The sequence below is a fragment of the Sturnira hondurensis genome, unplaced genomic scaffold, assembly GCF_014824575.4.
Source record: "Sturnira hondurensis isolate 20B ecotype Veracruz unplaced genomic scaffold, ASM1482457v3 Scaffold0012488, whole genome shotgun sequence".
NCBI classification, from domain to species: Eukaryota; Metazoa; Chordata; class Mammalia; order Chiroptera; family Phyllostomidae; genus Sturnira; species Sturnira hondurensis.
The window spans coordinates 1,902,362-1,974,450 of NW_028085119.1; the positions used below are offsets into that span (position 1 = coordinate 1,902,362).

Sequence of the window (72,089 nt, forward strand, 5' to 3'; positions counted from 1 at the left end):
TAGTTTCACCCTTTAGTTTCTACATAAAATCAGTTACTACCACCTAGTGTTATGATTAGATACTACATCATCTTTTTCTTTAGAATTTTAAACAAATGTCTAGATTAGTCTATTTATAATAATATAATGTTATTCAATACAACAAAATAGCTGTTCATAATTCTTGAGTTTTAAATTATTCATATTAGGTTAGCATTCACACCTTTAAGTATGTAGTCTGGATGGTATTATTTTAAAAATATATTAATCCTGCTTCCTGAAGCAGAATATAGACTTAAAATTTTTATCTGCTTTTGATGGCTAAAGTGCATCATTAAGAATATTAATTATTATACAAGGTTGTAATTAGAGTGAGAATATAATATTCTTACATATTACAACTTATAAAATTTACTTAGGAAACTTTCCTCAATAAGTCTAAAAGAAGCTTATTTACATTTGCAGGAAATTCTAATAATTATGTCACTATATTTTAGAATTTTCTATCTAATTTTGTTTTCTTAGCCTAGCATTTAAGATCGTTATTGGTCCCCATCAACCCGTATTTGCATCAGTCAGTGAGACTGCACGTATGCAGAATTTTACATTTCTGAGTTTGCTTTTTGATAGTCTTCCCCTCCATTCTCAACTCTCACTTCTCACTGCTGTTATAGGGCGTCGACAGAAATTCCTCTAGGACCTTTCAAATTTGAGATGTTTATTTGCAAACACACTTTGAGTGTTGAGTATTGAGAAAAGCGATGCTAAGTATAGAACAGGAATGTGAATACAAAAAAGACTATTCACAGTAGCCGAGATGCTGAAACAACCGAAATGTACAGTAAGGAATGAATGGATAAGGAAGCTGTGGGACACATGATAGAGAATATCATTCAGGCTTACAAAAGGAGGAAATCCCACCACACACGGCAACATGGATGAACCTTGAGGACATTATGCTAAGTGAAACATGCCAGTCACAGGAGGAGAAATACGGCATGATTCCACTTATATTAAATATTTTAAGTAGTCACACTCATAGAAGCACTCACAGTAGAATGGTGGTTGCCAGCAGCTGGGAGGAGAAGGAAAGAGGGGGCATTGCTATTCAACAGAGGCGAAGTCCCAGTTACGTAAGAGGAATGAGTTTTACACATCACCTGTACAACCTACCTATGGTTGCATTGTATCCTAACTTGAAATTCCATTAATATGGTAAATCTCATGCTAAATATTCTTCCTACAATTAAAAAAAAAACCATCCTCCCCAAATAAAAGCAGCCAGTTAGAACCTAGAATATGGAGCTCAGAGGTAACAGAAACCCCTTGGAGCTGTGAGAATGCGGACGCTCCCCTGGGGAGGGACCACACCTGGCTGGGGCACCGCAGGGCTGGCACTGTAGATGGGAGGGATTTAGGCACAAGGAGTAGCATGAACAAAGACAAAGTAGCATAATTTTGGTCANGAGTGTTGAGTATTGAGAAAAGCGATGCTAAGTATAGAACAGGAATGTGAATACAAAAAAGACTATTCACAGTAGCTGAGACGCTGAAACAACCGAAATGTACAGTAAGGAATGAATGGATAAGGAAGCTGTGGGACACATGATAGAGAATATCATTCCGGCTTACAAAAGGAGGAAATCCCACCACACATGGCAACATGGATGAACCTTGAGGACATTATACTAAGTGAAACATGCCAGTCACAGGAGGAGAAATACGGCATGATCCCACTTATATTAAATATTTTAAATAGTCACACTCACAGAAGCACTCACAGTAGAATGGTGGTTGCCAGCAGCTGGGAGGAGAAGGAAAGAGGGGGCATTGCTATTCAACAGAGGCGAAGTCCCAGTTACGTAAGAGGAATGAGTTTTACACATCACCTGTACAACCTACCTATGGTTGCATTGTATCCTAACTTGAAATTCCATTAATATGGTAAATCTCATGCTAAATATTCTTCCTACAATTAAAAAAAAAACCATCCTCCCCAAATAAAAGCAGCCAGTTAGAACCTAGAATATGGAGCTCAGAGGTAACAGAAACCCCTTGGAGCTGTGAGAATGCGGACGCTCCCCTGGGGAGGGACCACACCTGGCTGGGGCACCGCAGGGCTGGCACTGTAGATGGGAGGGATTTAGGCACAAGGAGTAGCATGAACAAAGACAAAGTAGCATAATTTTGGTCAAGTGTAGGTTCATGATGCCTGAAAAGTTCTAGCTGGGCTGAAATTACCTAAGATCCTTAGGTAAGTAAGGTAAAGAATCTGTAGTTGAGCCCTGGCTGCTGTGGCTCAGGGGATTGGAGCACCAGCCAGCGAACCAAAGAACAGCTGCTCCTGTTCCCAGGCAGGGCACGTGCGTGGGTTGCAGGTCAGGTTCCCAGTAGAGGACACGTAAGAGGCAACCACACATTGGTGTTTCTCTCCCTCTCTCCCTCCATTCCCCTCTGTTTAAAATAAATGAGATCTTTAAAAAAGGAATATGTCGTGTAAAAATTAAAAACAACTTTTTAATAAGGAAGTTAGAATAGCTAAAATAGAAGGCAATAGCATACTAAGAAAGCCTGAGTTATCTCATGGGCAAAGTACATGTAATTTGAGCCACAGCCTCCGTGAAACCTGTTTCTGAACGTGAGGAGCTTTTTAAACCCACTTGCTGGTTGTTTGTTGGATTCCCAAGAAGTCAGGTTGCTAGAGAGCTGGCATCTAGTTTGGGTTGTGAGATGTAACAAGAAAACACAAGATGCCCAGTTAAATTTAAATATCAGATGGGAAATATATTTTTAGTATGTAAGTATATTCCAAATACTGTATGACACACACTTACACTAAAGAATATCCACTGTTTATCTGAAATTCAACTTTAACTGGGAGTTCCATATATTTTGTCTGGAAACTTAGTTCTAGCTAATTAAATGCATTTTTACAAGTCATAGAATTTGGAGAAAATAAACACTTTCGATCTTTTCTGACATCAATCCTGATAAACCAAATACTTTTCTAGGTTTCTAGTTTATAAGAGCTGACCATATGATTCGCATAAAATGAAAACAAAATAATCATCAAATAAACACACAGAAGAATGCATGTGTAATGCATACAAATACAGAGAGGCTCCTTTGAAACAGAAGAGAGACCATGGGAAAGCTGATCTACAGAACAACAAAATCAAAGAAAACCTTGGCCCCAGGTCCTGCAGCAGGACGGAAGGGAGACAGACGGCAGGGGAGCAAGGCCGCACCACAAAAGGGTCTGAGAGCCCAGGTAAGGAGCTTGGATGCTAAGTGCATGGACAAGCCAGCCACTGAATGGCTTTAAGTAAGAGAATCATGACCTGGTTTAGCATTGAGTATATGATGGTGGCCGCTGTGAAGGACTGAGGGGGCAGGCAAGAAGGAAATTAGGTGTCTAGTTCCACTGCAGTTTTATTTCTAGTCTATTGCAGAAGCAGAAGACAGTTCTAACAAGTAAGATAGAATACAGTACAGGTTTCAGGAACTATGAGGTTTGTCCAGAAGGTATCCAGCCATGTAATATGAAAAGCAGGGACATTTACTGAAGAAGATACAAGATACAAGAAACATTGTACACAGGACAATGATGCCTCAGTCCCCTTCAAAGTATTCACCTTGGAACCTCACACCGTTCTCCCAATCGCAGTTAGTGCCCTGTCCTATTTTCTTGGATCTCACTGATGGTCTGAAATCTTCTCCCTTTCAAAGGTGATTTTAGTTTTGGGAAGAGCCAGAAGTCACAGGGCACCAAATCTGGTCTATAGGTGGGCTGAGTCACCTGGGTGATTTGATGTTTCACCAAGAAACTCTATAGGAGACATGATGCATGAATTGGTGCATTGTTTTGCAGAAGCTGCCAATCACCAGTTGTGCACAGCTGTGGCCTTCTGAATCATCTGAACAGTTTCCTTGGAGGAATGTTAAAGCTTAGCACAAAATTTGATGCAGATTCATTGCTCTACTCACTCAGTCATTTTGAATGTGATGGCCACACAGTACGTAAGCTCACTTAATGGCGTCTACTGCCCCTACTGACTCATACAGTGAAGTCCTCATAGTTCACGCATGTGCATTCCAATTCACTCTCCTTGGCTGCCGAGGTCACATTGATGGTGTGCAAACCATTCTTGTTATATTGATAATGGATGGATTTGTTCCAGACAGACCTTGTATACTGTATATTTTCTTTTCTAAAATAATTATTTCAAAGTCATTGCTTATTTTTTATTATTCAAACTATTTTTAAAACAAATTCACAAGACTAGAATTTTAAGAAACAGAAAAGGATGAATTTGAACATATCAAGGACCAAAACTTGGATAATTGACTAATATTCTGTAAAGATAATACATGGTGCCCTGGCTGGTGTAGCTCAGTGGATTGAGTGTAGGCCTGCGAACCACATGATCTTGTTTTGATTCCTAGTCAGGGCACATGCCTGGGTTTCAGACCAGTTCCCAGCGGGGGACTCACGAGCAGAAACCATACATTGATATTTCTCTCCTTCTCTCCTTCCCTTCCCCTCTAAAGATAAATAAATAAAATCTTTAAAAAAAGATAATATATGGCAAAAAAAAAAAAAAAAGCCCACAGGTGGCTGGATGAGGAACTGCCTAGGGAAACAAGAATAATATTCTGGTTCTGGGAAGAGGAGAGGCCTGGGAGCATCTACAAAATGTAGAAAGAAGGAGCTTGCTAACTAGTACCAAGAGCCAGAGCAAGGCACAGAAGTCCAGGTGGAAAGAGTTCTGAGCCACAGCACACAGGAGTCTGAACAGAGGCCAGGTGGGATGAGACCTCAAGTAAAGTTCAGCAGGAACCAGATATCCCTTCCCTAATCTTCTCATATGATGTAAGATACCTCAGTGCCTGGAAACCATTGAGAGAAGAAGGAAGAGGAGATGTGCAGAGGGCATCGTGGGGAGGGTGGGGGGAAACCTGCACATCACTCCAGAGAGACTGACATCTTTAACTGGCAGGATGAAGTGCTTTCAGCTGTCAATCAGAACAAGGATTCAGGAAGAGAGGAAGGGCTCAATCACAAAAGTTGAGCAAGATAACTTGAGTAGTTATTTGCCTGTGAATATTAGTGTTTAAATGTTGACCTTTACCAGAAATTAGTAAAATTGGGTTCTCACCCTAACCTCATCATGAAGTGAATAATTTCCTTATATTATCTAATGTAGGGAGGGAGGGTAGTTCTTAAATTTCTTGAACAGTAAAATGAAGGGTTGGATTGTGCTGAGGTGCTTTCTAATTCTGAAATTATATAATTTTTAAAATGTTAATTAATTTACTTGGGATGACATTGGTTAATAAAATGACATAGGTTGCAAGTGTAGAATTCTAGACTAAATCATCTGTATATTGCATTGTGTGCCCACCACCCAAAGTCAAATCATCTGCTGTTACCATAGATTTGACCCCTTTACTCTTCTACCTCCCCACATGCCCTTGCCCTCTGGTAACCACCACACTGCTCTGTGTGAATGGGCTTCTGCTTGTCGTGTTCATTTGTTGCTTTTAGTTTTCTGTCTCACATGAGTGAAATCATATGGTTCTTGACTTTTCCCATCTGACTTATTTTGCTTAGCATGATATTCTCAAGAATTGCTTTTTAATTCTGAAACTATATAATATTTACTGATTTTTCTTAATATCTTTTGTTTGTTAATTAACTGCATTTATTTCTAAAATTTGAGAAAATTTAGAAAGAAATAATTCAAATTAAATTTGAATAATTAAATAATTCAAATTTAAGATTAAGATTCACTTAGATAAGTGGGATTAAAAATTAGTAACTATTATTTTCTCAATCATAATACTTGCTTCTGTCATTTGGTGACAGTTTTATCCAATTATAGAAGAAACAAATTTCCCTGTGAACTATAGGGACTATGGAACTTCCTGTCCTATATTACATACTTCAATAGAAGGTACATAGTAGTTATTCAATATAAGTTGTATGAATAAATACATTCATTTAATATAAATTGAATGAGTAAACACATGAATTTAGTATGACTCAGCCATAAGCTGAAGGGCATTTTATTCAGCACCAAAGTTGTGTCACCTCGGTGTCCCTGGCACACATGAAGCTATAGGGAAGAAATAATTGAGACAAGAAATGGAAATAGTGATGGAGGAGGTAGGAGTTTAAAACTCTCAGATAACGTTGAATTCACCCAGCATCTCAATGGAAATTGTGCACATTAAAAATAATACAGGAAAAACCACTAGACTCTCAAAGCAAATATTTCAAATCACAATACTTGTAGTAATTCTCCTCCATTTTTAGCAAAATGTGACAGCAATCCAGACTTATAGACACATAAATGAGTACTAGGTTTATCTATAATGAGCAATCTATGTGTTACCTTTTCTAAAGGAGATACTCCTGCAACCCCAGTTTTATACTAGGGGAAACTAAAAGCTCGTTAAGTTAAGAAACTTGGGATTTGAGCCCCAGTGTACCTCCAAACTCAATATTCTACATGTTATGGTGCCTTGAAAACTGTAAAGGACTTTATTACAAAGTGCTTATCTGAACCTCCAAGTAAAGCAGAGCCATTAAACAGATGAATAGCAAAGAACTGTATTTTCGTGGAATATAAATCATAAATGAGACAAACACACAAAGAACATACTTACTCATTCCTGAGCATTTTCTCTCATATCCTGTATGTTAGAAATAGCATGTCTTCTCAATAGGGGGTTAATTAAACTTTGCTTGTCAATAAAAGTTAAAATACGAATAAACTAATTTTCAAAATAAAATCATCCCTGTGGTAGGGCATAAAGTAATAATTTTTACATTAAGTTATGTTGTTTAACAAACAAAGTTAGAGACAAGCCTTACATTTTTTACTTTATGTACTCAACAACAGCCTTGTTAACTCTATCACTAAATGAATCACCACAATGGTATAACTTACTCTATTTATTTAGATAAATTTTACAACTTTATCCAAGATACCACTTTTAAACAAAAGAATGATATTTAGACTGATAATTTATTTAAGATTTATAATCAACATTAGAATACATAAATAAATGTCATTATTTTATGTTTCATGGAATATATGTGAATTTTAACCTCTGAGGCAGAAAGTTCTAAAAAGAAGTACTTATTTTTTAGAGTGAGTTAATAATCACTATTATGTTGACTCTAATAGAAATAGTTATGAAAAAGCTTGAGAAGGAGGGTAGTCTCATAGAAAAAAATAAGAAAACATTTTCTTTCTTCCAAGCAGGAATACATTTATAAATAGGTAACAATATATTTATTTCTAAGTCAAAATGAATAAATTGCATCAATTAAACCTTCATAAATAGAACATCAAGCAGAAGTTGTTGAAATGTCTGCTGCAATCTTAAGACCAGATATTTGCTTCAACAAACACACTGCATACATGAACCTAAAGTGGAAATTAACATTGCATACATAAGGTAAGCAATGCATAAAGCACAAGACTGCTTAAATTCATAGACTTAATGCTGTCAACACTGGTGAGCAAAATTTTCTGACTCTGTAGTACTTTATTCTAAGTCAAGTTCTTAAAAAAATTAAAGTGCACTTGAGGAGATAATAGGGTTAGTTAATTACCTGTCATGTCCATACATAGGATGTATCAAAGGTTCAGCTGCATCTTCTATTTCATTTTTCATGTTTTCAATGTCCTAAAGAAACCAAATGCTGTTGGCTTAGTTACTGTAAATTTTTATTGAATTTATTGGGGTGACATTGGTTAATGAAATTTGTAGGTTTCAGGTGTACAATTCTAAAGTACGTCATCTGTATATTGTATCGTGTGTTTACAACCCAAGGTCAAGTCCCCTGTCACCATTTATTGCCCCTTTATCCTCTTCTACCTCCCTCTATCCTCCTTTCCCTTTGGTAATTACTATACTGCTGCATGTGTCTATGAGTTTTTTTGTTTAATCCTTTCATCTTTCTTACCTAGCCCCTAACCTGCCTCCCCTCTAACTGCTTTCTGTTTTCTGTATCCATGAGTCTATCTCTATTTTGTTTATTTTCTTCATTAGATCCCACATGTAAGTGAAATCATATGGTATTTAAAAACTAGAAATGAAATCATAGTAGGTTAAAAATTTACCATACACAATTATTTAAGTAACTTTTCTCCCAAAGAAGTAACCAGATTTTAATTAGGGTTGCTTTGAGATGATAATGGTAAGAAGTAGTTTCTCCAAGAATATCTTTTTATTTTCTTTCATGGGTTCTATATAAAGAATACAGGTAATAGATCTAATGTCGGTTAAATAGGTAGAGATGAGGTTTAAATCTGAAGAGGATAAAAAATTATTTACCATAGTTAATATTCATTTGACTTTAGGCTAAATTAAATTAAAAACTAATATACCTGCTAAAGTATTTGATATATTTTTAGATTATTTAAAAACCTTGTTGGTACTAAGTACATACATACATACATACATGAGTGTTGATAGAGATATAAATTTAAATACACAAAAGGTATAATCAATACAGAAGAAAATGGAAGGTTTGCTTCTCATTGCTCTCACAAATATTGGTAATTTAAATGTGTACTGACAAATTAAGTCAGTGAACATTTATATAGATTCAGAGGGCAGGAAGTTTATTTTCTTGAAAACCAATTTTATGATATTTTTTAATCCCCAAAAGGGCATCCACATCCCAAAAGGTCTAGATACTGGGTCACTACAAGAAGGTCTAGGCATCTTCACTTGATCAGCTCCGAAACAACAAAGATAATCTGCCATTCATTGAGTTACTCATTAAACCACTGTTCTATCAGATTACAGTCCACTTCTAAGGATTAATGAGATTATTAATCAATGATCAAAATATGTAATGACTGTGTAAGTACATGTAGGAGGGCAAAACAAGCATGAGATCCTGCACCTGCCCTCCTTGCAAACAACAGGACAAAGCAGGCTCTGATGCAGCCAAAATGAACCACAGGAACAAGTGACACACTCATCGGGGAGGGAAGGGCCATCATTTCAAAGACAGGCTCAAGGAAGAACAACTAACATGATGGTTTATTGGCTGTGAAGGGCAAAAGACAGAGAAGGTATCACAAGTCTCGAGCAGAGTTGGTTGGAGTGTCCTTCTGATACCCCAAGGCTGCTGGTTCCATCCTTGGTCAGAGCGCATGCAGAAATCAGTCAATAAATGCATAAATGAGTGGAGCAACAAATTGGTGTTTCTCTCTTCTTTCTTCTCTCTATCTAAAATCAATCAATTAAAAAAAATTTAAGTCCTTAGCATGAAAAACCGGCAGAATAATGAACAGTTAAGAGGAAGTCATAAGAAATCAGTCATCTTAGATACCTCCACCAATGGTATTCACTGCTTCTAACCAACTACCGGGTACTTTTCCTTCTCTTACTTAAATATCCTCCTAAGTGTTTTTAAATTTCTAAACTTAAAGCATGCTTCTAAATATGCTCCTTTCCTTTTCCATTCCCACCGTCGATGCCCTAGCTTAGGCTCATCTATTTCAGAACCACTTTTCTAGTTTCCCTGAACCTCCACATGTACTCCACACGCCAACTCCCTCCAGCACAACTCTTATCCCAATTTACAGAATCTTTTATTAACAAAACCATCTTGCTACTTCCTTGTTGAAAATTCTTGTTGTGTACTCATTTTGGCCACATGAAATCTAAACTGTTTTTCCATAATATACAAAGGCCTTCATAATCCAAGCCCTATCTTGGAGATTTTGGCAAGTGTCTCAAATATTCAAACACAAGTTTAGCCACAAAAGCTATTGCTGACAACTGACCCTGTATATAACACATCTCATTAAGGTAGAATGTCTACTTGGTAGGGAACCTCATCATCTCTTAGGTGCACTGTCTGGCATCGATAAATTCTTCACTAATTATACTGGTATTTAGGAATAAAGTGGCCCTCTTCTGAGATGAGCTTAAGAACAAACAAAATCATTTAACAGATATCTGATAATACCAAAGATAAGTTGTACACTTGTGACTTCTTTTAAAAGAAATTAATATTTCAAATCAAATTCTACCTATACTTCTATTAGCATACCTATCCTTACATTTTATTTTGTAATAAAATGTTTAAATGCTCTTATGAAAACATGGCACTCTAAATGAAAGTTATAGAAAGCATATTTTGACAAAAATTAAAAATTCAAATATTTATTCTATTAGAAACCTTTCTACTCACTCAGGCCAGAGGAACATTAAGCTAAAATTATTTTTTCATTATAATAATGAAAAAGCTTTTAATGTTATAAAAAGTTAATGTTTGAGAGTTAATTTGGGAATCCAAATAATTTAAGTACACATTTACAAATTATTTTTCAAATATGAAAACCAATTAATCCTCAGGCATATAAATATAAGTACATTGCCCCAGTATAAACAGACTTAAAATGGCAATGTAAGTATTTTAAATGTCCCAATGTTACTTACTGAATTAATGCATGAAATTGCTCAAAGCCAAGCTCTTCAACAGCCAAGGCAGCTATACATAAAAGACACTTTTCAGCACTACACACGGCAAATAAATGACACAAGATACACACAGCAGGCTGTAAATATTTCAAGTAATCAAAAATCTCCCTCTTTCTTTACTCCCTTAAAATTCTGTTTATTTTCAACTTTACTATAATATAAATTTATACTTTAACACCTTAGTTACCCCGATTAAAACTAAATGGATATAATACTGAGAGTGTGAAAGGATGATTAAATAGCAAACACTTCAATTCAGTTAGGCTAGTATAGTTTTTAAAATATAAGAAATTATTGGCAATTACTATGCTTCACAAATCATTGTAATAAGTCTTGCACTTTTAGATAATACTTCAGTCCAAAGATCCAAGTAAAATCATCATGGCTACTCTTTCTCCTTATAATATAAAATCTTTAGGTTTAATGCTTAAGTATTAAACAAATGTGAATAAATAAATGGTGTTGGGAAAACTGGACAGATATGTGGAGAAAAATGAAACTAGACTACCTTCTTATACCACACACAAGAACAGATTCAAAATAGATCAAAGACTAACTGTTAGACCCCAAATGATTAAATCTATAGAAGAAAGCATGGGCAACAAAATTGTGGATATTGCTCATAGCAATATTTTATTGGATACATCTCCCTAGGCTGGGGAAACAAAATAAAATAACAAGTGGGACTACATCAAACTAAAAAGATTTTGCACAACAAATGAAATCACCAATAAAATAAAAAGGCAACCCACAGAATGGGAGAACATATTCACTAATACGTTCTATTCACTAATATGATAAGGGGTTAATATCCAAAATTTATAAAAAACTTACAAAACTCTATAGGCCTTTCAAATAACATTTTGAAACTATATAGGTTCAATGACAGCTTTAAGTTTATTTCCTCATTAATTCATATAACTGTTGAGAAGTTTTCAATAACTTATTTAATTTATGCTGATTAATACAGTACTATTACAAATTTAAAAGATGAAAAGAAAAGCACTTAAATCAGAGGCAATCTTTAGCACTTTCCCAGTGCCCGGCCCCTTTCCTCACTCAGTCTGCACCACAGCCCTGTTGGTCCCCCCTTCCCAGAGGAGGCAGAGGGCTCCAAGGAGAGCCCTCCCACGTGCCCGCCCGCAGCCGTGAACAGCAGAGCTGGGACTGCGGCCCAGAGAGTTTTGGCTCCCAAGAGACAAAGTCGAATCAAAATGCCAACTCTAGTTGATCAAAATGAACAATTTCTGCCCTGGCTGGTGTAGCTCAGTGGATTGAGCATGGGCCTGTGAATCACACAATCGTGGTTTGATTCCCAGTCAGGGCACATGCCTAGGTTGCAGGCCAGTTCCCAGCAGGGGACTCACAAGAAGCAACCAAACATTGATATTTCTCTCCTTCTCTCCTTCCCTTCCTCTCTAAAGATAAATAAATAAAATCTTTTTTTAAAAAAGAACAATTTCTTATGTGTATATGTATTTATGAAGCAGAGCGTAGTACTTAATTCTCACTATGGAAATTGATTCAGCAAGAATTCAAAATTAAAAAATTTTGATTTACAATTTAAAAGGTCACAATATGCTAGGCTTTCAAAGTCTAGTTTTAATTTGCAAATGTTTCAAATTACTTTTTAAAATCTTTACATTCCCAATGGCTTAAATAATCTTTTCATTTGTGTGGGAAACAAACTGAAATTGAACCTGAGTATTCACTACTGCAAACAAGTATGTGTTACCAGAAGCCAAAAGTATACACACCACACAAGCCAATGAAATTGATGTTTGTACAGAATGTAATATTGATGATGGGGAAAATATCACATTTAAAATTTCAAGATAAAATTAAAATTCTAAACTTTTCCAAATTGCATTAATTTTTCTGTGCCTGATATCTAAATAATTTTACTGAAAATATACTATAAAATTTGACATAAAGACAGTGCTTTAGAAAAAGGAGGCAAGCAAAATAAAAAGCTTAGCAGGCAGGATAGTGGAAAAACACAAAACACAAGATAAAGAATATAGCTGGGAATAGAGGAAAGAACAGGTAAAATAGATTGTTGCATGGAATAAAAATTATAATGTAAGTTCATTTCATTTGTCAACTAAGGTAAATTCTCAAATTTTTAGTTAATGAAACTTTTCAAATTTATTCAAGTATAAAAACAAATTTAAAATCTCATTTTACTAATGCCCACTTTTAAACTGAAGCAAAGTAGACTTCTGGCCAAGATGGAGGTGTAAGTAGATACACCGTGCCTCCTCCCACAACCAAAAAGAGGACAATAAATTAAAAAAAAAAAACAAACAGAACTGCCAGAAAATCAAACTGTATGGAAGTTCAACAACCAAGGAGTTAAGGAAGAAATATCAATCCAGACCTATAGGAGGGGTGGAGATAGGCAGCCAGGCAGAGAGGACTCTCAGCAAGGTGGCAGCTGGCAGAGCAGGAGGTTCCACTCTTGCATGAAGATAAACCAGGAGGAACAACTGGGGAGCAAGACTGATCACCCAGTGCTCTGCTCAAGGAAATAAAGCCTCAAAACCTCTGACTGAAAAAATCTGTGGGGGTTGAGATAGCAGGAGAAACTCCCAGCCTCACAGGAGAGTTCGTTGGAGTCGAGACCCACAGGGTCCTAGAATTTACACAAGCCTACCCACCTGGAAATAAGCATCAGAAGAGCCCAATTTTCTTGTGGGTAGCAGGGTAAGGGACTGAAAGCTGGTTGAGAGGCAAGCAAGTGGCATTGTTCCTTCTTGGACAACTCCCCGACATACAGTCACAAAGCAGCAACTAAAGATTGCCCCACTCTTGTGAATACCTAAGGTTCCACTCTTTACTATGTAACAGGCAGGCCCAGACCAAAAAAAAAAAATACGGCCCAAATGAAAGAACAGATCAAAGCGCCAACAATACAGCTAAGCAATGAATAGATAACCAACCTATCTGACGCAGAGTTCAAAACACTGGTAATCAGGATGCTCACAGAAATGCTTGGTTGCAAAATAGAGGAAGAAGTGAAGGTTATGAAGTGAAATAAAGAAAAATGCACAAAGAACCAACAGTGAAGGGAAGGAAATCAGGACTCAAATCAATGATTCGGACCAGAAGGAAGAAATAAACATTCAACCAGACAGAATGAAGAAATAATAATTAAAAAAAGAAAAATGAGGAGAGGCTTAGGAACCTCTGGGACTACAACTTTAAACATTCCAACATCTGAATCATAGGGGTGCCAGAAGGAAAAGAGGAAGGGCAAGAAATTGAAAACAACTTCCCCAATCTGACAAAGGAAATAGACTTCCAGGAAATCTAAGAAGCTCAGAGAGTCCCAAAGAAGTTGGACCCAAGAAGGAACACACCAAGGCACATCATAATTACATTACCCAAGATTAAAGAGAAGGACAGAATCATAAAAGCAGCAAGAGAAAAGGAGAGAGTTACGTATAAAGGAGTTCCCATTAGACTATAAGCTGATTTCTCAAAAGAAACCTTGCAGGCAAGAAGGGGCTAGAAAGAAGTATTTCAAGTCATGAAAAGGAGGGACCTATATCCAAGATGACTCTACCCAACAAAGCTATCATTTAAAATGGAAGGGCAAATAAAATGCTCCCTAGATAAGGTAAAGTTAAAGTAACTCAACGTCACCAAGCCCTTACTATATGAGGTGTGAAACGGACTTATCTAAGAAAAAGAACATAAAAAATACAAACAGTGAAATGACAACAAACTCAAAACTATCAACAACTGAAGCTAAAAAACAACAAAAGCAAAAACAAACTAAGCAAACAACTAGAAGAGGAACAGAATCACAGAAATGGATTTCGCATGGAGGGTTATCAATGGGGAGGGGAGGGGATAAACTTTTTATCCACTTCTGTACTGCTAGTGCATTCTGGCAGCTTTTAGGCCCGTTACTTCAGAATTTTCAAAGGCTAAACACCACAGGATATATGATTTTTATAAGAAAAGTAGTTTGTTTTTTTTCCTTTAAAGAGAAACCTCCAAGGTCTGATGTTGTGGACTGCTCTGACTGGTTTCAGGAACTGTAACTACCCCCTGTGGCTAAGGATGAGCAAGTGACCTCTGGAATTTGAGCCATAGGAGACAAAGCTTGTCTCTGGTAGCAAACGCTGCCTCAGTTTCCTCCCTGACCTCAAAGCAAGGTTGAAACTCCTTGACGAGTAAGTCTCCTCACAGTGGGGAGCAACCTAAGCCAGACTTGACCACTTGGGAGGCCATCGTGGAAGGACTCGGGGTGGGGGGGAGCTGCAACAAAGAGTGAGCAATGGACTCTTGCTCCCCCAGCTATGTTACATAGCCCGAGTCCCCATGTCCTCTGGGAGAAGTGCTTCCTGGCTCTAATCCCCTTAAGCCTGAATACCTGTTGGGGAGGGGTGCAGCTCCTTGCCTTGCTAGAGCGTGTCCTGGGGAAAAATCTGGCATCACAAAGACTTCCTGATAAACCTGTGAAATCTGCTCTGCTAAGAGTGCTTTCATTCATATGTTAAGGGTTCGAGCAGGAAACCCTAAAAGTTCCTGCAAAACTCCCTTCCTGACAGAATCTGACTCAGACTAAGCCCTCAGATTTTCTTTGAAATGTTATCTACTGTTTGATCCTTGCTGCCCTGTATTCCTGTGTATTACAACCCAATAAAAGCCCCTGGAGAAAGGGGCTGGAGGCCCTTCCCCTTTGAGGGATCGGGCACCTATCTTCCCCAAGCAGATCAAGTCTTGTCTTGTTTACTTTCAGACGGGGAGACTTGCAGGAAAAGTCTCTCCCACAATCGGAAAACTTAAATAAATGCAAAATTAAAACTCATAATTAAAATTACTTTAAAATAATTAACATACAGTTACACTTTCCAAAAGTTGAGGAGGAAAGAAAACATAATAAAAAGAAAGTGCCCATTTTGCTCTGAGAAGCAACAAAAAATATTTAAGAAATTTTCTAATGTCAAAAAAAATCCCTTTCTCCCTAATGCCAAAGTAAATATTAAAGCATTTGAAATTAAAGTACATAGAAATACATTCTGTAAACTTTCTAAATGAGGGCTTCAATGCTCCAAAGAGAATGTCACCAAGTAGAAATTTAACCAGAACTTTTTAGAAAAAGTTTAAGAGATACGTTTTATTTTTCTGCAAAATTGAAAGCAAAAATAAACAAATGTAAAATCCTCCAGAAGTTAGAATAATGAAAAGGGAAATAAAAAATACTAAGGCTAGTGAATTAAGCTTAGGTTAAAATAGTTCCTTACGACGTTAAAAACTTCTGAGGATGTTGTGAAGCCAAAGGCAGCCTCTCACAACAGTGCCATCTGGTACTGGAACAGATGGGTTCCTCGAACACTCAGGTAGCGGGGGAAGCCTGTACTATAAACAGGCCTGTCCTCTAGAAGATAATTTCTGGTTTTTTGGGTACCCCCTCATACAACCCCTAATTTCTCTTTTAAAAGAGGAAATACTTACTTTAATCCTGTATTTTTAGCAGGAGAGGTGGTATCTCTTCAGTCCTTGTACTTGGAGATGGGGGCCTCTTGATGATACCCTACCGCCCCTCATTTTTTCCCTAAGAGAGGAAATAACAGATTTGCTGGGTTTTGAGCAAAAAAAGGTTCTATTTTTCCAGTTCTCCTTTTTGTAGGTAGAAGATTCATGATGTTACAACCCTTCATTTCTTTCTTAAGATAGAAAATGCTTTGCTGGTTTTTTGAGGAGTGGTAGTGATAGTTCTCTAGTCCATGTTCTTGTAGATGAGGGCTCATGAAGTTATAACCCTTCCTTTGTTTATAAGAATACTAACTTTGCTTGTCTTTGAGCAGGAAAGGTGATCTATCTTCAGGTCTTTACTCTTTTTGTAGAAGAGAAGCTCATGATGTTACAACCTCTCATTTCTTCCTTAGAAGAGGAAATACTAACTTTGCTTGCTTTTGTGCAAGGGAGGTAATACACGTGTTAGTCTTCTTCCTTGTAGACGAGGGGGTTATCCCTCACTTCCCCCTTGTGAGAAACTCAGTTTTTCTGCTTTTCAAATAGGAGAACTGATGATTCTCCAGTCATTGTGGATGGGGGGCTCAGCATGTCACAGCCCCTCAGTTCTCTTTTAAGATAGGATGGCATTCGCATGCTGCATCTTGGTGACATTATCAGCACTGCTAGATTTTTTTATAGCCACTCTGCATGGGTTTTTGTTTTTACAATATCTGGAAATAGCCTAGGAGAAGAAATCAAATAAAACACAGGTATGTCAAAATTTAAAAAAAAAAAGAATTACAGCCTTAAAAAAGAAAACATCACTGATAAGTCACATGGTCCCATCCTTTTTTTTTTTTAATCCTCACCTGGGGACATTTTTTCATTGCTTTTAGAGAAAAAAGGGAGGGAAGGAGCAGGGAGGGAGTGAGAAGGGGAGAGAAAGAAACATCAATGTGAGAAGGGAAACAATGATTGGCCCACAAGCTGGGCATATGCCCTGACCAGGAATTGAACCCATGACCCTTCAGCCTACAGGACGATGCTCCAACCAACTGAGATACATGGGCCAGGACCCCACTTCTTCATATAGATTTAGTAACTGACTCAGGGTCGCTGTGATCTACACTGATAGGTCCTTGGGATTCTACTTTATGCTAATTCTCTAAGTGAATTTTCAGGGGCTATGATTAGATGGCTAGAGCAAAGAGGACCTTAGAACTTTTAAATCTATTTAAAAGTATATTAAATAGATTAATTATTAAATTGTTGGGGTATTCGCAACAATATCAAAGGCAGGACAGGCTCCTAACAACAATATCATCTGTTGCCTGTGCACTTGGTTCCTTAAACATAATAAATACACACTTGGGCAAAATCAGTGTTTATTCAGCTACTTAAATTCTATCCAATCTTTGTTAGTTATTATTAAATAGTTATATTTCAATAAAGTACAAGCATGTGCTGTACTTTATTGAGAAAGTAGGCACCACATGACTGAAGCTCCAGAAGGTACTATTTCACGTGCACATTAATCAAGGTAGAAAATGTCTTATTNGCTCCTAACAACAATATCATCTGTTGCCTGTGCACTTGGTTCCTTAAACATAATAAATGGGCAAAAATATTTGATTTAAAATATTTTTTATTTCCCTTTTCATTATTCTAACTTCTGGAGGATTTTACATTTGTTTATTTTTGCACACTTGGGCAAAATCAGTGTTTATTCAGCTACTTAAATTCTATCCAATCTTTGTTAGTTATTATTAAATAGTTATATTTCAATAAAGTACAAGCATGTGCTGTACTTTATTGAGAAAGTAGGCACCACATGACTGAAGCTCCAGAAGGTACTATTTCACGTGCACATTAATCAAGGTAGAAAATGTCTTATTCTAAAGTACTACCAAAGGATTTGTGAATAATGTTGTTGTTCACTCACCAAAAGTCGTAAGCTGTAGATATTACTTTGCCCTGGGAATTTTACAATTTCCATGAAAAACTCATGTACTTTCTTCACCCAGTATTTGCAACATGTATTATACAATCTAAGTATAGGTCTCTCTGGTTAGCTTTGTGTAATAAACTCATGGGACTTAACTGTGACATACATTGAATGAATTTGCAAGCTGAGTTAAGAGTAATAAGTAAATTATGTTTGTAGATATGATTAGTGATACAATTGTAAAAAATTATTCATATACAGGTTAGAACAGGACAGTTTCAAATAAACTATCAACAGATTAAATTTGATTTAAAATATTCAGAATCATGGTCACAGGATAGGTCTATAATTTTTAAAAAATATTTTACTTATTTTTAGATAGGGGAAGGGAGGGAGAAAGAGAGGGAGAGAAACATCAATGGGTTGAGCACATTGCCCACCCTACTGGGGACCTGGCCTGCCAACAGGCATGTGCTCTGACTAGAAATCGAACTGGTGATACTTTGGCTCATAGGACGGCACTCAATCCACTGAGCCTCATCGGCCAAGGCCATAATTTTTTTATAATGTGGGATTCTTATATAAACCATAAAAGACCCTAGAAATACAATATGAAAAGGTTAATAAGTCTTCTTTAGTGTGTTAATCTAAAAAGCCTTTCATTTTCTTAAGCATTATTTAATATGATGTATCCACAGATATTATCTTTGGTGTCTGACAGAAAACTCCATTCAGTGATTCCACAGCCTTACCTCTAGGTTCTGTGCTCTTTCTTTTTGAAGAGGAGCAAATACAACGGGCAGTCCATGGTCCCTTGCTAAGGACCGAAGGTCAAAATAGTATTTGGCATAGACACTGGCAGAAATATTAAGACGAAACTCTAGTAGATCTAAAAAATGCCTTTCCATCTCATTCCTGGGGAAGAAAAGAGGAGAAAACCAACACAGGACAATTTTAGTCACCTTGGCTATTTTCATACGAGATTGGGCACATTCAGAGTATATGGCCACAGACAACTTGGCTATTTTCAAAATTATCATTTGAAGCTACCAGGCTGGCTCTGAATTTTGTTTTGAAACAAACAAGGCCTACACAATTGTCCTAATTCACTAATGTTCAAACAAGCAAATAAGGTACATCTATTTGTGGTCCTTTCTGCATCCCAGCGTACTGAGTTTGGGACAAGAGGGAGGAGGTGGTGTCTCTTTCATGCCCTTGGGGCTCACGCTTCAGAGTCCCATTAGTGCAGCTGTATGGTTCATGCTCCTCTTTCACTCTCAAGGCCTTCCCCTACCGATCAGATGAAAGGAATGATGCGGGCTGTTTCTTCGCTCTGAAGAACTTGCAGACATTTTCACTAGGCTGCTAACAGGAAGGGGCTCAGTGAAGTAGGGAGTGTGCCAACAAACGCAGCCCACACATCACCACAGCGACAAATGAAAGCCCCCACTATTATCTCTGAGGGAGAAAACTTTTGAGGCAACAAGAATTCATCTCTAATAAATAAAGAAATAAATACACCACTTTCGATGGGAAAGGAAACCCTCCCCTGCCCCAGTGCGGGGGGGCTAATGTCAAAGCGCATGATACAAGTTTCTGTTCACCTTAATCTTACAGGGGGGAGAAACTGTCACTATGACAGAATCGAATGCACTTTTAAAAACTTGGAAGGCAGAAAGGTTAAAGATAAGTATCTCAGCGGGACTAAACCTGCTTTACAATATGACCTCTAATAGAGCACTGGACTCAACATGCCTCTCCCGTGTTGGGAATATCATCCCGAGATGCCCAGCACCCCTGCCCTTTGCCAGAGTGGGAGGGGAACATTCTTTCATGGGGTGAGTCCAGAGAAGTGGTAAAGGAAACTTCGGAGCAGTCCTTCGCTACGTGACCATACTGCCGTTCCCGGCCAAATCGTTAAATAAATTAAAATCAGAGTAAATTGTGCTACTTCCACAGTCATCCCATTCATAGAGTTAACAAAATGATAAACACCTTGAATGAACATGAGAGAGGCTTGTTTTCTAATATATTTGGTCTGTTAGTTTTAAAGTTTTAATAATTTATCCACTGGATGGGCCAACAGAGGCTTAACCTTCTCCTGTATGGGGGGCAGCCAGAATCAAAGCAGAGATAGGGCATTCCCATTTGCTGAACTTTAAACCTAACTGAACCCACTTCCAAATGTAATTTTCTGTTCATATGGCCGTAAGTCTATAGAGACATAAATGGTGATGTTTTGATAATCAGCTAATCAGGACTTAATATTCTACAGAAATAAATGCATTATTATCCCTTTATATTGTCTTTACTAATACATGGTAATTGTGAAGAAATGTGATACTTTTATAGGATTACCGTGTCTATTCATAGAGGTTAATCATGGGAGAAAAGCATTCTGCCTACAGATTATGCAACATTTGTTTTCGTTGTTTTTTCTAAGGCTACATGGTTGACTAGCATACCATTCAGAAGTGCAGCAAATTTTATGAATAGCAGCTGCTTAGTTTAACTTACTCTTTTGAAGGGAAATAGTATTCTAAAAAGATGCATAGATGTTGGAAAGTCTGAAGAAAAAGCTAACAGATATCAAGGTTTCAATTTAGACTCAAAATGAGAACATTAAAAATGGCAGGGGAATGATACCAATGTATTCTAAACACATCGGAATACATTTGGTAATGCCTTCCAACTTCCAAAGATCATAAACAAAAGCAGCCTAGTATAGGCAGAGCTCTTGGTGTCTCTCTGTTCATACATAAAAAAACATTCTTTACAACTAGTCTTCCTGAAGGTGGACACGGCCACCCTTCCCCCTGGAGCTCACACCTGTGAAAACCTTATTAATACCTTATTAATACCATAAGGTATTAATACCCACACATTTCCCTGCACATTCTCGGATGATACAACCAGGACCAGAGCCCCAGCAAGCTCAGGTGCTGGCTTTGAGAAAACATCAGCTGCAATCCTAGCAGGGCTGGTGTCCATGAATACAAATTATCCTTCTTCCAGGGGACCAGTTTGAAGACTGATGACAATGGTGTCAAAGTCACTTTACCTTCTGCAACTTCCAAAAGTACTTCCATTGGTTTTAAATTTATAATTTGCTGCCACACTACTTGCTAAGATGCCTACCAGGAATATCACCATGACTACTCAGTTTACACTATTATCAAAGTGGGCAATTTTACCAAAAGCCACTTGGATGGCTACTGATAACCCCTGGTCCCTTCTCTAGGCCACACGCATCCTTACTTTAGTTGTAAATGTGCATTTTGGTTATTCTGAATGAGTCTTATCTGAAGTAATGAGCAGAGATAACAGAAACAAACTTTTGCTATCGCCTGCTGCAATCCCAATTTTCCTGCGCTGTTCAATATGATCAAGAGGTGTCCGGTCCTATGATACAGCATCTGTATACTGCATTGTGTGTACACCACCCCAAGTCAAAGCTTTGTTCATTATCCTATATTTGACCCCCTCTACACAAAGACATTTTCACTGCCAAGCAGGCACTTTGAGAGTCTGTGGAAAATGTGTTTTTGGCTCATCCTGACTACCCCCCTTAGGGCCCTTCACAGTGAGTGGTTAACGTAGCCACATCTACAGCCTTCGTTAAGTTTGGTGTTTCACTCCCATGTTCATGTGCCGACTCTGAGGAGCACCCTCGTGGTTAACCTACAGCTTCCGACAAAGCACTGCTGTGGCTGCTGAGTGTCCCTAAAAATTCTCAAATGGGATGGGCACTGGGAGATGCCAAGTGATGCTTCTCTGACTGCCTGAGAGGCAGGAACTTCCTAAGTTATGAGAACTACTTTTAAACATGTGCAATGCTCTTTAAAAGGCAAGAAAGAGCACAGAGATCTTAAACCTTTATATGCAGCTGATTTTCTATCATGGTTTCTTTAACAACAGAACTTCAAACAACAAGGAGGAAAAGATCAGTAAAAGCAAACATACAATGTGTGACTCAGGTTTAAACTAATAACCCCCTCAATAGTCATGAAACCTTAACACCATAACAGTGGCCAAAAATTTATTTCACAGGCCAGATGTATGCTCCTTAAAAATGGACTGGAGATCACAGAAAAATGTTGGATGGGATCCTAAATCGTGGCAGAGTAGGTAAATGTTATAGTCACCTCTTCCCACAACCAAACTAGAACAAAATATAGAAAACTCAATCTGAATAACCAATTGAATCATGGCTGAACAGAAGTCTATCACCAAGGATTTGTAAAGAAGCCACATTGAGATTGGTAGGAAGCGGGGAGGTCCCGAAAGGGCTGGCCTTCCTCCCACAGGCTGTGCTGAGAATCCAGAGGGACAATGCTGCTGCATAGGTCCCCTCTTAAAAGAAAGGGGTCTCAGTCCCATGCCAGGCTTTGCAGCCCAGAGCACCAGGCTGTTTGTATTACAGTGGCCTTCTAGCATAGTTTGATATCAGGTATTACGATACCTCCAAATTTACTCTTATTTCTCAAGATCGTTCAAGAAATCCATTGTCTATTTTTGGTTTCCTATAAAATTTTGGAATATTTGTTCTAGATGTGTGAAATATGCCATTTATTTTAATAGGAATTGTATTGAATCTATAGATTGCTTTGTGCATTATGGCATTTTAATGATATTAATTCTTTCATCCATGAACATGGTATATGCTTCCATTTATGCATCTTCCTTTACATCTTTCTTCAGTGTGCTATAGTTTTCCAAGAACAAGTCTTTTACTTCCTTCATTAAATTCACTGCTAGGTATCTTATTTTTTTGTTGTAATAGTAAATGGAATAGTTTTTTAGTTTCTGTTTCTGATAGTTCATTACTGGTGTATAAAAATACCATTGAGTTCTGACTATTGATTTTGTATCCTGCTACATAACCAGATTCATTAATTAGGTCTAGTAGTTTTTTGGTGGGGTCTATAGAGTTTTCTATGTGCAATATAATGTCATCTGTGAATAATGACAGTTTTATTTCCTCCTATCCAATCTAGATGGCTTTCATTTCTTCTCTCATCTCATCACTGTGGCTAGGACTTAATGTTAAATAAGAGTGGCAAAAGTGACAGCCTTGTCTTGTTTCTGATCTTTAGGAAAATGATTTTAGATTTTGCCCATTGAGTATGATGTTGGCTATAGGTTTTTTATATATGGCCTTTATTATGTTGAGGAATGCTCCCTCTATTCCCACTTTGCTGGGAGTTTTTATCATAAATGGCTGCTGGACTTTACTGAATGCTTTTTCTCCATCTATTGATGTATCATGTGATATTTACCTTTTATTTTGTTTATGTGATGTACTATATTTATTGATCTGCTAATATAGTAACAACCTTACATCCCCAGGATAAATCTCAGTTGATCCTTGTTTATGATCTTTTTGATGCTTACTGGATCAGACTTGCTAATATTTTGCTGATGATTTTAGCATATATATTAATCAGGGATATTGGCCTATAGTTTTCTTTCTTTGTTGTGTCTTTACCTGGCTTTAGAGTTAGGATAATACTGGCTTCATAAAAAAAGCTGGAAAGTCTTCTCTCTTCTTGAATATCTGGAATGGTTTGAAAAGGATAGGTATCAGTTCCTTGAATATTTGGTAAAATTTTCCTGTGGAGTCATCTGGCCCAGGACTTTTGTTTGCTGAGAGATGTTTGATTACTGCTTCAATTTTATTAGTTGTTATCAGTCTTTTCCAGTTTCCTGCTTCTTTCTGATTCAGTTTTGGATGACTGTATGTTTCTCAAAATGTATTCATTTTGCCCAGGTTGTCCAATTTTTGGCATATAGTTGTCCATAGTATTTTCCTACAACCCTCTGTGTTTTGTGGTGTCAGTTTTTACTTCTCCCTTTTCATTCTGATTTTTAAAAAAAATCTGGCTTCTCTCTCTTTCTTCTTAATGATTCTGGTTACAAGTTCATCAATTTTGTTTTTTTTCCAGAGAACCAGCTCCTAGATTCATTGAGTTTAGTTCTTTCAGGTGTGGGTTTAGATTGTTAGTTGATATTTTTCTATCTCCCCGAGGTAGCCCCGTAATGCTCTGAACTTCCCTCTCAGAACTGCTTTCACTGTATCCTATAGGTGTTGGGCTATTGTGCATTTATTTTTATTTGTTCCAGGTTCTTTTTGATTTCTTCCTCGATTGGTAACCCATTAATTACTTAATGACATGCTATTAGCCTCCATATATTTGAATATTTTTGAGTTTTTAATTGAGGTTGATTTCTAGTTTCATACCATTGTGACCCAAGGAAGTGCTTCATATTATTCCCATTTTCTTTAAATTGTTAATACTTATTTTGTCTGACCATGTGGTCAATCATCAAGAACAATCCAAGTGCACTTGAGAAGAATGTGTATTCTGCAGCTTTGGGATGAAATGCTTTGCATATATTACTAAAATTCATTTGATTTAGTGTGTCGTTTAAGGTCACTGTTTCCTTGTTTATTTATTTATTTTTGTCTGGAATATCTATCCATTGGTAACATTGGAGTGTTAAAATCCTCAACAATGAATCTGTTGCTGTTGATGTCTTGCTTAAAGTCCACCAAGATTTTTATGATATGTTTAGGTGCTCATATATTGGGTGCATATATGTCTATAAGGGTTATATCCTCTTGTTGGTTTTATCCCTTTAGTACTTACTTTTGTCTCTTGTTACAGCCTTTGTTTTGAAGTCTATTTTGTCAGATATATGTATTGTTACCCCAGCTTTTTTTGGTCTACATTTGCATGGAATATTTTTTCTACCACTTCATTTTTAGCCTGTGTAAATAATTTTTCTGAGGTGGGTCTCTTGTAGAAAGTTTATATGTGGGTCATGTTTTCTCATCCATTCAGCTCCTCTATGTCTTTTGATTGGAGCATTTTATCCACTTACATTTAAAGTTACTATTGAAAGGTACTTATTCATTGCCATTTTACTCATTTATACCTATGTTTCTCTCTATTTCTTCTTCTTAAAGCAATGTCTTTAATGTCCCTTTCAATTCTGGTTTGATGTTAATGAACTCCTCTAGCCTTTGTGTGTGGGGGGGGAGGGTAGTTCTTTATTCTGCCTTCAATTTTAAATGCTGGCCTTGCTGTATAGAGTAATCTTGGTTGTAGATACTTGCTTTTCATTATGTTGAATACTTCATGCAAACAAGGCCCTTCAGCCCAAAGTACTTAAGAAATCAGCAGACAAGACTTCTTGGAACTTCCTTATAGGTAACTGTTTCTCTCTTGCTGCCTTTAGGATTCTTTGTTTTTGAACTTTGTCATTTTAATTGTGATGTGTCTTGGTGTGGGTCTCTTTGAGTTCATCTTGATTCAGACTCTCTGAATTTGTCAGAGAGTCTGATTCAGTTTCCTGAATTTGTGTAACTTTTTCTTCACCAGGTTAGGGAAGTTTTCTGTCATTATTTTTAAACAGGTTTTCTAGCCATTGCTCACTTTCTTCTCTTTCTGATATTCCTATGGTGCTGATAATGTTATGATTCATGTTGTCCCAAAGTTCTCTCAAACCATCTCCATTCTTCTTAAAGAATGTCCTTAAGTCTTTTTCTCTTTGTTGCTCCAATTGGGTGTTTTTTTTCTAGCTTGTCTTCCAAATCACTGATTTGATCCTTTGCTTCATCTGGACTGCTCTTAATTCTTTCTAGTGCGTTCTTCATTTCAGATATTGCATTCTTCATTCTCAACTGGTTCTTATTCATAGTTTCTATGTCCTTATTCACGTTGATATAGTTCTCAGTAAGTTCCTTGTAGTTCTCACGAAGTTCCTTGAGAGAAGTTCCTTCCTCCATGTCTGATAATTTCCTTGCTTCAATTTCATCTCACTCTTTTTCCCTGGGGATTCCTCCTTTTCTTTCATTTGGGGGTTGTTTCTTTCTCTCCTCAATTTAGCTGACTCTTTTTGTTTGTTTTTATGTATTAGATAGATCTGTTCTGATGCCCTGTCTTCATTGGGTGGTCTTATATAGTAGGAGCGTTGTGGGACCCAGTGGTGCAGTCTCCTCAATATCCTGAGCTGCCTGCCTGAGTAATGTTTCTGTGTGGGTTATGTGTGCTCTCCAGTTGTATTTGAAATGATAGTTGTTGGCCTGTTCATTGGTAGGATATACCTTCCATCTGGCTGACTGTGAGGCTCAACTCCCACCACATTTTGTATGCTGTTGTACCAGTGCTGACAGAACAAAACAAAACAACACACAAAAAAGAACCAAAACAAGCAAAAAAGATCCTCGACAGCAACAGCAGATTCAACGACAAAAGAGCAATGAATAATAAAAGTACAAAGAGAACTGAAAGAGTAAGTAAAAATAAGAATATGGAAAGCCCCAAAGAAGAAAAGAAAAATTATTATGAGAGGAGGGAAGGAAGAGAAACAATAAGAGAAGAAATAGAAACAGAAAACCATCATCAAAAAAAGGAAAGGTAAAGAATAAAAACAATAAGAAGGAAAAATGGAGCAAGAAAAGGGAAAAGTAAAATAAGGGATGTGACAGGAAAAAATAGAGAAAAAAGGAGAAAATAGCTGAATAATAAAAAAAAACGCTATCCAAAAGAAAAATAACAAAAATTAAAAAAAGAACAAAGTGGAACTCATGTCAGCAATGTTTAGTGCTTGCCTGCTGGGCTCTCCCTTTGGGTATGGCTCTGATTTGTCTGAATCTGGTGTAAGCTAAAGCCAGATGCCGTCCAGGTCTAGCCCTTGGCAGCCTACTCAAAGGTACAAATGATCGGCAGTTTGAGGCTATCTCCTGTAGGCTTGGCTGCATGTGGAATGGGCCTTGCTGCGCTGCAAGGCTGGCTTTTATTAACACAGGGTCCCAGAGTGGGTCAGCAAATGACTGAAGGCCCAGTGAAGTCTGCCTCCACCAGCCTCTGTCTGCTAACCTGCTGTGAGTCTTAGTCTAGTCTTAGTCTTAGCTGTTGGCTCAACTGGCTCTGAAAGGCTTCAGGTGGAATCCAGAGGACGGGACTCCTAGAGCTGCCGTGGGAGATGCCATTCAGACTTCAGGGAAGATGGTGGGTATGTCCCCCCACCCTCACACCACATGATGGGTCCGTGCAGATTGTTTTCTGAAACTTGGCGGGGTGGAGCTCCTAGTAGGAAAGTGGGTGGGGCATCCAGACCCCAGCTTTGGGAGCCTGCCAAAAACCAGGAGGGTGTTTCTACGCCACGAAGAAATCTACAGTAAATTTGTTCTTAGAAGAACAAAACACTCATTTGAAAAATACTTATGTCTTCCACATACAGTGGGCCTGTAAAATTCTTTCCAAAAACCACCAGAGAAATGCATTTTAAATTATCATGTATATTATTACAACAAACACATCAATACCTACTAATTAATGATGAGGAATACGAATCATTATACCAAATGTGGATAGAAAAATATATGTAATTTTATGCCTATTTCAGTCCTCTGCACAATGTAACCTTTAAAATATTTGCTAAGTGTAAATTTTAAAGGGGAAAATAAGACAATGGAACATGGTAAGAAAGTTCGCCCAAACTGTGAAGACTCACATGTCCTCAACTGTGATGCTCCTGAGGATATTGCAGAAGTCTGCATTCCAGATGGCCAGATCGTGCAAATACTTAGAGGCAAGAATAATGGCTCCCAAAACAATCCTTTTCCAGTTGGTGGGACAAATGTCAATCTCAGCATAAATTAAGAGTCTTTCTAAGTACACCTGCAAAAGTAGAACACTGGTTTTTGATGCAGTTCAGTTTAAGCGCTATAATTAGCACTGTTAGGATGATAGGTTTCATCTGTGTTTGACGTGTCTTTTATTCTTAGGTTCTACAGAGACTGCTTGGCCGGCCAAAGCCAGAAGCTGTGTCGCAGTTGTGAATCAGATACTTCTACTGCCTACATTGACCATGTGCATCCCCAGCCCAAGTTTTGGTCACAGGAATCGATGGACATATTAGCAAGGGACTTCCTGAAAAAATGCTATTACCCTGTCACTTGTAAAGGGCGGTGCAAACAGGCCCAGGGTAGATTCACGTTGTCCAGTAAATACCTGAGTACCTACCACATGCAGTATATCACACCTGGCTGGTAGTTTTGTGGTGATTTTACATAATACTTGAATATGTAATCCCTGCTAATACAGAGCATATTTATATCATCTTTTTACAGTAACTAGTCCTTTGTGGCACAGGCTGACGATAAAACCTGATAATCAAGAGAGCCTCCCATTGGCTGCTGGGTGGTGCAGGACACACAGTGCACACAGGTGTGCCTGGGGCAGGTCTACACGACTGTCGGGTGTTCCTGTACTTAGTGCCTTTGTGCGGGACACACACACACATGCAGAGGACAGTCCTTTGTATATCCCCTAATTTTCACATCTCCATTATCCTTTCCTGAAATGTATCTCTGTCTTACACAGCCTGAAGCTTGGTCAATCCTGCTGGTTTCCAGGTGCTATCAGAGCTGCCAGTCTGTGTGTCCCTGGCAGGTAGCTTGTGCAATTTCATGATTTCTTTCATGAGCATTCATCCCATGATTACCTCTTTTGAAGCTAATCCTCCCTGTCTGCTCGAGATTTCCCCCAGTATGGATGTGTTCCCGTTGTTTCCACACACAACCCCATAGCCCCTAGAATGCTTCCTCTCAGTTTGCTCACAGTAAATGCCCTGATGCTGCTTCTCACCTCCCGTTCTCTCTGTAACCCACTTTAGCCTGCCCCTGCCAATATCCCCGTACTGAAACCACTGTTGCTAAGGTCACCTGTGCCTTTGCACATGCAAACCAGAGCCCTACATCTCAACTCTCCACCCCCAAGCCTTCCCTAATAACAGAAGGGCACTGCCATTTGCCTAGGTGCTGGGTCCAAAACCTCTAACTGAGTTAGCCTGCTCCAATCTGTTAGCAATTCTTGTTACCTCTGCCTGTCACTGGTATGACCACTTTCTTTTCTATTTGTGAACTCTTACCTGTATCCCTGGTACTGCGTCTGCCTTCTTGGTCTCTCGTTGGACTCACAGCTATAGTCTCTTTTCCCCAGACAGCCAGCATAACCTCTTTAAGAGCACTTTATCACCCTGCTCAGTGTCTGCCAAAGGTTTTCCACCAAACAAATAAAAATTTAACTTCTCCCTGTTGCCCACAAACTACATGGCTCTATTAGATAGGGCACTCCCGTCTCTAACCTGATCCCTTACATACTTTCTCTCCTTACACACTTTGACCACATCGGCCATACCTCACTGTTTCTTGAATACACAAAACCTGTTCCTGTCTCAGAATCTTGCACTTGTCCCCTCTGTCTTATTTTCTTCATTTCAGTCAGGCCACAGTTCAAATATTACCTCTATAGACAGGCTCTTCCTGATCATACTACCTAAAGCAGTATGCCTCTGTAATCACTTTGTCATCTTACTGTGCTCTGCCTTCCTGGTATTTACTACTCTCTGAAGTATTCATCTTTTTACAAACCCCCTTTGAAAAATACTTATGTCTTCCTCACTAGAATATGAGCTCCACAAAGGCAAAAGCTTTATCCAACTTTTTCTTTCTTCTGTCCTTAGCACTTAGATCTGTAAGGACGATCAGCCCTCAAGGGACAAATGCCCAGGAGTGGCTTAGACTGGCGGGAGAACCAGGAGAAGTCAAGTGAGGCTCAAGAAGGAGAGTGTGGTGGTCAGAAGGCTGAATGCTGCCGAAAACTTGCTCATTCCACAAATACCCACCAAATACCTATTCTTCATCATTATTCTATCTTCTATACACGTACTGTTCACATGCTTTCTCTGCATTTGAACAGCTACTCTTAATTCCCTACCTCTAGCTCAGATTCATGCTCTAATTCGATGAATTCAAATGGTGACAAGAAATTACCACTCTGCTGTCTTGCAGGTGCATCAAGGTTAACTTGTCTGCAAGATCTTATGCTCTTCCAACCCAGATGCTCTCCTTCCTGTGTCACCTAGCTCTGCATATGGAAGTACTGCTCTCGCTTTTCTCCAGCATGTGCTAAGCACTCCAAATGGCTGGTAGCTCCATGAAAAGGCCTGTGTCTGATCCCGTGCCTATTGAGGGGTCTCTATGCAGAAGCACAGGCTGCTTCTCCAAAATTGTCACTGGATACAAAAGGAGGAGGCACTGACCTAGGCATTCTTTCTCTCCAGGCCATGCAGTTGGCTTTACCCTTTAGGACTGTCAGAGCAAGGAGTAATACAATCCCAATGACTTCTCACTAGAATAGGACTGCTTGTTCCAAATGATAAAATCTTACCATTGGAATTCTGTGCGGATGACACAAAGGTCAGTGCACTGCTGCAGCTCAGGAGGCAACTAGCAAAGCCTTTTCAAGCACTACTGGCACTATACCTTGGACAGCTTCACAGGCAGACACAAGAGGACAGCAGGGATGGATTAACACCCATCATCCAAGTACAGAGAACTCAGAGCTATGTTCTCAATCAAGACACACATTAGAACTGCCTGGGGAATAAAGCCTGGGGCAAAGCTTAAAACTACACTGAATCAGCCTGTCTGGGGACTGGAGGGTTTTGTTATTGCTGCATCTGACGCCTTGTCTGTGTGCATGTGTGTGCATTGTATGTGCAGGTGTGTCCTGAGGTGCAGAGGGAGAAACCAGAAATCTTTCCTGCTGCCTTTAATAGCAATTGTTTGGTGATACTAAAAGCAAGGATGTTTGAAATTATAATAATTATTAAGCTCAATTGTGTGTATTTTCATTCCTTTGATACGTTTCTCTTAATAAAAGTCTGATGATCATTTCAGGAACCCACTTTTATTTGAAAACTAAGATCATACCCTGTGGACAAGAGAGAAAAGATGCTTTCTGAAAGAACCGGCTTACCAAAGTCGTTATTGCATATTCGGCTCTGAGCTGGGTGGCACTGAAGAAAGGACTGACGAACCTGTAAATGGAGTCAGGGTCAGGGTCACGGCGGAAGTGCTCCTCTGGAACCGCTTCTTGCTGAAAGGAGGAAAAGTGCAATGTAAGTATCCACTGAGGGAAAATCCTTAAGTACTCTTAGGATAGCAGTCTTCTACCTACTCGTGCCCACACGCCCTGTAAAATAATTTTGATTGGGTGACATGTTTCCTCGTCTTTTAAATATAAACAACTCGACCTTAAAAAACAATAGTGATTCAATACCACTACTCATTAAAGTAAAGTACAGGCACAACCTCAGAAAATTTGTATGTTTCTTTCCACCTTCCCCTGCAGAGTTCTATCTAAACAAACTATTTTAAGGCTCAAAAGCCTTACTGATGGCCACACATGTTGTGATCAACCCTGAAGATACATGTTCAGTTTCTGGGAGCCGTCAGGCTCAGAGCTGTGCTGTGCTGTCCTGCGCGGCAGTCGCCAGCCACATGCCGCAGGAGGCTCTATGACAGAGCACCTCAAGAAGTGAATTTGAAAATTTTCTCTAATTGTTTCAAAGTTTAAATAGCTGTTTAATTTTCTTCATGAGATTGTGACATATCTATTAGGCTTATTTATGAATATTTATATTGTTTGATGCTACTGAAAATTATCTTATAAAAAGATACACTTTGCCCTGGCCAGGGAGCTCAGTTGGTTATAGCATCATCTCTACATTCCAAGTTTGTGGGTTTCATCCCCAGTCAGGGCACATACAAGAAACACCCACTGAATGCATAAATTACAAGTGGAACAACAAATTGATATCTGTCTCTTTCTCTCTCTCTCTCTCATCAATAAAAATTTTAAAAAGATACATTTTGGGGGGAGGCATGTTTACTCACCTTCCCTCTCTGATTATACAAAGCTGCAACTCAGTTTTTACTAACATATTTCTTATACAACACTCCTTTTGTAAAATAACTAGATACCACATGGGGTGGGGCCGAAAACTTAGAGGAAGATCATTTTGACTTCCAGCTGGAGGGAGTCATTTTCTTCTAGTAATTAATTTCAAAGCAAATCAGCATGAACTATAAACACAATTGCATGAGAGAAAAGTACATCAATACAACTGACACTTACTGTGAATGGATGTAATCTTTCATCAAAAATATCCTTGGATCTATCTGCATCTCTAGAAAATAAGAACATGCATTTAAAAAACGAACCCAGTACTTGTTAACATCTTAGGGACATATTTGCTGGGAGGCGAGAGCGGGGTGGAGGAGAAGCTTTACCTTCCACAAAGCCCTTCTACACATTCTGACCTCTTTGTGCGTTTTCTGACCTCTTTGTACGCAGCACACCAAATTCTGCGAAATCTTTTCTACCGTGAGCAGCCAGGGTTGCCTTTATAAGCATTGACCATCCCTAACAGACAACGTTAGTGAACCAAATATATTTCTACTCCTCTCCCCTCACATTGGAATACACGAGAACATTTTACAAAGCAGTAGTGAAGGGCAATAATTGAAATGAATAGGAGATTCATGTTTTTCCCTAATTTTCTCTCTTATTAGTTTCCTATGTTCCTATATTCTTGTTTATAAAGATTTTATTCATTTTTTTAGAGAGAGTAGAAGGGACGGGGACAGAGAGAGAGAAACATCAATGTACAAGAGAAACACTGATTGGTTTCCTCTCACACACCCCCAACAGGGGACCTAGCCAGCAACCCAGGCATGTGCCTTGACTGGGAATCGAACCGGCAACCTTTCAGATTGCAGGATGATGCCCAAGCCACGGAGCCACACCAGTCAGGGCCCTATACTATATTATTATGTATTTCTTCTTGTCTCTTTAAAAAAATTTGAGTTAAAACTTGCTTTTTAATTTTAAATGTGACCAGTCTTTTTTTTAGTCTTTTTTTTAGTGTTACCACACTAACACCCTCTACTTATTTAAACAGTGGTTTTCCAAGTGTGTTTTATAGGCCTCTGGTTCCCCTTGACCCTTTCAGGAGGTCCATGAGGCCAAAAGGGTTTTTATAAAAATATCGAAGCATCGCCTCTTTTACACTGACATTTGCAATGATGGTATGACAGCAAAAGTCAGTAAAACTGGCTCTTCACATGGAATCAAGGCAGTGGTATCACCCTGTACTAGCAGCCATTCTCTCCTTTACCCCCACTTGTGGTTGAAAAAGAATTCTGCTTTACTTAAGAACATCTTTGATAAAGCAGGAATGATTAATAATGTCGTTAGGTTCTACATAATGTTTTATATTCCGAATAAATGGAGAGTGGCCTTAAGCACTTCTGCATACTGGAATGCAGTCGTGTTGAAGAAAATCACTGGTGACTTAGTCGTGAACAGAACAAGCCACTTTTATTCACGGAGTAACATTTTCACTTGATAGTACAACTGTCATTCTCTCACAGCTGAAAAGCGAGCCTGTCACTTCAGGGGAATGACTTGCATATTTGTTGCCAGTCACACCATTCAAGCTATCAAGCTCAAAATCAAGATTGGGGAAAACTTGTACCTCTTTTTGTGAGCTTGAAAGCTTTTCAATATTTAAAGGCTTTCCTGGTAAGACCAACCTGGTAAGGCTGGTGAGAGGATACCAACAAAAGTGAGTTTAAACACTGTACAAAGAAATGTGCACCAATAGTTTCCAAATGACCAGTGTCTAATATTACTATAAAAGTATGTACAAGTAAAAAGATCCATTCAGCAAACAAGATATATAATGGGTATCAATTTAACAGAGCCCTTACTACCAGCTCACAGATGTGATTTAAAATTCCACTGTAACTAATTTAAGGAACCAGCATTTGTGGGCTTTTGGTACAGTACCAAATACTATCCACAATTATCTGAAGGCTTTGGAAACACACCCCTTTCTAACCACAAAGGCATATGAGGCTGAGTCTTCTTCATATTGACTCTTCAAAAAATGATAGAAATGACTGAAGCAATCACAACTGACTGGAGACAGGGCACACATGAGAACCAGCTGTCTCCTATTAAACCAGATACAAAGGGATTTGCAAAAATGGGCACAACACAATTTCCACATAGCTTTTTGTTGTGGAAAATAATACTTTTCTATAACAAATTTGTTAATACTGTGGTTCCACAGCAGGGGTGATTTTTGTCCCCCAGGAAACATTTGGCCACGGTTGGAGACATTCTCTCTTGTCACAATGCGGGGTGGGGAGGGGGTGCTACCGGCACCTGTGAGTAGAGGCCGGGATGCTGCCGAGGGTCCTGTAAGGCACAAGGTGATCAGCCACAATGGAGATTTACCTAGCTCCAAATTTCAACAGTGCTCTACAAACCATGTTTTAACACGCAATGAACTTATTTTTAAATTCTCAAGCTTTAATTTCTAATAAAGTAAATACTGATATCACCTACATAAACGAATACTCTTTGGGATCCTCAGTAACTTAAGCATTAAGAGTCCTAAGACAAAAACAAATGATTCACTTCAATAACATAATAAAAGCATTCTCTAGCTTTCTCCAATAGTGCCTACAGGTATCACTTAACACTAAAGTTTATATTTTGTAAGTTTATTAGCTGGAATAACAAGACAAGTTTTAAAAACTCACCTGTTCTTTATGTGGTAATAGATTGCTAAAGCCAGACTGTGGAGGGAAAAAAATTATAACAGTTGATTTTGTTCGGTCTGAAGCCAGTTTTTAAAGGGGGTTGTGGTGGGGGGGGGGGAGTGGGTGGCGGGTAGACCTTCCTAGCTGCGCAGTGGCTATGAAATCCTAATTCGGGGCAATACCACACAGGCACTTTTTGTGTTGTTGTAGCTCTTTGTCTTTTAGCAAAAGTAGGAAAACTAAAATGCCAGGTAACATGTTTACAGAAGACATATTTTAGTTGATTTTCATATGTTATTACATGTTTCCCCTGTCATCTGCCCTTCTACTCACATACCTTTTTGTCCCATACAAGTTATACCTATTTGTACACATGTTTGCATTTAAGTCATACAGTAGTTTTTCCATCTTCTCACCCATTTCCTATAATTTCCCTAAAGGTAAGTAAATGCTCTATACCAAGTAACACCTTACATAATTACTAGAAAATTTAATAGCAAATATAAGGGCCCACAAAAATCAATAGGTCTCACACGCCTAAAATAAGTAGTGCCGACAATCCAGCACAATAGGACACAGTGTGATATTAATAACATGAATTTCCAATAAGCTTCAATAAAATTTTCATGAACAGATGTAAGTCCTCTGATACTGTGTAAATTACTGTATTTCTATGTTATTCACAGATTCTGTGTAGTATGCAACAAAGAGATATAGTTAAGTTATAGGTTATGTCTAGCTTATGTTACATGCTTCTCCTCTTTGCCCTCAGTATCTATTATAAAATGATACAAGAAAGAAAACTGTACTTGAACAAGAGTTAAATAAAAAATTTTTTAAAAGTATCTATTATAAAATGAAGCTCAAAATAATTGAGGGAAAGCAAACCTGAATTTGATAACTAGGTCTGTAGAAGGTTAGCACTTGTAAAAAGGCTTATGCTATGGTCAGCAACAAAGACAAGTATTTTATAGTTCCTCAAAGAGTTTCATCTTCAAACCTATTTTAAAATCATAGAATTTGAAGCACAGATGCTGAAAAGGACAAATGAACTTTTGGTAACATTTAATTCAACAACCCATTCTACAGATAAGGTAGCCAAGGTTTAAAAGTGACGCACTCAAGGTCCACCAATCATGAGAGGCATCTGTCTGTCTCCAACACCCCAGCCTGGCAGTGGTCCCAAGCTTGGCTTTACATTGGGATGATCAAAGGAGCCTTAACAACTGCCTGGCTTCCACCTTCAGGTGATCTGATTTAACGGGCATTGGGTACAACTTGGGAGTGTTTTTAAAGCTTCCCTGGTGACTGCAATGTGCAGCAAAGTTTGAGAACACATGAATTAGGGTTGAAATCAGAAACATCCTGGATGGTTTTCTCAATGTAATTATGCTTCCCATCCTTCCTCAGCTTATCAAAAGCCTGTGAGAGTGAGAGAGTGTGTTGGGGGAGGGGAAAAGGAATGCATGTGGTTAGAGACATATGTTTTGAAAAAAAGTTGTGTAAGTGAGTCTAATAAGGCTCACCCACCCCACTGAGAAAAATGCACTACTACCCCATATTAAACATTTTTTCAAAACCATTCCAAAAAGCCAATTAGCTCTATTAATTTTCTCAGTGAACTTTTATTTTACCAATCAATAGTAAATGTACTGAATGAACATTTTCAGTATTTCATGAGAGCAAATTAAACTTACTCTACTTCAAAATATTAGACTAATGTAAAGATAAGAAACATAAAAACTACTTGTATGAGCAAGGTTACTTTTTAAAACTACTTTTGAATTATATACTGTAACATTGGAATCTTTGAATTCAAGAGAAGCTATGGAATTCAGCCAAAATCGGGGGGGGAGGGCGGGTGTTACTCATGGATTTCGTGTCCTGGCTGAATAAAAACATTGAGTGATTACGTGATAGGTGCCAAGCTCAGAACTTAGGAGAGAGAAGGGGCTCAATTTTTGCTGAAACACAATCTGATCTCAACTATTGTTATGAGTGAGAGAAGAAAGATTATGCTGTGAACTTGCTGTTTTTAATTAAAGTAGAAGTTATTGATAATTTAATTAGCAAAAAAGCTGGTACAATGGAAACAAAATTATGTTTATAAGAAAATTATGTTTTAAAGACTGAAAAGCAAAATTAGGAATGAGAATATTAATATTTTCAAGAAGCATTTCCCAAAGTGTGTTCTGAAAAATCAGTACTCACAGCCCAGGGAGACACTGGCATTGTTCCTTGGATGACTCCAGCAGGATTCAAGAAGCTCTATGTCATATTTTGGTTTTATTTTGCTTTTAAATAAGCTTGAAAGTTTCATCTTAGGGAGTTTTTAAAGTACATCTTCAATTGCTCATTTTTTTTCTGCTGTAATTTTCCTATATATGGACTGATAGAGTATCTTGGAGACATATATCTATACATATACATATATAACTAAATTTAATATATCTATTAAATTAATAGCTCCATTGAACAAATTTTATTCATAAAGAAATTAACTTGAAAAGTTATTCCTTAAAACTGGCTTGATGCATATTTTTTCTGGAAAAAGAAATGAATTTCAGTTATAGAAATAGTGTAGGAGAAAAATGTACCATGGGGGAAATCTGACAAAATCCAATTAAATTTAAATGCAGATACACCCTGGTGCCAGTAGGGGACAAGCTGTTCCTTCTTCCAGAAATAACTGCTAAAGTAGCACACATTAGTAAATGAATGGATCAAAAAACTGTGGTACTTTTACACAATGGAATACTATGCAGCAGAAAGAAAGAAGGAGCTCCTACCCTTTGCAATAGCATGGATGGAACTGGAGATCATTATGCTAAATGAAATAAACCAGGTGGTGAGGGACAAATACCATATGATCTCACGTGTAAGTGGAACCTAATCAACAAAACAAACAAGTGAGCAAACTGGAACAATTGACGTGGAAATAAAGAACAAACTTTATAAAGAATAAAGAGTAATCAGAGGAAGGGATGATGGATAAAGAAGGGGAAGAGTCAACTCAAGGAACATGTATAAAGGTCCCATGGACAAAGACAACAGGGAAAGGGGGAGGACTGAATGTGGAAAGTGGGTGGGGGGGATAGGTAGGGCAGGTGAGAGTAATCGGGGAAAATGGAGACAACAGTAGTTGAACAATAAAATGTTTTTAACAGAGAAAAAAGTAGTACACTTTGTTTTAGGCCTGAACCTCATAAAGAAATGTTTTCTAGAAATATTTGATGAAAAGCATCTCTCCTCTCACTGTGTTGAACAACGTCTCAAAAAAAGTAATGCATGAAATAAAAATAAATACTTTGGGGGGGAATTTTTTATTTGCCAACTGGCTTTCCCTTCTTCCATCCATTCTAAGAGTGAAATGGAAATTGAAAATTCATGTTTAGGTCCTTGAAGTCAATATATGATTGACATCACTTTCTTAACATGATCACTGAAAAGGATAATGAATGACTAAACTTACATATGGGCAGGAAGCTCTTAGCATGGGGGTCTGTTAGTGAGCCCTGGGCAACCTACTTGCACTCACCATTGTACAGTGATTCCAAGGTTAGGCTGGCAAATTGTGCTGTCATCTAAAAATATTGTTGAGCATGAGCTGTACTTCTCAGTAAGGTGATTTAGAGATACCTGAAGGGAAAGAGAAATGTTTTTTTTAAATGTCACAGTAAGTTAGACTTATAGAATTGTAGGGTTTTTTTCTTCTTGGTTAAAATGCCAATCGATTAGGCATTAAGATTTTTCTTATACTCCTTGAAGCGCTTTAGTGTGATAACAGGTGCAACTCCATGAGAAGCCCATTAAATACCCCAACTTCCACAGATGAGATTTGAGGATTAGGCTATAAAATGCTATCTATAATCAAACCTGGCCAGCGCCTATGATAAATTCCCTTTATAATAATGCCAAACATTTAGAATAAGATTTCAGAGCTTTTCTTCTTAAGAAATGAAAAGCAGCTGAGATTTCTATTTTTGCTATTTATTACATTAAAACATAATGCCTTATGTAATATTGAAGCAACAGCATTTTTATTGAGGTAAATGAAAGCCAACTCTAAATGTCAGTTCAGGAGTCAGTACGACAGAACAAATGTTCCTGAGGTGGAGGGCTGTGTGTGCTGTGCTGGGCTGCCCGATGCTGACGAGCTGGGGCCCAGAGGCCTCTTTGGGCATCAGTTTCCTCACCTAGAAGGTGAAGAAGTATTGTTTTATGATCCTTTCACATCTAAAAAACAGATCAAAGAACTCTGAGAATGTAATTCCCACTTCATTTTTAAATAAGACTAACAGTGCATTACTCAAATGAGAACCTCAGAGAATACTTTCCACTCATTTCTAAATGTTAATTCTATTCTCTTAGTTACTTGATACCCACGAGGACCCTGCCGTGCCGCATGCTGCTCTGCCTACAAGACCTTTCTCGTCCCCCCTGTCCCAGCTAGCCGAAGTCCTTCCCCCATCTACCTCCTGGACGTTTCTGCCAGCAGCCACTTATGCACTTTCTCGAAAGAGAAAGTTTATTTAGAAAGTCACAGAGGTAGAAAAAGTAAGCCAGCTTGGTCGTGTGAACTCAGGAGAAAAGGTACAGAGTCAAAAGAAGGGCGCTTAGAATTTAGGAGGAAGAAACCAAGGATATATTTGCCTGAGGGAAGTAGAGGATGAAAAGTATGGGCCTGCTCCAAAGAGAAGGATGCCTAAGAAGAGGGCAGGGAAGGCCACAGATGAGAGAGAGAGAGAGACAGAGAGAGAGGCAGAGAGAGAGAGGGAGAGCGCGCGAGAGTGCAAAAGCTGGGTCCTTCATCTTAAGGGTTTTTATCTAAAGGCAGAAATTTTAGGGGATGTCTCAGGGTAGGATCTCAAGAGAATGTTCACCAGCTTTTCAGGTGTGTCCCCTCAGGGTCATGGTCTCTACTGATTGATTGGTGCCAGGGCAGGGGTCATTAGTCCTTGCAGCTGGTCCTGATTTTAGTTATGGTGTCACCTCACCTGGTTTTGCTGCTTTTCTGGACCTGAAGCTGAAACACAACTGATATTATCTGTAGTTTGACCAAAACTCTGTCTCTGTGGCCAACAGACTAAGGCTTTGTTCCTAAGGTTAATTGATGCAGGCGTCATTGTTCTGAGGGCTTAATGCCTGATGGAGTGGTGGTGCAGGGGCCTGTGTGGGAGTCCTGTGAGGCTGTTCTCTGGCCCCCTTGCTCCTGCTCTCAGAGGGTCGATATGCCAGGGGAGGAGAGTTCAGAGGAGGGTCTGAACCACATGGCCAGTGATAGGAAAGCTTAGGGGGTCTAAACCACATGAGCAGCAATATGCCAGGGGAGGAAATGTCACCATGGAGGTGAGGTGCCACCCTTCAATACTTGGTTTTCCAGCTTTGCCTGTTGCTAGGTACCCAGGGCTTTCCACCCTGATGACTTTCCATAGTTGGCCTATTGTTCCTACTCTGTTCATGTCTGTCTAACTGTCTATCATTTTTGTTGCACCTTCATAAACTAATTCAGATAAGCCTTCCTCCCTCATGTTAATATATAACATGATTATATTAACATGATATATAACTTTCATCATGCTGGCATACTTTCCCATCAGTATCCCCCACAAATACACAAAAGTTAGGACAGGAAGAAAATTGAGCTAGATGGTATCTTTCAAAATGCAGAGCATTTAAAAATTGCCAGTAACCAATAATCAGAAATACATTCATATTATATAAAACACCATTTTTCCTGTTCCATAAATTTTACTTCAGAGCCACTTATTCTTCGTTAATCAAAATTTCCAGATGGCATTTTTTAAAAGAATCACTATTTGGAGGAATAAATGTTTCTTCAAGCTAGAAACATTTAACTATAGCTAAAACTCTAATATGTCCCCTAAGCTATGCAGTGAACATGTAGTTTACTTTTGGGACCCCCAAAACAATGACAACAACAAAAACAAATATAGCATAGAATATAAAAATTCATTCAAATACTTTTATTCTAAATGGAAGGTTACCTTTTAAGATCACTACTATGAAGGTATAACATGGTGTGTGATACACCATAATAGAGTCAGTCATGAGCAGAAACCTGTATACAGGGTACAAAATGTAGACAAAAATGTAGGCTAGTCACTAAAGCTTTGGATGATCCATGCTCCCATTTTCCTCTATTTAAAATTTGTCCTATTATGAATGCATATTGGTTTTTCTTGGAAAATACTAGTCCTAAAACATTTAAAAGAATTTAATTAGATGTGGCTCACATTCCTATAGAACCTCATTCAGTAAATCAACAACTTAGAGCCTATTGGCTCTAAGAAACCAACCAAAGAACCATGGAACACTTTGCCATCACTTCAGGCCTACCCCCAACTACTCAAAATTTTCAGTACCAAGTACTTAGTATCCTATGGTGTCCAACTTTTTGGTATCTCTGTGCCACCATGGAAAAAGAGCAGTCTTGGGCCACAAATTAAATACATTGTGACATGTAATCACAAAAAAATATCATAATGTTTTAAGTAAATTTATGATATTGTGTTGGGATGCATTCACAGCCATCCTGGGCCACAGGCAGCCTGCAGGCCACAGGTGGGGCACCCCTGACAGAATTAAGCCTCCTAGCAGAGCCTGGATATATTGGTTACCAGAAGGCTACTTTCCCCTCATTTTGCTTAAACATTTAAGACCAATTGTCTCACAGGGTCCATCCATGTTGTTGGAAATAGCAGTATTTCATCTTTTTATGGCTGTATAGTATTCCAATGGTTCTTTATGGCTAATGCCTTACTATTGCTGGCTTACAACCTCAATAAACTGCACTGACAAACAAAGTGATAAAAAGTGCAAATACCAAAAAAAAAGAGCAAAATACTATTGAAAATTTATTGTTAATAGGTATTGCAGTTGGTCACTAGAATAGACAGGGACAAAAATATCCTACCATATCTTCTTCCATTCATTCAGCACTAGTGACAGAATAGATGGACTTCTACAGTCTTCACAAGAAAGAGAAGGGGTTACTTAGTAGGGTTTAAGTTCAACAGCAAAGACCAGGAAAAAAATCATACCTAGAAACTTAGTAAGTGACACCCGTACCTTACTATCAAGTCAAGTACCTATAGAAATCATGCCACCACCTATTGTGCCTATTAAAAAATAAAGCTGAAAGTTACTGTTTTCCATCTGCTTTTTCATGACAAGTTTTGGATATTAAGAATTAATGACTTTCATTTAACTTTAAATTTTATAACTGTTTATACATTAATGAAAATGCTCTATGTTGCAAATAAATGAGACAGTATGGCATAGTGCATGTTTGAATAGAATTGTTAATTAAGGCTTTAGTAGAAAAGTGTAGTATGCTAATTACAGATATAACCAAAATATTCTCTGAATTAATATTTCATTTTATTGAATTAAAATTTTAAGTTTAATTTACTTTAAATATAGGTTCTGAATTTCAGTTAAACATGGTGGACTGACCACAAATCTATTTCCTCTCCCCTCATTTTCAGAGATATCTCATTAGAATTAAAGGCATTAAAAAAGCTACACTGTATAGGATAAACGGCACATGATTTTTAATATTTGAAAGTCTAAGACTACTATCAAATATTAGGGTTAGGACTGAGGGTGGTAGGTAGGGGTCTGTGACTTGGGGGAAAGTGGTGTTGGGAAAATGGAGACAACTTTACTTGAGCAACAATAAAAATAAAAAAGGAAAGAAAGTTGAAGACTGAAAAAAGGGGTGGTTACTGACAAGGCAGAACAAAGTACAGGAAGCACAACCTTTGTGCCTAAAGAGAGTGTCTCAGACAGGAGTAAGCAAAAAAGGCAGGCTCAGAATTTAGCCCCCAAATCCTTGTAGTGAAGCCTGGTCAGTTAATGAAAGTTCTCACTCCTATTTCTTCCAATTTTCTATGAAAATATAGGCAGGGACCACCACAGATCTGAGGGAAGCCAACAAGTAAGAGAGATCAAAACAGAATGGCTATTGTCAACAAGACAAGTCATAGCAAAGAACCCTTATTTACTGCTGGTGGGAAATATAATCTGGTACAGCCACCATAGAAAACAGTATGAAGTTTTCTCAGAAAATTAATAGAAATACCATATAACCCAGAAATCTCTCTTCTGGGTATCTACCCCAAAATTTTGAAAACATTTATTTGCAAAGATACATGCACTCCTATATTTGATGCAGCATTATTCATGATGGCCAGCACATGGAAACAACCAGAGTTTCCTTTGATAGATGACTGGATAAAGAGAATGTTGTACATTTATACAATGGAATACTACTCAGCCATAAGAAAAGATGAAATACTGCTATTTGCAAGAACATGGATGGACCCTGTGAGTATTATGCTAAGCAAAATAAGTCAGTCAAGAAAAGCTAACAACCATGTGATTTCACTCATATGTGGGATACAAAATTAAAATCGTAGATACAGAAACAGTATAGTTGTTATCAGAGGAAAAGGTATGGAGGGTTGGTAAAAGGTAAAGGGGGCCTAATATATGGTGACAGAAGATGATTTGACTTGGGGTGGTGGGCACACAATGCAATATACAGATCATGAGCCATGGAAACATACACTTGAAACCCACATAATCTTATTAGAGGTGTCCTGTCAATAGATTTAATTTAAAAAATAAAATAAAAATAAGAATATGGCTTCTATTCAAGATGGTGGTATAGGAAGATATGGCTCACCTCTTTGTAAAACCACATCAAAATGACAACTAAAATATAGAAGAACGATCATGCAGAATCATCAGAAATTGAGATGATTGGAAGTGTGACAAGTATGAAATTAAAGAAACCACATCCATCCAGACCAGTAGGAGGGGGGGTAGACATGAAATGGGCTGGTGTTGTGGATAAAAATTTAGGAGGGATATCTCAGGAGCAAGGATTCCAAGCCCCACACCAAGCCCCTCAGTACAGGATTCCAGTGCCAGGAACACAAGTCCCCGTAACTTCTGACTGCAAAAACAAGCAGGGACTGAGTCAGTGGAAGAAACTGGAATCCCAAGCAGTTCCCCTTAAAGAAACCATACACGGACTTACTGAGCCTCACTCCCTCTGATCTCCAGCACTGGAGTAGCGGCTTGAAAGGTACCAGTGGTACAGCAGGGAGAAACTGAAGTGTCTGGCATGGAAGTGAGCAGAGGCCATTGTCTCTTTTCTAAACCCTCCCCCACAGAGCCAGCAAGCTGGTGCCATACCTGAGACTCCATCAACCTGACTAACATGGTTTGCCCCTCTTTGGAGATCTCCAGAGACTGTCCCCTACCCAACTTATGAGCCCACCCAAACTCCTTTTCACAACTTCCTAAATCCTCTCAAGCAAACAACAGGTAGCCTCAGTGACCTGCAGGCCCAGCATTAGTGACAGCCACCCTAATTCTCAGTTTGGCTTCACCTGGGAATCTTCAAGCTCAGCACAAGTAGTAGCCATCTTAGATTGCTTTATAGCTCAGGAAGGGCAGCCCACACAAAACACAGGTGGCAGCTGGCCTTGGTCTGCACCACCAGAGAAACCCCAGGGCCAATGCATTCAGTGGACAGCTACAGACCATGCAGGAGCACCACCCACCACCCTGCCCCTGCACAGCTAATTTACCACGGAAAGCGGAGGTTTGTGATCAGTGGCCACAGCCAGTCCTTGCAGCTGACTGGCCTCGGTAAATCCCTCCCACTGATCTGCCAACAGCAACCAAGGATCAATAATAAGAGGAAGGTGTACTCAGCCCTCATGAAGGGCACAACTTGAGTACTCAGTTTGGGTGATAGGGGAAGCTCTGGCACTGGGCCCTACAGGACACCTACTATATTAGGCCACACTACCAAGACACAGAGTCAAAGCAGCTCTACCTAATACATAGAAACAAACACAGGGAGGCTGCCAAATCAAGGAGATAAACAAACATGGCCCAGATGAAAGAACAGGTCAAAACTCCTGAAAAAGAGCCGAACAAAATGGAGATAAGCAATCTATCAGATGCAGCATTCAAAACACTGTTTATAAGGATGCTTGAGGAACTTAGTGAGAACCTCAGCAACATAAAAAAAGGTTCGGTCAGAAATAAAGAATACACTAATTGAAATAGAGAACAATTTACAGGAAAACAACAATAGAGTGGATGAAGCTGAGAATCAAATCAATGATTTGGAACTTAAAGAAGCAGAAAACAACCAATCAGAACATCAAGAAGAAAATAGAATCCCCCCAAATAAGGATAGTGTTTTCAAAAGCAGCCTCTGGGACTTCAAGAAGTCCAACATTTGCACTAAAGGGGTGCCAGAAGAAGACAAAGAGTGAGAAATTGGAAATCTATTTGAAAAAATAATGAAAGAAAACTTCCCTAATATTGTGAAGGAAATAGACATGCAAGTCCACCACAGAGTCTCAAACGAGATGATGCAAAGAGGATGCCAATCCACTCCAAGACACATCATAATTAAAATGCCAAAGGTTAAAGATAAAGAGAGAATCTTAAAAGTAGCAAGAGAAAACAAGTTAGTTACCCATAAGACTGACAGCTGATTTCTCAAAAGAAACTTTGCAGGCTAGAAGGGATTGGTAAAAAATATTCAAAGTCATAAAAAGTGGGAACCTATATCCAAGATCACTCTATCCAGCAAAGATATCCCTTAGAATTGAAGGGTAGATAAAAAGCTTCCCAGACAAGAAAAAAACTAAAGGGGTTTATCATCAGCAAACCATTATTACATAAAAAGGGATTTATTTAAGAAAAAGAAGAAAATCAAAACTATGGACAATAAAATGGCAATAAATACAAATCTATCAACAATTGACTCTGAAAAACAAGCTAAGTAAACAAGAAGAACAGAGACAAAACCATGGATTCAGAGAGTGTTTTGATAGTTGCCAGATGGGAGAAGGGTGTGAGGGAGAGTGGGTGAAGCAGTGAGAAGATTAAGAAGTACAAATAAGTAGTTACAGAATTGCCATGGTTTGGGAAGCTGCCCTGCAACACCCCCATGGCTAAGGCTGAATGAGCGACCTTTGGACCATAAGGCACTAAGGAGACACTCCTGGCAGGAGTGCCACCTCTGCTCCTTCATCCATAACTGGCCCCCAATGCTTGATCAGTTAGCCCATGACGGGTAAGATTCCCCAAGGGGGGAATGACCTAAGACAGGGCATGATCACGTGGAGACCCCAGGGAAGGACTTGGGGGGCTATGGAGAAAGGGGGTGATGGACTTCATCCCTCAGCTTTGACAAAGCCTGAGTCCTCATTTCTCCCAATCCCTTGGCTATCTGCCTCCTCTGCCTGACTTAAGCCTGAAAACCATGACTGAGGGTGGTGCAGCCTTGTGCTGGAAAGGGTGGGCTCCCCGGGTGATCAGACTTGAGAAAGGATATGTAAAATACTATCAAGCCTGCTTTGCTAAGAATGCTCTTAGTTAAATGATGAAGGCCTGAGCAGGAAATGAGTTTGTTTCTCAAAGTTTTGTAGCCCTTTAACTGATAGACCCTGACTCAGAAGAAGCCCTAATAGTTCTTTGTATGCTATCTTCTGTTTGAGCCTTATTGTCTGCCAATGATTAATGAGCTGTACCTGTATTCCTGCTCAAATTAAACCCAATAAAAGCCTATCTAGGCAAGGGTCAGGGCGCTCGCCCCTTGAGAGAGTGGCAAGGGCGCTCTGAGGTGCTCCCCTCTTGAGGGAGTAGTCGTTCCATCCCTTTTCCTCCACAGGACTTGGTAGTTCGTGTGAATTTGTCTCATTTCTCATCCATGATGCCATGGGCACTGCAGGCCGGTGCACGAGTCACCATGGGGATATAAAGTATGGTACAGGAAATGGAGTAGCCAAAGAACTTATACACATGACCATGGACATGAACCATGGTGGGGGGATTGCCTGAGGGAATGGGGTGTGCTGGGTGGAAGGGGGCAAAGGGGGAAATATCAAGACAACTGTAATAGCATAATCAATACAATTTTAAAAAATAAAAAGCCAAAAATCTAAACTCATAAAAAAGTGAAAACATTTTCTAAAATCTATGTGCTAAGAACATCACATTGTTTAGTGATTACTTTAATAGAGCAACTTAGAATCTATGGTATTAGTAAATGAATTGCCCTATGAGGGGAGAACTATTGCATAAAAAAGAAAAGAAAGTTAATAGGAGTTACAAAATTCAGGAACAAATAAAAACTTAAAAATAAATCCTAACCTCAGAAAGGCAAAAAATGGACTGGTAAAAGAATGAAATGCTATTAAAAGAGAATGACAGAATATAATAGACCATAAATTAAAAACAAAATAGATAAAACAAAGAATTATAGAAGGGCTGGAGCATAAAATCAAGGAAATAGCCAGGAAGAAGAAGAAGACAAAAGGGAAAATAAGAGGGGGAAAAAATTAGAGATCCATGCAGGAATACTTATCTAAGAATTCCAACTTTTGAGTAATGCGAATACTAGAAAAAAGAAGGAATAGGGAAAATATCAAAGAAACAAAAATTGTTTTCAATAAGGTCTGCAGTCTTTGTTTTTGTTTTTTTTTTTAAACCATCACCCCAGGAGAGTTTTTTCCATTGCTTTTAGAGAGAGAGAGATAGGAAGAAAGGACAGGAAAGAACAAAGCATCAGTGTGAGAGAGAAATATCAACTAGTTGTCTCCCATACCCACCTGGACTGGGGATTGTATCTGCCTGGACCAGGGATGAAACCTGCAACCTAGGTTTGTACCCAGACCCGGAATTGAACACTCGACCTTTTGGTTTCAGGACGACACTCCAACCAACTGAGCCACATCAGCCAGGGGAAGATCTTTAGTCTTAATGGCCACAATGAAACGAAAAGGGTATGTACCAACCCTTACAAAACTCCAGAATCCCAGGGATAGAGAAGGTTCTAAAAGCTTCCATAGAAGAAAGGGATGGGGTGAAAATGATAAAAATTGGTGACATACAGTGTCAACGGATTTAAGAGCAACACTGTAACGAGAAGAGTAGAAATGTCTTTAGAACTTCAATACTTAATTTTAACCTAGACTTCTGTAGTTGATGAAATAGGGAGCATTTCAGACAGGCTAGATCTCTAAAATTTTCTGTCCACGTAGCCTTTCCCAGGGAAATGCGTTCCAGTAAAACAAAGGGATACAACAAGAAAGGGGAAAACCTGCAATCTAGAACAGTGGTTTTTAACCAGTGGCACACTGGTGTGCTGCTGAAATTTTCAAACATGTAATACCTGACAATTTAGTGAGGGGCACCAATCCCTTTTCCCTTGGACTGTCAAATAAAAAAAAAGACAACAGCCAATACAACAATAGCTGTCCAGTGCGAACAAATCAAAATTATTCATTTTTTTGTCAGATCGGCAAAGAATATATTTTTTGCTGTGCCACAGAATTTTAAGAATTTGTGTATGTGTGCTATGAGATGAAAAAGGTTGAAAACTGTCGATCTAGGACATAGGGGATCCAACACAAGAGAGCAGTTATACGAGATCCCAAAAGATTTCAAAGCAACATGCCAAAACCACCCCCAAAACTCCCCCCAAACAAACAGAAAAAAAAAAAACAGGAAAAGAGCAGGCCCAGGGAAAACCAGTCTGTCTACATCAGAGTGGGATGACAAAAGGCCAGGAAGATTGTTTCCAATAAAAAATGTAACAGATGTGTTTAGGAAATGGAAAATATTTTTGACAAGCTTGTGACAAATGTTACAGCATTTTCAGGGAAAAAAAGAGCTGTTAGAAACAGGAAAGTGTATGCAGTCAAAAAATTCCAGATACACAAAAATGAAGCCTTGTTTGGGAAAACGAACTAAGTATTCAGTTAATGTAGTATAAATGTAGTATTTCTGTCTGGTAGTCATCTTTCTCTGTTAGGTACAGAGAAATAACTAGACTGTTAGGTACAAAGAAAGTTACTGCTGAAAGCAGAGAAACCAGCCACTCGTTTGCATCTGGCTACGTGAGATCACGTTAAGGAAGAAGAGGGGTTTGGACTGTCCTGGAGAGGGGCGGAAATGCTCAGACCGCAGTCTTGTTTGAGAAGAATGAAGGGCGCACAGGAAGAAGGCACAGCCAGAGATCTACATGACTCAGCAGTAAAAGGTATGTGCTTAGTCATAATAATGTAAACATCAATTCTGATTTAATAAACACCATGATAACATGCAGGGACAAAGGAGTGAGAAAGCTAAGCTTTAACCTGCTGCAACAAGAAGTCAATAGTGCTAAAAATTAACTTAGCTATAATGTTCTTGTTCATCTTGTTAAAAAATAGGGTTAAAAAATTAAGGCAGCTCTTTGTACCACCAACTTCACTACTGAAATTTAACTTAAATGTCAGAACTCTTAAAAAAATGGGCATTACAAAGCCAAAATCTTTCCTAAATATGTACATTTCATAATTAAGATAATAGATTTAGAAAATCTACAAAAACAGGTCCATGCTAATGATGCTGGGTACATTATATATATTTTTAAATCACGGCAGACAATTTTTAATTCAAATGATTAGTTTCTTAACTTTTCAACTGTTTACTTACATGACATGAACAGTTCTTCTTCCTCTTTTCTTGTACTAAGAATAAAAAAAATTAACTGATCAATTCTGATAATGCCAATTCTGAAATTAATAATTGAAATTGCCTGGCAAGATTAATACCACAAAGTAAAATCTAAAATTTAACTTTTACTTTTTAACCTAACAGGTATTTTATATCAGGTACAGATAAAGGTCTCTCCATATTTAGAAGAAAAGGACAAAGCAAATTAGGCCAGGTGAAAAATTTAGCTAATAAAAAATTTACTCATTGCATATCTGAACCACTATTCAGTAGCAGTTTCTAATTTAATTTAATTTAATTTGTTTTTAAAGATTTTATTTATTTATTTTTAGACAGAGGGAAAGGGAGGGAGAAAGAGAGGGAGACATCAATGTGCCTCTTGCGTGCCCCCTACCGGGGACCTGGCCTGCAACCCAGATATGTGCCCTGACTGGGAATCGAACTGGCAACCCTTTGGTTCCCAGGCCAGCGGCTCAGTCCACTGAGCCACATCAGCCAGGGATAGTTTTTAATTTTGCATTTACACATATACCCACCTCATCTGAATCACTAAGATCTAACAGTTGACAGCTCTTAGAACGAGTCTCTGTTCAGGCACTAATCCATAGATGCACCAGCAACCCCAAAAGCATCCTGAACCACTTATTAATAATCAACTAAAATGTCTTACTAAAAAAGTTAAATGACTCTTTACTCATTTGAAGAGTAACTCATTTAAATTTAAATTTTAAAACGATTGTGGCTAACTTAACTGAACGTATCTACAGAACACAAAATCGTTTTCTCTAACAAATGCCAGGAGAAGAATAAAAGCTCCAAAGTGGATCTGGGCTGCACTTTGTTTTGCCACACTGCCTCCCTTCATGTGGGAAGGTTATCCTAGCCACACGTTCTTCAGGACAGAAGAGAGGGGCCTGGGACAGCTTTCCCTATACCGTCACCACTCTCTCTACATGACAGCGGCCCAAGGCTCTGGAGGAAACTGAGGAATATAGCAATCCTAACTGAAACAATCAGCTCCAGACAGGCAAAATGCACACCTACCATGAACATAAATGGAATTTAACATAAGATGAAAGAAAATAAGCAGGCAAGCAGAAGTGTTCGAATCCTACAGTTCTGATCCTTATCCCAAAACAAACAGGACAGGGCAAATTGACACCAGTTTCACATGCTGATGCTCAGCTTCTGGGAAATCCCATCTGGCTATGTTTGCTCTGATGTACCTTGGCAGCATTACATCAGGATGAGAGGATTCTGACTAGCTCAATGGCCAAGATCTGGAAGTTGCCCAAGTGCCCATCAGTAGATGTGTGGATAAAAAGCTGTGGTGCATTCACACACTTAGAACACTAAGCGGCTATTTATAAAAAAAAAGGAACTGTTACACTTTGTGAGAGCATGGATGGATCTGGAGATTATTATACTAAATGAGCCAGTCAGAGGAAGACTAGCACCACATGATCTCACTTATATGTGGAATCTAATGGGGAAAAAAAAACCCAACAACAACTGATGAACAAAACAGAAATAGGCATGAACATATGTTACAGAGGAAGGGAGGAGGGTAGGGGGAACTGGATGAAAGAAGGTGAAGGGATCAGCCAAAGAACCTGTATGTATAACCCATAGACACAGTCACAAGTGGGGTGACAGCCAAAGTGGAGAGGGGGCAGGAGCTGGGTGGAGGCCAGCATGGGGCAGTGGGGAAATGGGGACATCTGTAATAGTGTCAGCAATAAAAATAGTTAGAAAAAAGCTTTTGATGTGAGATAGGGTCATTTCGTTGAGAACTAGAAAAATAAAGCCAAAATCACAAATTCAATCTTCAAATATAGACACCTGATTTTTTGATTTGTTCAGATAAAACCTAACTGTGACTTAAATCCTATCTTGACTTACCATCCATTTGAGATTTCTTCAGAAAAATCGTGCCTGCCCTTGGGTGGTCAGATGGTATTAATTCTGAAGCCAATTCTGTAGCGTAGGAAGAGAAAAAGGCATAATAATTTAGTTGAGTAGAAAAAGACATAATTTTAAAAATACCTACACACCAATTTTAATTACTTTTAACAGTGTTTGGGAAGAGTTTTTAGTAATGTAACAAGCCAATTTTAATAAAAGCAACAATATAAAAATTCTACAGGGAAAATACAAAACTGTGGAATCTATACAGGTAGAAAAAAACAGGCTATGTCTTCAACTTTTTTTAACTTGCATCTAAATTATCTATAAAACTTTTAGATAAAGCATATATGTGTTTCCCCCTTCTCCTTATCAATTAGAAATAGTCACTCTCTTTTGTGTTGACATTACGAGCAAATTCCAGGAACAGTCTCTAGAAGCAAGCTATGCTGTGGCCAATGAGTCCAGATACCAGCTAACAGATCAAATGTGCCCAAACCAAATGAATTGTTTTTGGTAAATGTTCTTTAGACATTTAGGCTAACTCTAACTCCATCAAAGAAATGGGTCAGTCAGCTGTGGTTTACCTGGGGCTGTTCATCGCTGCAGAGTTAAAAGGGCAGCATGAAAGCCCAACGCACCCACACGCAGGAGCCTTCTATGCTACTGACTCTCAATACTCTCATCAAAGCAATTTTTAAAATTTTGCCCTCAATTTCCAAAGCTAAAATCCTACTTCTTCCTTCCATGCCACATGATTAATTTGGGGCTTCAATAAAAATACTTTCTGGAGCTGATTATAAGGCTGCTTGTAAAAAGAATTTGCTGTACCTATGTAAAGGTAGGTCTGCCTGCAGTCCAAGGTGGAATGATCTATTTAGGCAAGAATACAAAACAGGTACTTGAATTTTAATAACACAAAGTTTGCCACTATATGGAATAATAAAGTTGTCAATTAAAAAAATAAACCCAATGATAGTCCTCAGTAATGTCTATCTCAAACCACTTAAGCAATCTTGTAAAAAAGGGGACCAAGATCCTGAGAGAGTATTGGTTAAGGCAATATTTCCCAAGCCACATAATAATGGTTTTATGGTTTAAAGGGATTTGGTGATCAAGTTTAAATAAACTATATCCCTGGTTCCTAGAGAATCAAAATGCTCAATGATACGTTAAAAATGAATCAGTCTAGTAATAAATAATGTCTAATACATCATTTCACAAATTTATTCACCTAGAATCTTTTTTCCCCTCCAAGTAATACACTTAGAATCTTGCACAAACATAATTTGGGACTTCCTGGTTTAAGAGACACCTCAGCCATCCATTTTAATGGCACTGTTAACACTAGAACTTTATATTGCTAAACCAGCTGCCTTTTACTTCAAGAAAATTCCTTAAACTGCTTTTGGAGAAACTATTCTATTCAACATTCTAATGTAAAATACCCATACAGTTATTTTAAAGGTATTTTCCCACATATTTGAAAAATTAGACAATGCTAGCCATGTGCAAAAGTTAATTTAGTTTGTACAAAGTGACAGAGTCTGTCACAGTGGCTTCTAAGCTAGACTTCTGATAGCAATCAGGACGACTTCCCAAAAAATAAAGCAAATGTATTGCAATTGAATAAAAATAAATAAGAACAAATGTTTGCAGAAGGAGCCATATTATGTTTCAGTGCCTATGATATGATAAAGTTTATTTAAATTTTCTGTGGGAAGCCCAGGAAGAGTTTGCGCCAGAATCAAAGAAGAAGCAGGCTTACACTCCCTTACACATGCACACACACACACTTGCCCCAAACCGAGATGTGCTAAGTACGCCTCTAAACACAAACATCGAGAATGCTGGGATAAAAGAAATGAACGCCCGGGGAGGGTGCTCTCCAGCTGCCCCGCACAGTTCCAGGAGCTTATGTCATTACTTCGCGTTGTCACTAAGGGTTAGAAGGCAGCACACGAAGAGTGGCCTCGTTTTTGTGAAATAAACACAATGGTAAGTTTCTATGCAGCCAAAAGGTTTAGGAAGGTTAAACAGCAAAATATTGAAAAAGTGCTGAGTATTCTGAGCATAAGCGAATTTTGTATATTTTCCAAATTCTTTACATCAAATGCTTATTAATACTGTCACACAAAAAAGTTGGGTTAAAATAGCTACCAGAAAGAATACAAATCTGTTGCTCAGAGTTTTTGCCTCATAATATTTCCAGTTTCTTACCTACTCACTACTTGGGGGCAGGGGGACAAAGGGGTCACTTGAGAGGCACCTGTAGCTGGTAAATTAGCAAAGCTTGTAAGATCAGAACATAAAAGGCTGTATGAAAAGTTTATGAGTAATAGTAAAACTGGATAACAGAAACGTAGTGTCTTTTGTGTGTGTTGCTGATAATGCCATCAGTTGTAGTAGGTAGTCTGTTAAAGGCAAGGTAGTGGAGAAATACTTTTTTTTACATTTTATTTATTTATCTTTAGAGGGGAAGGGAAGGAGAGAAGGAGAGAAATATCAATGTCTGGTTGCCTGCTGGGAACTGGCCTGCAACCCAGGCATGTGCCCCGACTGGGAATCAAACCAAGATCCTTTGGTTTGCAGGCTCGCGCTCAATCAACCGAGCCACACCAGCCAGGGCGAGAAATACTTTTAAGTCTATCAGAAATCTGTACTAGGTTCTTAAGATAGTCTCTTTGAAATGATTTAAAGAAATCATGTTATTTTTTTGTTTCAGAAGAATAAGGGAAAGCATCATTCATGTGTAATTTTTTGTAAGTAACCAAATAATCCAACTCTGCATGGCAAAAAAGCCAGAGTGTTTTACATCTAAGTAGGTATTTCTTAGTTTCCAGGGAAACTGATATAAAATTGTCTGAAATAAATACTTTAAAAGTAAATTTTCAATGTGCTTGGGCTTTATATTTGGTGTTCTGACCTTGTTTCTATGGAAACAGTAGGCAAATGCTGGAGATGAGGTTTCTCTTATCACTGTTAAATGCCCTCCCAAAATTAAAAACAAGTTGAAATAATATTTTAAATATCATATTTCACATAAACATGTAAATTCTATACCCGTGAACTCTACTTGATTTCAACTTTCTGATTTAACACTCCAGTCCCACCCTTCATCCTGGTTACCTGAGCTGCCCTCTGCCAGCTTCGCTTAAAGTCCCTCTTTGTCCAGAGCACTCTCAGCTTCAATGTGTCACCAGAACAAACTCTTTACAATTTATCAACTAGTAAACATGGTATATTCATGCTATTTCTTGACTTCTACTTTTATTCTTATCTATTGTAAGGCATTTATAGACATAGGATGGAAGGATAAATGTTTCTTCCAAACTGCATACAATACTTTCAAGTGGAAGTAATCGAGACTAGACTAAATTGAGATAGGCCCACTTTATGGAGAGACTAGAAAATATGACCTGCATTCAACTAAAGTTTAAATAGAATAAGAGCTATTAGGCATTTTCTCTATGAAATAAAATAGAACACAGTCTTCATTGTCTACACTGTTACCCAGAATTATTTTCATTAATTTTTTTATTGATTTTAGAGAGAGAAAGGAAGGGAGGGGGAGAGAGAGAAAGGATGAGGAGAGAGGGAGGTGGGGCAGAGGGAGCGAGAGAAACATTGATTTATTGTTCCACTTACTTATGCTTCATTGGTTGACTCTTATATGTGACCCGACTGGGGATGGGACCTGCAACCTTGGCCTATGGGGATGATGCTCCAACCTACCAAGCTATCCAGTCAGGTAAACCAAACATTTCCTCTTTCCTCCTTCCTCTCCCTCCCCCTACCCTTAGCAGTTTGGTCTTTAGAACCCAACATTATTACAGGTAGACAGGAATCTATTGGCAGGAGGGGAGAGAATGGAGAGGGAGCCGTGGAGACAAACACTATGGTGCAGGACCTGGCATCTTAGCTCCCAACACTTTGTTACAAAATCTAAATTTGTATTCTTCTCCTCTGGAACTTTAGACCAACAGTCTGGCGAGCTACCCCCATGATCCTCTAGAACAGGCAATGTGAAAGCGAAGCCTGTTCAGTCACCGAAGTAAGACTGAAGACCTACTTGTGTCCGAGGGGCAATATTAAAATAATCGGAACTCTCTGGGTTCTCCTTTGGAAAAAAACAAAACAAAACAAAACGAAAATAAACTATTCTCTGTAGTGGCAGTAACATTTCACATTATTCGGTAATTTTAAGTTTCCTCTCCCACCATTTTCTTTCCTTCTGTGTTCGAATTATAGTTGGAAGGAATAGTCCAGCTTCTATGCAGGCAACTGAAAACAGCCTACTCATAAATGCCGTATAGACTTTCTTATGTCAGTTTAAATTTTGAATTGAAGTAACAAACCCTAAAATCTGTGAGGCTGAACTGTCCCAAGTATAAGCTATCTTAATGGGTAAGGGCCCTGCCAGGTTCCTTCACTTAAGAACCATCTGGATAGGTAAGGATAGGGAGATGGAATGGATACTCTGAGGATGGGACAAGTTTTCACTGAGAAAAGGGAGAAGATACACTCAAAGTCTTCTTAGAGTCCCACAAGACATTAAACAGAGACATAAATAGGAAGGGAGGAGGACTGAGGTGTTTCAGGCCAGGCTGGAAAGTGGGAATAAAAGAAAAAATTGGGCACTTGGGTGGTTAAGAGGGAAAGAAACTGGGCAGATACGATGGGAAACAAATAAGGGGTGAGGACGCCAGCCAGAGCCAGCTGGCTAGAGGCACGAAGGAGCCCGAGGTGGTGGCTCCCTTCCAGGGGACCCTGGGTGGCAGCGGAGCCCCGAGGCCCACCTGAGAGCAGAGAATGCCTGCCGCCTCCTTACCTTCGGACATCTCCAGGTCGCTGATGTGCAGCACATGGCGGCCCTCGCAGGCGTAGAAATTCAACTCAACAGGTTCCAGGGCAGTTGAAACTGGTGGTGCTGCCCCCGAGTTCCTGGAACCCGCCTCGTAGACACCAGACCCATCATCTGACCCCACCCACCCACAGTGCCGCTGGCCAGGCTTGGGGCTGGCAGTGGGCACCAGGCAACAGGCAAGTTTGTTTCCCATGAGGCGCTTCCGCTCCTCGCTGCCGTCCCCACCCTAGGTCAGCAGTCTCCCTTGGTCCACACAATGGCAAAGCCCTGTGCAGTGCAGGGGCCACTGAACGGGGCGGGGAACCCCGGGCCAGGATCAGGGGTGGCCAGCCCCTGCTGCCACCGGCGATGCCGTTGAGCTGCTGCCACCTCCCCTGAGTTGACTAGGCTGTGAGGACAGGGAGCAGCCTGACTTATTTAAAAGATCTGGGGATCAGATAACTGCTGAGAACCACAATCACTGCGAGAGAGCACAGCCGAAGCTCCTCCTCCTTCCACAGAGGCCTCTCAACTGAAGGCAGTTCCTCCCGCGGGCACCAGCTAACGGAACACGTTCCGTGGTCACCTGGTTACAAGGGACCAATTGCCCCCAGGGTTCTCTCCACGGGCTGACCTTACAGAGAAGGCATTGATTCTGAATGCCCGGCTCCTCCCCCACTTTGTAGTGGCTCCACCCCCACCCCTTCTTAGCCTAGCCACACAAGTGGCCCAGCCTTGGGTTCCATACAGAACTCCCTAAACACAGTCAAATGTTGTGGGGAGCGCAGGAAAGCTGCAGATGCCGTTGGCTATGGCAGCTGGATGACCGGGGGTGTGTGCCAGCAGGATGGCGGGTAGTGAGTGAAGAGTGAGTAGGGCGTGAGAAAGGGAAGGGCCCCTTTCCCACGGCAATGGAGGGCCCCATCTTTTCCCAAAAGGTTTGGCTCAGAAGAGAGATGTGGTAGTAGTTAGAGGGAGATAGACTGTTAGGATTTTTTATTTTAAGATGAAATATATTGTTTTAAGATGTGAGCATATTTATTCGTTAAAGGGTAAAAGCTGATGGAGGAGTGAAAAAAAGGATGAAGTTGGGCCCTGGCTGGTGTAGCTCAGTGGATTGAGCGCAGGCCTGCGAACCAGACGATTGCTGTTTGATTCCTAGTCAGGGCACATGCCTGGGTTGCAGGCCAGTTCCAAGCAAGGGACACACCAGAGGCAACCATACATTGATGTTTCTCTCTCTCCTTCCTTTCCCCTCTAAAAATAAATAAACAAAATCTTTTAAAAAAGGATAAAATTAGAGGAAAAGGGAGAATGACAGAGTGAGGCCCCCAAGAAGGCAGAAGGCAGAAGTGGGGGTGCACTTGTGGGGGTGCAAGCCGGAGCAGGGATGGATTAGCTTCGGGAAGACAGGGAATCGGGGAGGGAGAAAGGACCTGTGTGGCTACTGAGGCATTTCTGGCAGAGGAGAGATTTAGAAAGAGTTCATGTAATGACCTCTGTTTTTCTCTATTTTGATAGTCTTCTATTTGGAAAGCTATTCTGGGATAGAGAATGAAACCAGATATCAAGTTAGTGCTGCCTGTCACTACCAGAACCAGTAAGTAGAGACAAGGATTATATCTTTATAGGAACTATATTCAGATGCTGGTAATCTGAGAAGACTGCAGGTTATATGCCCTCAAAGATGGTCTTAACATCTCATCTTAAGCTGACCTTTTTATAAGGAGAAGAAAAGGTAGGTAAGGGGTTTGGAAAAACAGTTCAGCAAAATTTCTAGTGCTGCTTTATCTGTTGGTCAATGATTCTTTATCTGTGTCTGGAGTTTGCTCCCTGGAACACAATGGCTCAGACACCATCTCCATCATCTTGCAGACCCCTGGGACACAAAGGCCAAATTGTTTGTCACCTTTTGGGGTCATGTATGCCAGTTTCTGGAACACTGGATTTCCACGTGCATTAATCACTTAAGCCTATCATTGAAGGCTAAAATCTTTAAATCTTGAGTTTCCTTATTAAGAGGATAGGGTATAGAGAAGTGTACACTTTAGAAAAGCTCAAAATACCTAACAAAAAGGTGGGTAGATTGAAAAGAAATTTGAGCAAAACCCAAGGAGCTTCACTATAAATAGGTATGTCAGAAAAGAAGAAGAGGCTAATCATTTCTCCCAAGCAGTCAAAAAATAGCAACTTTTGGGAGTAAAGAAAAAATATTAAGAAGAAAATGACATGCAGTTGCAAGAAGTGTGAACATTTACAAACTCTTTAATCACATAGGATGCGAAAAGGACCAGAGGGAGTGTTCTCCTTTATTGAAAGGATAGCAGGAGAGAAAGGTCACCACAAAAATCAGGGAAGCAGAGATGATTAATATTGAATTTAATAGTTTAAAAGATACAAGTCTGGTTTGGTGACAAGAATGAGCAATGTATTGAAACTTGGGAGACCACAGTGGAATGGGGAAGGATTTGATGAAGTTCAGTTTCAGTAAACAGTATCTAATTAAATCCCTAGGACCTAGTGACTGCATTCCATGGTGGTAATAATGTTGTCTACAGTTCTAGGAATGTCATTAGATACCATTTTGAATGATTCTTGGAGATTTGAGACAATACCTAAGATTAGGTTACAGAATAGTGCCTGTATTTAACAAACGCACACCAACAGAAATGCATGACCTTGAAAATTAAAGAATTTTAAACTTGCTAAGCAAAAGAAAAAAAGTGAAGAAATATTAAGAAAATAGATTTTAAAATATTTTGTTTGAAGAGCACAAAAGGAGAGTAGTAAAAAAAGACTAACAAAAAAACTTCTTCTTCTATAACAGTGGCAAGTCTGGGAGAGCAAAGGGAAGCTATTAGGAGTAATGTGATTTGAATTAAGTTAGAATTTGATTTTGTGATAGAAACAGAGACTTTGCATGTGCTACTGAGGGCTGAATATCCTCTGGGAGGACTTTATGGTCAGTGTTTTACATAGTCTGGAGTAAACTCATTTTCTCATTCATTTTATTCATTCAATACCCATTCAATACCTGAGCCCTTACTATACACTGCACATATGTTTAGACACTGGGTTTGACTGAGAAAAACAAGGTGCCTTTTCTCATGAAATTTATTTCTAATAGAAGGGTCAAGACTTCTGGCCAAGATGGAGGCGTAGGTGGAAGCACTGTACCTCCTCACACAACCAAGTTTATGAACAACAAATGTTTAAAAACCAGAACACAACCAGAGAGAAAATTAAACTGTACCAAAGTCTGTCAACAACGAACCATTCAGCCAGACCAATAAACCAAGCAAAGGAGCGAGCAGAGAGATAGACTGCGCAACCCAGGGCCCCCATGCCAAGAAATAAAGCCTAAAAGCACCAATTGGAAAAACTTTCCAGGGTCAAAGTACCGGCAGACACCCCCAGGCTCACAGAGACTTTGTTGGAGAGATCCACAGGGTTCTGAAGGGTGCACAAACCCACACACCTGGGAACTAGCACCAGAAGGGCCCAATCTGCTTGTGGGAAGCAGCAGAGGGGACCAAAATCCGAGAGAGAGCAGAAAAAAATGTCATTGCCCCTCTCTGACCCCACCCCCACATACAATGTCACAACCCAGCGACCTGGGTCCCTCCACCCTGGTGAACACCTAAGGCTCCACCCTCATCTGTAACAAGTACAAACAGACCAAAACATTATGGCTCAAGAACAGCTCAAAGCCCCAGAGCCAATACTTCTAAGAGACCAAGAGATAGCCAACCTATCCAATGCACAATTGAAAACACCAGTGATCAGGATGCTCAAAGAACTGGTTGATTTTAGTCACAAATTAGATGAAAAAATGAAGCCTTCACTAAGTGAAATGAAGCAAAATGCACAGGGAAACAATAGTAATGGGAAGGAAACTGGGACTAAAATTAATCGAGTGGACCAGAAGGAATAAAAAAATGACCAAACAGAAAAGAATGAAGAAACAAGAATTCAAAAAAAACGAGGAGAGGCTCAGGAACCTCCAGGACATCTTTAAACGTTCCAACATCCGGATTATAGGGGTACCAGAAGGGGAAAAGAAACAGCCACAAGTGGAAAACTTATTTGAGCAAATAATAAAGGAGAACTTCCCCAGTCTGGCAAAGGAAATAGACTCCCAGGAATCCAGGAAGCTCAGAGAGTTCCAAAGAAGTTGGACCCAAGAAGGAACACACCAAGGCACATCATAATTACATTAGTCAAGATGAAAATGAAGGAGAGAATCCTAGAAGCAGCAAGAGATAAGGGGACAGTCACCTACAAAGGAGTACCCATCAGACTGTCAGATTTCTCAAAAGAGATCTTGCAGGGAAGAAGGAGCTGGAAAGAAGTATTCCAAGTCATGAAAAGACCAAAGACCTACATCCAAGACTGCTCTATCCAGCAAAGCTTTCATTTAGAATGGAAGGACAGATGAAGTGCTTCTCGGATAAGATCAAATTAAAGGAGTTCATCATCACCAAGCCCTTATTATATGAAATGTAAAAGGGACTTATCTAAGAAAAAGAAGATAAAAAACTACGAACAGTGAAAGGACAGCAAACTCACAGTTATTAACAACCACACCTAAAACAAAAGCAAACTAAGAGGACAGCTAGATCAGGAGCGGAACCACAGAAATGGAGATCACATGGAGGGTTAGCAACAGGGGAGTGGGAGGAGGAGGCAGGGAGAAGGTACAGAGATTAAGTACTGCGGATGGTAGGTAGAAAATAGACAGGAGGGAGGACACGAATAGCATGGGGAATATAGAATCTAAAGAACTTGTGACACATGGACATGAACTAAAGGGGGAATGGGGGAGGGGGTGTGCAGGGTGGAGGGGAATGAAGGGGGGAAATGGGACAACTGTAATGGCATAATCAATAAACATATTTAAAAAAAGAAGGGTCAACACACAGTGTTGCCCATCACACCTCAAGCCCAGGGCTCAGGATGGCCATTGACCTCCAGCTACTACATCTCCATTCCAGATGGCAGGGCTGGATAAGAAAAGGGAGAGCTTTCAGAACATCCACATAGCACAGTGCCTACATATTACTGGTTCAAATATTACTTGACCACACCTAGCTGCAAGAGAGGCTCAAAAAAATGTAATCACACAGGTGAGTAACGGACAGCAAAGGGAGAACTGGATACTGGAAAGTAGCTAGTACTCTAGGCCACACTCTATAAGGAAAGATCAGAAAAGTTTCCATTTCAGGAATAATCATGATAAAATTTCATAACCCTTTGCAAGCATATATGAAAAGCTTAGACAAGCAGGTCTGTAACAATCTTTTCTTAAGCAAACAGGACAGAAACAGTGGAGAGAGGCTTAAGCTGCAGAATGAAACCAGGTTAGATGTGAGAAAGACTCTATGGCAGTCGAGTGGTCAGGTTCACACAGCATCTCTGTGTTGTGACAGTAGGGTCCAGCTTGCGTGTTACAGCTGGTGGTTCTCACAGGACAGGGTTTCGTGTGTGAGTCATGTGTACCTTTTTCCTGGGCCAAGTTTATTGTTATCATTATATTCTCAATGGCATACGTGAACAAAAATGTTAAGAATTCCTGTACCCGATTGGGTATGGAACAACTCTCATTCCCAACTTCAGAAAATTAGAATCCAGAATTCTTAGTAAGTGGGCATTCAATGATGCTGATACTCATGTTTTAGTAAGCCTTGTGTTGAACATGGCTTTCCTTCTGGGGTCCGGAACTTGGCCGTGTGCTGGATAGAGGATGCCCACAGCACAGGCCCCTGATGAAATCTCAGGGCACCAGGTCTCTGCTGGCACCCTCTCACCTGTCCCAGAACTCCGGGATGGGGAGTTAAGCGATCCCCTGGGAGGGGACCTTGGGAGCCCATGCCTGGTCTTCGAGGTCTTCTCCCATGGAGCCTTTGCAAATTTTGCCCTGTCCTTTCCCTGTAGTAAATCAAAGCTGTGAGTCCTCCTAATGAATCAGTACTTGGGCCCCCTGTGAGTCCAGCATCCACCCAGCAAAACAAAGTCAATGTTTTTACTCTTGCTAACTTTTCCTCCCTTTGAACAGAAGTGGCTAAACTCTTGTTTTATACAATAAGTTGTCTATTATTACTAATAACAATAAACTTGAGTGTCTAAGGTCAGTGCCTACAGATGAACCTGACAATCAGTCACTGGCAGTACTTCTGTCTCCCTGTGGTTATGCCTCTCTGAGACCTCCTGCCCAGGGCTCTGGGCTTGCTCCCTAAGGTGTCATTGTGAGGACCCCCAAGACTGCCAGGTGCACTTTGGGTGGAAGTGGCACCCTCACCACCCTCTGAATCTCTCTAGGGCTTTACCCTCCACACTGTGTGCAAATGACTATTCCACTCAGATTCCTTATTTATTGCTTGTTTGCATAGTGCTTTTTGTCCTACTTTAATCCAAACCTGCTCAAGCAAAGTATTGTTTCTACGAACTAAAATCTGCTTAGTGGATTGAATTTCTTGCTGGTAAGGGAGAGGAAGTGCTCTAGGCAACCCCATATCCAGATTCTTGGCAGCCTCAAGTAGAGAACAGGAGTCACAGAACTCTGTGACAGGTTGCCCCCGCCCCCTCCGCCTCCGCAGCGAGGAGGTGTAGATGACCTGCCTGCCGGGCAGAGGTGGCGGCAAGAGGTGGCAGTAGCTACCTTATTTGTCAGGAACTTTGTATATCTGTTTTGCTGCTGATGAAGAGAAACATTCATTAACTGGGATAAATGTGTAATAAGACCAAATTGCCGAAAGAAAGGCCGGGCTGGGCGCAGGGTCAGTGCAGCGCAGCCCCAGGGCAGGTGGCTGCGAGGGCTGGGCAGGGACGCTAAAGCGGGCCCTCCGGGCAAACGCTCAGGGCTAAATTGCTCTGCGCCCCGGCGTTCCCTCCCTGGCGACTCGCACTCCTACCCGTGGCCCTTCAGTGACTCGGGCTACCACTGTACAGGGCGAAGGCAGGCAGCTTCCCCTCCTTGTTCCTCAGCAGAAAGTGCAGCTTCTAAAAGTCCATGTGGCCCAGGCAGGGAGCCCGCATGGAGGCCCTGGCCCAGCGCCCTTTGCTGGCAGGCAGAGGAATGGGTACACGGGCGCTTCCCTGCAGTTTCCCTTGCCCCGCTGCTGTCCCTGCGAAGCACACCCCCCACCGTCCTGCAGCCAGGATGGCTGTGTTGAGGCCTGCCTCCAGCTTGCCTTCTGCCGCTGCCTCCACTTGCAGTTGCATATACTCACTGTCAGTCATCTCCACCAGGCTCAGGTCAGTGGTTCTCAAGCTCAGAGACCCTTACCCAGCACTTTGGGGGTGCTCTTGTCCCCTCGGGCAGCCCACCTGCGCGGCTCCCAAGCCCAGGGCTTCAGAAACCTGTACCAAAGGCTGTGTGGGCTTGGTGGGCTGGGTGGGCCAGTGGGGGGGGGGAGGGTGGGGGTGGTTGCACGTGGATGCCTTGGGGCTTACACACAGATTCCAATGGTGTCACGGTGCAGCGAGGGGGGCATTCGGTGGCTAAGGGCCCGAGGACATGCTCCTCCCTGATGTACACAGGCTGCACCTACAGGGGCGCTGGGTGGGCGCAGGGGTGTGGACCCTCTGGGTATTAGGTGCTGGCACCAAAGGCTTGGAAGAAAGGCAGGGAGGGCACAGCGGGACAGGGGCGCTCAGGTGCACTCAGGTGCACCCCAGGCACCAATGGTGGGGAGGTGGGGGCACCGTCTAGTAGAGTGTGCCAGTGGGGGTGTGGGAGCACGTGGCTGGGGGCAGAGCAGGGGGTGTAGCGGTGAGGGAATAGTGCTTAAGGGGTGTGGAAGTGCCCAGGGACATTTCTGGGAATTCTTTAAGAAGCCCACCTTAGACCCCTTCTCCTTTTTCACCTGCTGGACAGCATCCCTCCTTGTGGGACTCAATGCAAGCCAGTTGAGGTCGTTTCTTCCTGTAAATGCCTGTTGGCATTGAAAAGGAGACAGGCCCTAGAAGTAAAAGGTGCCTGCACAGAGAGAGTGTCAGCAAGGAAGCTGAGCACCTGTGTCTTTGTCCCTTCACAGGCCAATGGGCTCCTTCTCTACCTGCAGGCTGGAGAAGAGCCAGCAGCTGCCACTCTGCAGGGGCTTCAGCAATACAACTGAGGTCTCCTCACGGCGCATCTCAGAACCAAGAGACAGATGGTCGGATGGCGTGCAGACTGAAGTCTCACACCCCTCCTGGAAGTGTGTTATGCGCTGAGAAGCAGTGCCAATCTGGTGAATTTCCTAATCAGGTTTATTTTGAAGAATCTTCACTGCAGTTTTAGAAAGCATGTGTTCCGGATCACTGGTTCTCTGGCTTTCCTGAGCAGGGGTCTGGAGATGAGCAGGGCGAAGGTGGTTCTGCATGTTTACGAAGCCCTCTTAGGGAGCCGGAGGCAGGGCTGGGTGCGCTCAGGGCTCAGCAGCACCAGCCTCTGGGGTTCCTATGACCTGGCACAGAGTTCAGATGAGTCTCTGAAAGCACCAAATACTCCACCTCAAGAGCAGGATCAGGCCAGATGCAAAAGGGACCCATGCTCAACAGGTTTGTTTAAGGACAGCCTCCACTGTCTCTGCCCTGAAAGATGCGGGCCGAGGGTGGGGAATGGCACAGGGGTCAGTATGTAAAATCTACCTGGAACAACAGGGAGTCTTATTTAGAAGACAGAACATCTTTACCAGGACCGAGCCATGTTTCAGGTGATTATACATTATTTTATCAGTGCTTTTACAAAGGTCTATATTTTTCCCTAGATTCTAGATTTACCAGTGGGACAGGTAATGCAATAATGATTTGTTTCAGTGCCAGTGTTTAAGCTGTATAAAGTTGATTTTATAACTTTTTGTTGTCAGCTGCATTGTAGTTTAATGAAATTAAACACACCCATTGCATTTGTCTTCAGGGAACAAGGAACTAAACTTACCACTGGTTTATTTTCTACTAAAATACATTGTAGCCCTGGCCGATGTAGATCAGTGGATTGAGCGTGGGCCTGCGAACCAAAGAATCGTGGTTCGATTCCCACTTAGGGCACATGCCTGGGTTGCAGGCCAGTTCCTGGCAAGGGACACACAAGAGGCAACCATACATTAATATTTCTCTCCCTCTCACCTTCCCTTCTCCTCTAAAGATAAATAAATAATAATAAAAACTATCTTAAAAAACACATTGCAGACAGGTGCATTTGAATAGCCCTGAGTGGGGCTCACTCAGGAGCCAAGGAACTCTCTGGGCTTCCAGGCACAGGTCGCCAGCGCCAGGGCTGGGCTGGGACGCCTGTATTCAAGAGATTATGACATCTGACACCTACAATGTTAAAAAAATAAAACTTTTGTAGTACTATTGAGGATCATTTCATTAATCTCCCTAGAAAAAGGACCTTTAGCTTCACTAATAAGAGCGTGAAGGAGGTTAAGAAATCCACACAACAGTTGGCTACTTACATAAATAGAACAGTTGGACAAGCTGAGACGAGCCCAGATAAACTACATATGGTGATGTACCACAGAAAGAAAGTTTATCATCCTCTTCCAAATCCTTGTTATAAAAAGAAACAGTCTCTTAGAAGTTGGGGCAGTGACATGGCAAATAAACTGGCTTGTGCGGGCCACCTGCCTGAAAAATCACGTGGTGATAGCAGTGATTCTGGTTCTTTGCAAACAGAAAGCCCATCATCAAAATACTGTGTTTCCCCACCCCTCCCCCACCGCCCTGGAGGGTCTCAGAACCATAAAACAATGGCACAAGTTTTGTTCAGCAGGAACCTGAGACTGAATTTAGCTTTGGCTGTCTGGGTAAAGAGGAGCCTAAGTGAACTTGTAGCTTATCTGGTGAGGACAGAAGATGGTGGAGTGGTGGTGGGTTGCCTGCTTGCACTCAGCAATATTTTACAGGAGGAAAAAAAATATGTCTCACTTGGCTGCTATACAGTCTTGTGTCTCTAGCAAAGTCACTAGTTAAATGCATATTTGAAGAATATGTAATAGTTTGTTTAAACTGGCTTCAAGCAGTCATAAAATGTGGTGGTCAGAACTATAAATCAAAGCAGACATTGTAGATATGAAAATACTCACATTTTAAAACAATAATTAAGTGGGTTGTGGGAGCAAGAAAACCATCTTACTTTGGTTCCAGGATATACTGATAATATAGGTAAGAATGCAGATGCTTACGTATTACAATTGCATTGAGAGACTTCATCTACTACAGAGCATTTGGTTATTTGGAACATCCCGAACTGTTTGATTTCCAAAAAATGCCTCATCAAAAGACTGTGAACTAAGGAAGAAATTAGTTATGTGGCTTTTTAAAAGCTGCCTAATGAAAACACTAACAAAACTGTGACAATCTGCTTTATGCTAAAGTGGAAAATTATTGGAAAGGAATGGCCTCAGCTTTAGTGAGAGAGAGTAGACTCTGAAGACTGTTCCCCTTTGCTACATTGGGATTTCTGTGGTTACTTGGTAACACTGTTTAAAAGCTACGGGATCTCAGTGCAGTCCTACATAAGACTATACTTTATGCTACGTGAAAATAATAAGAAAACTTATTACTAGAAACCACAAAGACCAATCATTATTACTTTTTTTAAGATTGTATTTTATGAGCACACAAATAGTGGGCAGCTGTTTTCTTATATCGAAAAGACTGTGAAAGTTTAAAACACCATAGCAAATAATCAATGCTAACAGTTTTTATCCACACTTAGGTACAAAAATGCATTAATTATTAATAAGCCAATGTGTGTAATACCGATGTCGGTTTTGAAAACTTAAAACCAACCATGCTTCTGGCGTGATAAAACTATGGAATTAAATCAGGGGTTTCCATTCATGTACAATGTTGTTGTTAAAACTTATTCCACACCATCTGCAAAATTTGAGAATATTTTTAATATCTCTGGCTTTATTTTGCCAGAATTGTCATGTCATATATATATATATATATATATATATATATATATATATATATATATAACAGAAAAAAGTGAACATGTGTTTGTGTGAATCTTTAGCTGGAAATGTTTGATATAGTTTTGGCTAATTTATATTCATTTTCTATTATATATAGATAGTTTCTATATCTTTCTAATAGTTTCAGTTCTCTATCACTTAAGCTTCCTTTCTTTGAATAAATTCACTAAATATTCATACTTTGCTTTTTTAAATTCTTAGTTTACACGAATTCTAATATATTCACTATATTACATTTTAAACAATTTACATACATGCTTTAGAATAGTCCACCGTTAGTGATGACCTTGTATTTTGAATTCTAACACTGTATTACTACCTCCTCCAGAGGCTGGTATAAAATGCCATCAAACTGTATGAGATTTTTTTTAAGATTTTATTTATTTATCTTTAGAGGGGAAGGGAAGGAGAGAAGGAGAGAAGTATCAATGTATGGTTGCCTCTTGTGAGTCCCCTGCTGGGAACTGGTCTGCAACCCAGGCATGTGCCCTGACTGGGAATCGAACTGTGATTGTGTGGTTTGCAGGCCCACACTCAATCCACTGAGCTACGCCAGCCAGGGCTGTATGAGATTTTTTTAATACTATTTTTTGGGGTATCAATGAACCCACTTGTGGATTCATTGCTGTCTTCATAGCCATACTGAGGTCTGTCTGAAAGAGCTCCAGCCATTGTTAATGTAACCAGAATGATTTGTGTGACAACAATGTGATCTGCAGCCAAGGAAAGTGGACTGGCTGGCACATGCGTGAACAATGGCGACTTCACTGTACTAGTCAGTGGGTGCAGTAGATGCTGTTGAGTGAACATGCATACTGTGTGGCTGTGGCATTTAAAATGACTGAGCGAGTAGAGCAATGAATCTGCATCAAATTTTGCATTAAGCTAGAACACTGGTTTGTGGAAACTATTCGGATGACTCAGAAGGCTTTCAGGGATGATGCAATGAGTGCAGTGCAAATAAAAGTGTGGCACAAACACTTCAAAGATATTTGAGAATCTGTTGAAAGTGATCTACATTCTAAAGGCCTGCAAAGAGCAGAACACCCGAGAATGTTGAACGTGTGAGGGCTGCAATCAACAAAGATTGGTGACTGACAGTGTGAGAACTAGAAGCTGATCTGGGGATTCCAAAAGCTACTGTGTCTGAGATTTTGACTCAGGATTTTGGCATGAAATGTGTTGTGGCAAAATCCACCCTGCGGCTTCTGCTACCTGAGCAGAAGGAACAGTGCGCTGCAATTGCTAATGAATTGATTCAAACCACTACCGATGAGCCAGGTTTCCTCAGGAAGGTTGTAAATGGAGACAAATTGTGGGTTTATGGTTCTTATCTGGAAATGAAGGCCCAGTCATCCTAATGGAAGTCGCCTGGTTTTCCACACCTGAAGAAAGTGTAGCAAAGTCACAGGGAGATTAAGACCGTGTTAACTGTGTTTTTTGATTGGGAAATGTTGTCCAGCATGAGTACGCCCCTCAAGGCCAAACAAATTAACAAGAAGTACTACCTCAATGTTCTTCGTCAGTTGAGAGATGCAATACAGTGGAATCGGCCACAGCTATGGGCAACTGGTGACTGGCAGCTTTTTCACGACAACATACCAGCTCATACATCACATCTCATGCAAAGTTTTTTGGTGAAGCATCAGATCACTCAAGTGACTCAGCCCCACTATAGGCCAGATTTGTCGCCCTGTGACTTCTGGCTTTCCCTGAAACTAAAATCACCTTTGAAAGGGAAGAGATTTCAGACTGTTGATGAGATTCAGGAAAATATGATGGGGCAGCTGATAGTAATTGGGAGAACTACTTTGAAGGGGACTGAGGTATTACTGTCTTATGTACAAGGTTTCTTTTATCTTGTATCTTCTTCAGTAAATGTCTCTGTTTTTCATATTATATAGGTGGATACTTTCTGGACAGATCTCCATATATCTTAGCCTGTCTTGAAAGTGATTGAGTTTTAAGTGCCACTATTGGTTTATATGTCATTTCATCTTCAACGAGCCCCCAGGATATCTGAGCAAAGATTTTTAGTAATTGAATTTCTATGCACTGATTCTTCAAGCACTTGAATATAAGTCTTTAGAATTTATCCAACTACTGACATGAATTTTAAACAAACATCTTTCTTGCTTTAAAAATATTAAAAATGTTATCTTTCAAAAAAGTAAATTTTGGCTGATAAAATGTGTACAGAATGGGAAAAGAAACATCCCATAATTCAATTATGCAAATGAGGTCTAGGAAGTACCTCAGGCTAATTGGTCCTAGATTCACCACAGGAAGCCAGGGGTGGTCCTCCAAAATTCAGTCCCATCCTCTGCCTCAGTTTCCCTACTTCATCTCCCCCCCTTCCCTCACTGCCCAGACTTAGAATCAGATCTCAGGCCTTTTTGGACCCAGGTCTGAACAGTGACTAGGAACTGGGCATGGGCCTGCCTTCCCGCAGAATCTGGGTGACAGTCAAAAGTAAGAGGGGGCCCTGGCAGGGTGCCTTACTTACTTGGTAGCAGCATCGCCCCATACACCAAAAAGGTTGCAGGTTCAGCCCCTAGTTAGGACACATAGCTAGGTTGCAAGTTTGATCCCTAGTCAGGGCATGTACAGGAGGCAGCTAATTGATGTTTCTCTCTCTCTTCCTCTCTAAAAAGCAATAAAAAAAAATCCTCCAGTGAGAATTATTTTTTTTAAGTGAGAGGGCTCTGGGTACTGAGCCTACAATTCTCCATTCAGGAAGTCAAGATGCCGAAACACTTGGGGCAGGACCTCGACTCTGGAGGAGGAGGGGGCAGTGCTCTGAGCTGGGCACAGGCATGGCCACAAACAGGCTGCATGGCGCAGACACGGATGCTGCTGCTGCCCTGCAGTGGTTGGCAGACACTGTGTGCGCAGGAAACAGGGAGCTGCAGTGGTGACCACAGGTTCAGTCCAAGATCCCCAGACCCTGTGCCACAGCCAGTCCCATGCCATCTGGAGCCCTTGGTAGCCAAGGGCTGTGGCTGCTGCTGCCAGCCGTACACAGAGAGAGGCCTGCCTACTCCCTTTGCATTTCCACATTTCTTTTCCCACAGGAGGACTGTGTCCTGGGTGCCCCTTGGTCTCCAGTGCCAGTGAAATGAGGTGTGGCAGCCAAGCCCTGTTACATGAGTTTGGTTCCAAACCTCATAAATTACAGCCAAGATGGAGGCTTAGGTAGATACACTTTGCCTCCTCAAACAACCAAAAGAAGGACAATAACAAATTTAAAAACAAAAAATAACCAGAAGTGCTAGAAAATCAAACTGTATGGAAGTCTGACAAACAAGGAGTTAAAGAAGAAACATTCATCCAGACCAATAGGAGGGGTGGAAATGGGCAGCCTGGGTAGAGAGGACTAGTGGCAAAGTGGTGGCTGGAGAACTGGGTGGTCTCGCATTTGCATGCAGATAAACCAGGAGGTACAGCTGGGGAGCCAGACTGACTATGCAACCCAGGGTTCCAGCTTGGGGAAATAAAGCTTCAAAATGTCTGACTGTAAAAACCTCTGGGGGTTGTGGTGGCAGGAGACACTCCCAGCCTCACAGGAGAGTTCGTTGGAGAGACCCACAGGTTCCTAGAATATACACAACCCTCCCCTTATGCCACACCCCCCCAGGAATCAGCACCAGAAGGGCCCAATTTGCTTGTGGGTAGTGGGAGAAGTGACTGAAAGCTGGCCAAGAGCTGAGCAGGTGGCATTGTTCCCTCTTGGACCCTTCCCCCGCATACAGCACCACAGTAAAGTGAGTTGTCCTGCCCTGGCAAATCCCTAAGGCTCCGCCCCTTACTACATAACAGGCAAACTGAGACAAAAAAAAAAAAATGACCCAAATGAAAGAGCAGATCAAAGCTCCAAAAATACAACTAAGTAATAAAGAGATAGACAATCTGTCAGATGCAGAGTTTAAAATGCTGGTAATCAGCATGCTCATAGAAATGGTTGAGTATGGTCTCAAAACAGAGGAAGAAGTGAAGGCTATGAAAAGTGAAATACAGGAAAATATACAGGGAACCAACAGTGAAGGGAAGGAAACCAGGACTCAAATCATTGATTTGGAATGAAGGAATACATAAACATTCAACCAGAATAGAATAAAGAAACAAGAATTCTAAAAAATGAGGACAGGCTCAGGAACCTCCAGGACAACTTTAAACATTCCAACATCGAAATCATAGGGGTGCCAGAAGGAGAAGAGGAAGAGCAAGAAATTGAAAACTTATCTGAAAAAATAATGAGAGAAAACTCCCCCAATCTGATGAAGGAAATAGACATGCAGGTCCAGGAAGCTCAGAGAGTCCAAAATAAAATTGGACCCAAGGAAGCACACACCAAGGCACATCATAATGACATTACTCAAGATTAAAGATAAGGAGAGAATCTTAAAAGCAGCAAGAGAAAAGGAGATGGTTGCCTGCAAAGGAGTTCCCATAAGACCATCAAGCTGATTTCTCAAAAGAAACCTTACAGGCAAGAAGGGGCTGGAAAGAAGTATTTGCAGTCATGAAAGGCAAGGACCTACATCCATGATTACTCTATCCAGCGAAGCTATCATTTAGAATGGAAGGACAGATAAAGTGCTTCTCAGATAAGGTCAAGTTAAAGGAGTTCATCATCACCAAGCCCTTATTATATGAAATATTGAAAGGACTTATCTAAGAAAAAGAAGAAGATCTAAACTGTGAACAGTAAAATGACAACACACTCACGACTATCAACATCTGAACTTAAAATAAAAAACCAAAACCAAAAACAAACTAAGCAAACAAGTAGAACATGAACAGAATCACAGAAATGGAGATCACATGGAGGGTTATCAGCAGGGAGGGGGATCAGGGAGAATGAGGGAAAAGGCTCGGGAAATAAGAAGCATAAGTGGTAGGTACAAAACAGACAGGGGGAGGTTAAGAATAGTGTGGGAAATGGAGAAGCCAAAGAACTTATGTGTGACCCATGGACCTGAACTAAGGGGAAAGGATGCTGAAGGGAGGGGTTGTGCAGGGCAGAGGGGTCATAAAGGGGAGAAAAATGGGACAACTGTAATAGCATAATCAATAAAATATAATTTTAAAACCTGATAAATTGTATTTAATACTATTTGAAACTTTTAAATGAAATCATTCAAAAGATTTTTAATCCTGGCTAATTTTTTGTTGAAATGCTAATTACAGATCATGTTAATTAGCAGCTCCGCACCCTAAAAGACTCCTAATTTCCTCCCAGTTGAATAAAACAGGAATGATGGAGCCCAAGACGGCCCAGCCAGCTCACATACCTCCCCCAAGGTGCCAGTGTGGGGAGCCTTAAGCCAGCCCCACTGCCAACACCTGACCTGCCAACAAAAAAACAGGGTATCAGGTCGCTTGCCCCTTCTGCCCAGAAAGGGTACACAGGGTGCGAGG

At 40.0% G+C, this 72,089-nt stretch overlaps 1 protein-coding gene and 1 pseudogene across 2 annotated transcripts; one reads left to right on the forward strand and one right to left on the reverse strand.

The window, feature by feature from the left end:
- Positions 1–16,600: 16,600 nt before the first annotated feature.
- LOC118997104 (cyclin-Y-like protein 1) lies at positions 16,601–55,912 on the reverse strand. Of its 2 annotated transcripts, XM_037060724.1 has the most exons (10): positions 55,684–55,912; positions 50,850–50,924; positions 48,927–48,961; positions 37,924–38,024; positions 34,386–34,421; positions 31,909–31,960; positions 30,748–30,867; positions 27,437–27,603; positions 18,667–18,829; positions 16,601–16,711 (listed from the first exon to the last, which is right to left on the reverse strand). In XM_037060724.1, the coding sequence occupies exons 1-10, from the start codon at positions 55,910–55,912 to the stop codon at positions 16,601–16,603; spliced, it is 1,089 nt and encodes a 362-aa protein (XP_036916619.1). The 2 variants fall into 2 exon arrangements, with proteins under 2 accessions (XP_036916619.1, XP_036916620.1); XM_037060725.1 differs by lacking the exons at positions 31,909–31,960; positions 37,924–38,024.
- A 9,075-nt stretch (positions 55,913–64,987) lies between these two features.
- LOC118997106 (KATNB1-like protein 1) lies at positions 64,988–65,885 on the forward strand (annotated as a pseudogene).
- Positions 65,886–72,089: the final 6,204 nt, after the last annotated feature.

Bases quoted from the DNA above. Each gene is read 5' to 3' on its own strand.
- LOC118997104 (XM_037060724.1), bottom strand. From the start codon at position 55,912: ATGGGAAACAAACTTGCCTGTTGCCTGGTGCCCACTGCCAGCCCCAAG. The intron at 48,962-50,849 runs GTAAGTCAAGAT...TTTTATTCTTAG, and splicing joins GAAGAAATCTCAAATGGATG to TACAAGAAAAGAGGAAGAAG. The intron at 27,604-30,747 runs GTAAGCCGGTTC...CTACTTTTGCAG, and splicing joins AATATGCAATAACGACTTTG to GTGTACTTAGAAAGACTCTT.